Below are 72,089 nucleotides of genomic sequence, written 5' to 3'. Positions count from 1 at the left end.
AATGTTAAATAAAGACAAACAAACCATGGTTTTCTACAGGCTATTTTAAACCTTTTTTTTCATCTTCTTGACACATAATCTCTTCCAACATACCTCTTCCAACAGAGTAAAATATCCAAACGGAAAAGGAATTTGCTACCATCAGGATGACAAATGGGCTCAGAGGATATACAAGCAATTCAACCATGCCAACTGAAGATCCTTTTGAAGAAACAATGGGAAAGAGCAAAAACATAAAAGCAACAGCTATCAATATTGTTGAGATTTTTTGCATTATTGCAACAGCTGTCATTACAACTATTAACATAATTATTTTCCATGCAATGCTAAATCCAAGTCAAAAATTGATCTAAAATTGCTTGGTTTTCGACCAATTTTCAAATTTCCCTAAATAAATGAGAGATTCAAATTGAAGAATTCCATGTTTTTTCTTAATCCTTTAAAAGAGATTATCACAACGAGGCATAATTTGGTTCCTATTTTGCAAAAGGAGTTGTTGTACGCAATGTTGTTTATCTTGTGAAACATATTGGACAAAGACAATACAGGCCTATGCCCACTGAATTAAACAGTTTGCTTCATGCAGTGCTCAACTAAGTTCACGTTCATATTAGTTAACAAATTATAATAGCGCATGGTCAGCATGCTCTGTAGAAACTTTCAAGTGTGCAATTGAAACGGTCCACATTTTTGTATAATCAACAATACAGGGAAAGAATTATGGGCACATTCATTGATGAACATGTCTTGAAGGTGGGATGCCTAGTATAAAATTGCATATCTGGCAAACATGAACCAGAATTATAGCTCGAGTATCACTTAATGTGTTTGCAGAATTCAGTAGTCTTGTCATCTGAAGCCTTCTTTGAAGGTTTACTTTTTAACGGGGTCAGATCTGGTTTCTGATTCATCTGGTCTTGAGTCACATTTTCATTCCAGCAATAAATGCCTTCAAAAACCAAACATCAAGCCCTGGATGTTGAAGCATAACCTTTCATCTTTAATATTAATCATGTACAGTTAGCGAACAGGCAATGAAAATAAAACAAAAAGTAACCTTGTAAAAATGCATTATTATTTTAAAGAAATCCTCTTAATCGTTCATGGTAACCAGTGGTTTGGAAATTAAGTTGCGTAAGAACATTGGAGAGAAGAATACGGTCCGAGGTATAACCAAACGTAGTCCTAATGACTTAGTTATATGAGCCCAGCATTCCTCCTCAAAAAGCAGATGCCCTTTGAGTAAGAGGGGGTCATTGGCATATACTTGTTTTTTGTGTATTCATTTGAGTGTCTTTTGGCTTCTCTGACAAAGTTAAGGGTTGAATTCTGACAAATCAAAGAGAAAACAAAACCAACCAGCTAACCACAATAATAATAATACTTATATTAACAATGTGCAGCAGTTTAACACTATACATGCCCACAACTGAACTGCAAAACAAAGAGAAGATGTTTGTGAATAAATGTAGGTTTGATCTTTTTCCAATGCATAGCTGGAGTCATGACTGCAGTTACCAACAACATAAACCGGTTGCTAGATTTCACCCATTCATACTGACCATAATCACCATTATCATTATTGTATACCTTTTGGAACAGGAATGTCAAAGTTTCTGAGGATTTTACACAGTGTGCTGCTTTTAACTGTTACCCCAATCATTAGAAAATTAACTCAAAATAGCTCTCAGGCTGACAGTAAATCGTAAATAAGAAAAGTGAAGTTATGTGTGCACCGAAGAAAAAGGGAGGTTTACTGCAGTCAAGGAAAGTGGCACATTTCATTAAGATTTTGGATTCACTTGTCAATGAAAGCATGAATGACTGCACTGACATGTCAGAATGCGGAAGGGGGCTTTTTGAGAGGACTGAATTTGACAATATCCACCACTTAAATTACAATAAAACGTTGATGTAACCACTGTAACCAGTTATTGGACACCAATGCAGCTTTCACATACCTATTGGAAACATTTTGGGAAAATGGTCAATAAAAGAAAAGAAAACCACTTTGTTATGTTACCAACAAATTTTATAACGACTCAGTTTTACAGATTAAATTCTCCATATTCTTTATCGTAAAAATAACAGCGTAATATTAACCTCAAAAACAGGGTTTCCTTAAAAGCACACACACAATGAGTCAGCATACAGGTAGAAACATACACGCGCACGCACACACACACACACACACACACACACACACACACACACACACACACACACACACACACACACACACACACACACACACACACACACACACACACACACACACACACACACACACACACACACACACACACACACACACATTTTATCTAGCTAGTTAGCACATTAATTTACACCACCTGAATCAAATTAACTCAGTGGCATACATTTAACCCTCAAATCACACTATTCTTACAGTGTGTATTTAACGTGCACAGGTACCACAGGATGTCTGCAAGGAATGTCTGGAGTACACATGCATTGTGGTTTATTCCTATGCACTTTGAACGATTTGGAGATGGTTCCTCATGTGTTTATTATGACAACAATGAGAGAAGACTACATAGGATGGGATAGGTATAGCTGTCTGTGGATTTACAGAACATCTAACTTGACACATCACTAGCATATGTAAAATATGACCATGCATGGACCCTGCCATGTGTTGCTCCACAGCTCAGAGGAAGTCACCGTTCCTCATTGTCAAATTGTAGCTCAGCATTGCAAAATCATGCAATCAAAGCAAAACCAAATAAATTCTGACGATGTGGCTGGCCGACTGCTCGCCATATACGGTAGAATAATACACATTGAGATGTGGGGGAAATGTTTTGCATACGAGAAGCAAACCGCTGCACCAGATGTGCTTCAGGTAAAAAAAACGACAATGCAAATTGTATTATCAGATTGCGCTGCAGCAATGTTTTAGACTTTATGTTTTCACATGTTCCCGTGAGTGTTTTGGGGGTCGGAGATAAAGGGGGTGTAGGCTGGGGGGTTCTTAGGGGGAAGCGGGGAACATTAGCTAGAGGGAAACCGAATAACTCTTCATCTCTTAAAAGATTTTGCCCTTCTTCTTGTTCTTTTCCATTGTCCTGAAAAAAATAGAAAAATACAATTTAGAGTACACAAAGCTCACCCTAATGGGCCCAGGTTCAGCAAATAAAACCGTTTCTGTAGATGAGGTTGAGTGAATAAACGTAAAAATAATAATACAGGGGAACCACGACGTCGCACTTGTTTAACAGCTTGTCAAATGCCTTGATAAGAATGAGGTTGGCATTCTGTATTTCAACCTAATTTTCGTATCATCATCGCAACTTTTGAACCAACCACTCAAAGCCAGTTTACGAGGCAGCCAGTCATGCATGACATCTACTCACTTGGAGGCATCCAGCTTCTGCTGCTCCAGGATTCTCTGTTGGGCCTCCCAGTTGACCTTCTCATCCTCAAACACGCGTCTCTTCTCATCCAGCTCCTTGTACTGCGCATCCAGGTTCTTCTTCATCTGTTCGTGACGCCTCTCCAGCTGACATAGGCAGGAGGAGGGGAGTGAAAAGCAATGTTTGCATTAAAATGGTGTACACGCTTATAAAGGTGAACCCACCCGTAGACTCTTCCTCGCAGATTTAATATTCTCTCACTTAAGCACAAGGCACTACAGCTACGTGCACACTAGGGGTGAAACGGATCAGTGTGTCCACGGTTCGGTTCAGATAACCGTTTTGGGCCTCGGTTTCGGATACGGTTCGGATTAGGATCATGTCCGTGATAGTAAATAGGCGGACTTTTTTTTGACGGAGGGTTTGGGGGAGAAACACAAAAATGAATGAGACCCACAGGCTATTTGCAATGTGTTAATTGACTGCAATCAGACAACTTGCAAGGCTTTTTTGTGCAATAAATGTTCCCCTAAATGCATTTGAAAACATGGTGTACTGAGTGTAACATGTAAGGGATAACGGCCGACGAGGCTTAGAACTCTGGCGACGAGCGCAGCATGAAGCCAGAGTTGCCTCTACCTGTCCATTATTTCCATCGAACCGGTCGACCTCGAAGGCCGTTATCCCGCTTATCACCCGTTTGTATTTATCTCCCGTATATTTAGAATATAATTGTATCAATTACTTTCTTTAAATTTAGGAATCGTGCGCTTGAAAAGCCCAGTTTGTTTTGAACGCTGACAGGCTGAAGGGAGGGGCGGGAAAAGTATCATTGGCTCGGGCAGCACTGGAGAGAATGCATTCCGCTGGGTCCTAAACACCCTTTCGTATCGGACGTAGGCTACAGTAGGCAAAATACGCTACATAAGGCAATGCCTTCATGAAACCGAAATCCGCGGATCTCCAGAATGCTCCGAACTGTGGTAAACGAACCGAACGGATTCGGATACAATTCGAATCCGCTGCAGGCCTAGTGCGCACACACACACACACACACACACACACACACACACACACACACACACACACACACACACACACACACACACACACACACACACACACACACACACACACACACACACACACACACACACACACACACACACACACACACACACTTTCTGAACCCACCTCGGCCTCAGAGTCCTTCAGCTTCTGCTTCTTCTCCTTGACTTTCATGTCGAACACTTGCTCCATCTCCGTCTCCATCTTCTTCATCTTCATGACGTGTTCCCGCCGCTCCTCCTCCATCTGAGCGAGGGGGCTCCTGCGGACGCAAACATGTTGGAGGGTCAGTGAAATGGGCCAATCAGCCCAGCGGTGGGGTTGTTCTGAATCATCAGCCAGAGACGGAGCCGACGGTTCATGGGTGACAGCGCCGGAGGCCTACTTGGTGAGCGTGCCCCTGGCCTTGGAAGCGTCCACCCCGTTGCAGGTGACCGCCGCTAGCTTCCTGCTGCGGTAGTTCTCGTAATGGACGTTGTTGGTGACGTCCTTCAAGTCCTGCATGTGTGTCCTACGGGGCACAGCGTGTGCAGCAGGAGAGGGAGGAAGAACAGAAAGGAGAGGTAAAAGGAGTGCGAGGGCCGTGGGAGGAAGATGGACATGGCAAAGGTGGACGGAGGGGGTGAATGGACAGGATACAATGTGGAGAGGAGGTGAGAAGAAGCATAGGGGATGAGAGTAGAATGAAACAAAACATCAGTCAGTAAACAGGTCCCATGGCCCTTTGCTTGATCGTCTGTCCGGAAACGTTGAAAACGACAATACAACGAAAATACAGCAATTGAAGTCAACCGAATAGTACGGGAAAGGCTTACCTGATGAGCATGTTTCGCAGCACGGTGAAGTCGCAGTGTTCGCCGTTCTCCACTGTAACACAAGTGCAAAAGAATGAAAACAATTATAAAAGAGAAAAAAGGCTTATGTTGCAGTAGCAGGACTTAAGTTGATCCTGTGTAACTTATCATTAGGGAGTTATTAGGATGTCATTAGAAATGCAATGACGGTGGAGTGATATTATTCGTGGTGCTATATGTAACTCAGTGATAAGCACGATGACGCCGCATGCTCTATCGGGTACTCAGTCATAGGATGTACAGCAACAAAGCAGATGTAGATTAGTGCAAGCTATGTGTGGGGAATTCTTGATTGACCGCTGTGCTATCTGCCTGTTGAGTGTTAAGAGAACGGCCCAGTCCAGATGCAGGTGTGTATATCATTTTTATTTTGGGTGGTTGAGAGCCATCGAAAAGTGTGCAATGCGAACATAACACATGTTAATTATTGCCATCTCATTTTTATGATTAAGAACAGCGCCATTCTAGGCTCACTTTGGAAACATAAAAAAGACAGCTGGCATTTGTTTACTATTGTGACACAACCCTTTAAACAGGAGTGACACCCAATTCATGACACTAAAAAAAGGAAACAGTATTGAGGAAAAGCAGATCATACAATCGTAATGTTAAACCCATTGTAAACATGGCTCTGTTAAGACAGCAACGTGTTTTGTCGATTTTATGATTCGATTTCAGCACTGCAAATTCGTGAAAAGGATTGTAAATAAACCGGTGGCTGAGGATATATGAATTGCCGAAAAGGAAGAAGGAGCCTCTCTTGTCTAAAATGATTGGACGCCGCTCCTTTTATAACTAAATAACCCAGTGGCGGCAAATGGACGGCCGGGGCGGGCCAATAAGGAGGACACCTTACCATTGATGAAGCTTATAGAGTCCTTGGCCTCCCAAGCCAGCCACTGACCTCCACTCTCTTCTAGCTGAGGGACGTCTGACGAAGGGGAGGGGTACGGTTTCTCAGTTACTGTCACACCCAGTGGAGGGGCCAAAATCTGGGCCCTGGGGCCATGCCGCTACTAGTATGGCCCAGAGTTGGCCCGACTCAACACCGTGACCTGCATGTGTTTAAGACTGACTGGCTTAGGAGGAGAACACAAGGTACCAGGTAGGGGTGGGGATCTGTTCTATAAACTACCGGAAAGGAGAGGCGGAGGGGCCACTGGGGGTTGGGGGACAATGCCGTCGGGGCTGTGATAAACTTTTTTATGTTGTCGAAAGGAACAAGATACCTCACGCATGTAGAAAGAGGTTTCCTCTCAATCCAGTGCATATTTAAAGGACTGGTTTGTGCCTATTTTGGTCTAAAACCTGATTCGAGAGCAAATACACTATTGTTTTGCAAAAATATTCAGTATTGTGGTAGTTTCCTGTAGCGGTCTTGCTGGGCTATGATGGAAGTACACCGGAGGAGGCAACGTGGTACAAAATTTAGGTTACTTTTGAAACTCTATATTTCCGTGAACCAAACACCTGCACGTGATGGCGTGGTGCTGCTGGACAACCTGACCTCAAGCTGTAGCTTACTACTTAGGAGAATAATGGACGTCTCCCTGTGATAAGACAGACAATGGTTTGACAATCTGCAGTCCAGCTGTGGCAATAAACTGAAACCTAACTTGCAATCGTTGCACACGGCTTTGGTATTGACGCTTAGGCAAACCGGTCCTTTAATTCTTGGAAGTTGAGAGGGTATTCTGGCTCCTCTTAAAGAGTTTTTGCAGAGTATGAATTCCTTTTTTTTTTTAGAATGATCCAAGCCATGTCAGCATGGCTCAGACTCCAAACGAGGCAAACGGACGCCTACCGACCCCTGCCCCAGGAACTTGATATGAAGTTAAAGAAAGTGAGAGACTTGAGCTTGTCCGATTTTCAGTTTTTGGTAAATCCTTGAAACTGAAGGCATGTACAACCGTAACTGAGGCCAAAGTCATGCAGTTCGGTTAAATATTTTTGCAATCACTGTCCCGGTTAAGGGTCGCAGGCAAAGTAAAAAGCCTAAGTGGATGTTCCAAAATACTACTTTTAAAAAATGATTCTTAACGTTAACAAAACGTAATTGGCGTGTCCAAGCAGAGTAGGGCTGCTCGATTATGTGAAAAATCATAATCACGATTATTCAAACAATTATTTTTGAGTTTGAAACGGTTATTTACTCAGCATGTCTCTCCGGATTTTGAAAGAACTTTGAAATTTTGCCTTAAAGAAATACACAAAATGGTCAAAAAGAAATTCTAAAATGATAAACAGACATGTATCCAGCTGTTATGCCCTCTCTATAAAACATAAAAAAAATAAAAAAAAAGATCAATATTCGATTACTCGCCCAGCCCTAAAGCAGGGTCCAAAGTAATTTAAGGCGTGCAAGTCAAATCAGAAGTCTATTAATGTGCGACTTAGGAGAGACTGGAGTGCCCATCTCTGGTATCATAACCTGAACTTCCCGTTTTCAAAACCTATTTTGCCATCCGCTCTTCAAATATTGCCCAGTTTGACTGGCACAGAAATAACTACCTCATACTGAATAAACTTGAGGTCTCCTAATGTTGAACCAATCCTTTAAATTAACTGCATTTAAATCACCACACATGGACCTGAACAGAGCACGGCCTGTAAGAGCAGCATCAGGTTTAAGAACCCTTGTCCTGAAATCAAACAGCAGTTTCACATAAATGCATAAGCAAATCTCTTCACGTGTGTGTGTGTGTGTGTGTGTGTGTGTGTGTGTGTGTGTGTGTGTGTGTGTGTGTGTGTGTGTGTGTGTGTGTGTGTGTGTGTGTGTGTGTGTGTGTGTGTGTGTGTGTGTGTGTGTGTGTGTGTGTGTCTCTCTGCAGCCAAGGATGCCAAGCAAATTGCTAACCTTAAGGACGTATAGAGCAGGGAAAATGCACACCTGTCTGAGCAAACACTGTTCTATAGCTGTGATAAGCCACTCATGAACCTATAAGCGAATGACAAGTTAGAAGAGTGGATCCCCAATCCTTGGTGCGTGGCCCTTGTCAAGCATGAGACTGCCGAACTAATCAAAACAGCAGAGTTCATTTTGTTTCACTATAAAATGACGACTCAATTTGTCAAATAATATTACTAGACCTAATCCCTAGTCAAGGAACTTGACTAGGGAACCAACACTCCAGAAGTAGTTCCTTAGCCTGCACAAGTATATTAAACTCCTGGCAGGTCTGATTTTAAGCCACGTGTTCAAAAAGAAAGTAACCCCAAAATCGAATTAGCTTTTGCAATGATGAAACACAATTTAGGAAGAAAAGAAAGAAAAAAAAAGTCTGTGACTATTTTAATGAAACGGATCTATTCCAGACAGAAGTGAAACAAAGTGAAGAAAGCCGGTCACAGTAGCTGGCAGGCCAGGATAGCCCAGTGCCAAAGCAAGGAAGGGACCCACCACGTTAGCGATATGATTTATATTGCAGCAGTAGCCATCAGCTAACCACATCAGTCTCTAACCATCCTCTCCATGACCAGCATCAGCCCTGGGAGTTTATCAGCAAAACCTGAATCCACCGTTGATGTGAGTCTTGGGCTTCAGGTGTAAAGAACTTGGACTTGTTGCCACCAGACAGGTGACATTTGGCAGGTTTTGGGGCTGTTCAATTGGCTGGATTCACTTGGATTAAAGTGTGAACAAGTGAATCAGCAGATTACACCTTATTATTATATATATATATATATTATACTTAACAGGCCAAATATTTATGACAACCCCCTGACCCTAGCCCCCAAGAGGGCCAGAATAAACTGCCTTCATTATTAAGGAAGAGCTCTTGAGGAGGAACGCAGAGTGGGGGATCCCTCCTTCCAAGGATGGTCAGGAGTGGGTGACAGAATCGTTTTATTATATAATTATTAAACCCCAAGTCTGATAAGAGCATTGTTTTGCTGTCGGCCCTAATGATAAGACAGCGCAACAACAGAAAAGGGAAGGGGAAGAGGGGAGATGAAGAGATGGAGGGCGAGGATTGCCATGAGGGATGAAGGTGGGGCATCAAGAAGTGGTTTCAAAAAAGAGAAAGATGGTTTCGTTTACCAAAAATGCCCTCTGTCAGTCATGGAAAAGAATAGACAAAAACATACAATAAAAAATAAAAAGAAAGAGAAATTAAAGATAAAAGAATGAAAAAATGAAACACTAATACATTTTAAACCACAGAAATCATTTTGCACTTATAATCCATCAATGAGGTACATTTCAAAGTAAAAATAGTTGCGAAACAAACATCATTTACTAAGAGTAATGATCAGGCGAGGGGGACATATTTCAGTTCATTCCATCTTCTTTGGTTAGGTTGTTGCCTGCCGAGGTGTCAGAACAACATTTCCCAGAATGTAATATACACATCTTGCCTTTTTTAATCTTTTGCATCGAGAACATGGTGGAATAGGGCAACTTTGCTCTATTTGGAAAGAACATGGTCGAGCAGAGTGCACCGGGGGTAATGGAGGCTTTCGGATTGTTTGGAGAATGTTAGTAAGTACCACACACATATCTATGCCAGTTCCTATTTCATGGTCATTGTCGGTCCCTAGTGCTTATTTAGTGCAGTGTAAAATGAAATTGTAGTAGTTGTCATTGCAAACAAATCTCTTTTGGGCGTATGGCGAGGGATTGCATTACAGATGCTACATTCTTCCTTCGAGTCTGTTTGAGCTGTGAGGCTGGGCTATGCCTACCTTCTGCCACGCCCCATGGATACTGCCGACCTCTGACCTTTCGGCCGTTCACCTCGATCACCACGTTGCTGCCCACCACCGCCAATGGCATTTTTTCCTGGATTATAGAAATATTGAATATTTAAAAAGCACAGATCATCTACCAAACCATTTTGAATTTATTGAGTAAATGTCAAAACTCAAGTGCATCAAAACGACTCATTACATCTCCAGGTATAAAAAAAACCTCTTGATGTTTATAATGTAATATACTTGGTGTAATCAACTGGCTGACAACCACTGCGTGACAACTCCTAGCCTCAGGCCTTAGTGGGACTTCCTGTCCCATGGAGGTTAATTAGCCGAGTTAGTTCATTCAACTGGGTCTCTAAATGCATGTAGTATTGACAGGGTTTTCGATACGGAGTGGCTCGGCAGTTGGGACGAGGTTGCTCCAGGCGACAGATATCGACCCGACCCACAGCTAGCTTAATTTCTCCTTCATCACCTTTCCATTTCACTCCCTGCTTTCATTCTGCTATCCTCCCCCAACTATGAACCCACAAACAACTTTTCCCCCTTTTGGTTGTCATTATCCATGGAAGACCATGAAACACGTCCTCCATGAAGATTCCTTATTTTCTTATTTAATTTTATTGAGAGAGAACGATACGTGCATATTATTGCACAATGTTGTAATCAACAGAAGGTGCGTTGTTTCGGTCTCTGAGGATTCTAACTGAAGTCCTGTAGGAGCAGTAGAAGAATACCTTAATCCTGCGGATGAGTTTGCTGTCCTCGTCGTCCTCTGTGTCCGGGAACTCATAGATCTTTATCTTATGCTCTTGGATCTCCTTCATGATCTAAGGGATGGAAGAGGCCTTGTTTGAAACAGAAGACACATTGGCCTGAGCTAAGGCTAGCATCAGACTATTATCCTTCTTCGTCATTAGTTTTTATATATTCAACTTATCATTGATCCACTTTAGCATGTGGAACACTTAATGGAGTTTAACACAATATCTTTAAAACTCCATTAAGTTTTCCACTTAAGCAAGTGGAACACTTAATGGAGTTTGAAAAAGATTATGTCAAACTCCAGGCAATAGATAAGAGAATAACCGTTAATATGAATAATTTTCTCATCATACACTTATTCATGGGAGGCATTCTAAGAAGATATATCATAAGAAACAACTGACTGGGGTCGATAGTAAATGCATATATAATATGCATAATTTAGCTAGCCAACAGAATCATTACATATGCTCATGACCATGCACAGGTAACATGGCATTTTTGTAGAATGAGAGATTACAACATTAAAGGAGACGAACACAAACACAAACACACACACACACACACACACACACACACACACACACACACACACACACACACACACACACACACCTGCTTTTTGAACAGCTGGCACTCCTCGGGCGTCAGCGTGTCGGCCTTGGCGATGAGAGGGATGACGTTGACCTTGTCATGGAGTCTCTTCATGAACTCAATGTCCAGTGGCTTCAGACTGGAGGAAAAACAGACAGAATGAATGATACTGAGAGTGCACAGGACATTCCCTGACCAGGATCCCTGAACGCCGCTCTCTTCGTGACTGCTACTTTCAGCCTATTTTCCCACTTCCTAGCAGCCGTCTGTCTGCATCCAACACATTGCTTGACGTCATCTCCTCAGGATCCTATAACGTATATCTCTGTATATATTAATCATATGCCTATCTTCATATTCAGTATTCCATTATTATATATAATGCATATCGTATTTTCAGTTCTAATGGGATGGGTAGGCACTAGAGACGCACACAACTCAGCCTGTAGCCAGTTTCAAAGTCAGCAGCACTCTATAATAGAAGATTATTTTAAGGGTGTGCGGTTCCCAGCAGGACACTTTCTACTTGTGCAGTAAGTAAGGAGGTCAGGGTGAACCGGAATACGGAGCAGGGTTTACTGATGTGTGGCTTTTAAATCAGCTACAGAGATGATTCCCACTGATATCACCATACGTTATATTTATAATTCATGAATGAGAACGTGCATCAGTGAAATATTGTGCATGTTCTTTCCTCGTAGCTTTTGTTTTCCTTGTAACCTTTTGAAATCGACACACTTGGTAGGATGTAGACTAGTCCGATTAGAGCAACGTCTGGTAAGACGGCACGCCGTTTCAACGCGACACGTCGTGGCATTCTTTCAGCCGGAGCCAGTGGAAAAGCCCTGGCACCGACCAAGCGGGAGGTGGATTAGCGCTTAAAACAAATACAACCCAAAAGGAAGCACCGTCTCGACAGCCTAACCAGGACCTTATGGGGAGCCTTTGAACTCGGAACTCATGGCATTAACATCTGGGACAGGTGCAATTCACACACTCGCCAGAAGAGGGCCCTCAGACCAGGGAAAACGCTGTATGTGACCACCACACTAGCAAGGGGACAATGGGAACTACAAAAGCAACATGACTCAGTGTGACAGATTTGGTCTCCATCTGTAGCTCTTCCCCAAGATCATTAGGTCATCTTATGTGGGATTGTGTTTCAGCAGTGGTCCTTCCTCGTTCACCATCCCCATGTCTCCCTCTCCCTGCCATATGAGCGAGCAGGGGACAATGGGCACAGTCCTTTGTTTTGTGGGCTTCAGAGACAGTGGGCCTATTCGTGACACTGAGATGGGCTGGTGTGTAACTGGAGATGTGGGGGAGGATGTGGTTGGTCTCAAACCAAAACAATATTTTATTTGATGTTAAATATTTGAAAAGGCTATAAATGTTTGTGTGCATATTTATGCAGGGCTTAAGATGGTGCATGTACTATGCATACAACATGGCCTACACAAGTGAGTGAGTGAGTGAGTGAGTGAGTGAGTGAGTGAGTGAGTGAGTGAGTGAGTGAGTGAGTGAGTGAGTGAGTGAGTGAGTGAGTGAGTGAGTGAGTGAGTGAGTGAGTGAGTGAGTGAGTGAGTGAGTGAGTGAGTGAGTGAGTGAGTGAGTGAGTGAGTGAGTGAGTGAGTGAGTGAGTGAGTGAGTGGAAGTAGGGTAAAGAGTGTGGGGGGAGTAAAAAAGGAGCATAACTTATGTCAGGAATTCTAAATGACACACAACAACCTGCCAGCCCATACCAGCAACACAACAGCTGTTCCCTGGTCAAGGAGGGGTTATGCAAGGTGAGGTAAGAAGGAAGAATGTGTGTGCATTTAAAAAAAAAAAAGGACTGAGGTCCACGCAAAGTTTATTCTTTAAGAAAACAATGAGGATGATCTGGACAGGTGTGCAATATGTATACAGCATTTTTATGAGCGTGTCTGGGACGTGTCCCAAGCTAGATAAACGAGAGCCTGGGTGTCTAAGCGCAGTAGAGAATGAGGACTGGGGGAAGCAGGAGGAGATGTTTGAATGGTCACACAGCAAATGACAGCTGGTGAAATGGTGGTTCTCAATAGGCCAGGGTCAACTGCATTTTGACAGAGAATGTCGCTCCGTGCCCGACGTGTCTGCTCAGGTAAGCTGTCAATTATCCAAACCCATTTGGATTCTACTCGCTTCCTTTTACTCCTGTGTTTCTTCTGTCTGGATTTTCAGATGTAGCCAAAACACAGTTCAGACATCACAGTAAATGTTAAAATGCCTCTGCAAAATAATAGGAAGTAATATCCTAAATCACATGTATATCTGTCACACCATCGTGACTGGGGTATAGAAAAAAAGCTATTGCTCAATAAGTGAGCTGTTGTTGGCAACATATCAGCCACAACAGAAATCTCAACGTTTGAATGTTGAGTGAATGATTGCACAGGGCTGACAGAGGCAAGTGGCTGTACCACGTAGGGGCTGTATTCATTTGTGGGTGGGTTCCCTGCTGCTCCATTTTGGAACATGTCGATGGTTAGATGGTGCTGAGAAGAAGTCGATAGAGCATGAGCAAGACTGTGGGCGTTATGTCATCTTTGTGGGTCAACTACTTTCGTTGGCTACCCGCTCATTTATGGCGTATGCACACAACCAATGCGCACGCACACACATGGACATGGATGCGCAATACAAATGCTTTGATGTGTAATCATGTGTTCCGCAAATAGACGTGGAACAACATAAGGAACCACCCTAGGCCCAAGTTAAAATGCTGCTTCAGTACTGAATAACATTTGATTCATTTAGGCAGCCCACTGGTAGATCATAAGAATATCCTCGACCCAAAAAATTTAAATAAATCACATTGTTTAAACAGAGTGAAGCCCACTGAGTGCAAACGTAGTGGTGCCTAATTATTTTGCGCGCTTTCGGACCTAAAGTCGATTTTTGGATGGGTAAATGTGTATATTGCTGTGTCTGTCCCGACACAGCCACGTGCTTTTTCCTATTGGGTCCCACATGCTATCCCAGGTTTGGAAGAATGACTAATAAGGTCTGCGTCGGTAGCGCAGCGTTTGGCGAGGTAACACGAGGCCCAGGCCCAGCCCTAGCTCCTACAGAGTCCAGTATCATTTGTGAGCATCCTCCATGCACACACGTTCCTCCACTGAGGCCCACACTAGTGTTGGGCCCCTGTATCTCCGGTTGCATGACATTTGTTATTTATATTGTCTGATGCCTGCAGGCCATGTGCTGCAGTTCCGAAGGCGGACTACCGTTATTCGATCGCTATGCTATGCAGGAAAAAAACACTAAATATTTCAATTAATCAAACTCTTCTTTTTGTAAAGGCCAGAAACTTGACATCCCAACACATAATAAATCTAGCCCCGGCCCTAACCCTTTAATGTACTGGGGCAGATGAACTTTAAAGGGCTTGTTTTCTTTGTGGTTTTAACATGAGAAGCGCGGTACAGGAGTACATAAATATATATACAACAGATGGGGGAGCGAAGGAGAAGCAGTTCTGGCAGAGAAAGTTGAAGAAGTCTTCGTGCCACTGGTTTGACACACGTGTACCAATAGGATTTATGCTCGGGTTGTATTACTGTTACAAATTACTCGACAGACCAAGCCTGATTGAAAACACTGTGGACCAATTCACATTCACAATCATGAAGACACAAGGTTTATAATCTCTTAACAGATACACTAATTGATTTAGTGAATAGGTTACGTATATGATGTCCTTGATGAAGAGTGAAACAGCAAGAGATTTTCTGCTCTCTACCTATAAAAACAGTAGCATTTTTTTTGTGTGTGCCCTAAGCAACATTCCTACAACCGTGCGTGTTCTCTGCTCCATCCAGACGTTACGTACCCGTGACCGGAGGGGGCAATGAAGTAGAGGCAGCAGTGCACCCGGTTGTCTGGCATCAGTCTGCGGTTCACCCTGGACTCTGCGTTGAGGAAGTCCTCACACTTGCTGTCGATGTAGTTGATGACCGGCTGCCAGCTGCACGATGGAAGGGAAAACCCAGACTATTATGCATGGCAATCATCAGAAGGGAGGGGAGAACTGATGGTAAATGATGACACAGATGGTACATCATTATGAAAAGACCATCAAAAATAAAGACTAATGATGTACTTTGTCGCTCATCCATAATACGCATTGTATCCATTCCTCCTTCTATGCATCATCTCACCAATTGCTGTTGTCCACAGCATCTCCGAACCCTGGTGTGTCTACAATAGTGAGTGTGAGCTGGACACCGCCTTCCTTTATCAGCACTTTGGATTGTTCCACCTGTGAACACACACACACACACACACACACACACACACACACACACACACACACACACACACACACACACACACACACACACACACACACACACACACACACACACACACACACACACACACACACACACACACACACACACGTGATTACCATGCATGGTACTCAGACCTCCCACTTAGAGCTGGGGAAATATCAACAGGTTCGGAGAGCTCGTCCAAAAACACAGCGAGCATTGTTAGTGTTGGTGAGAGGCTTTCACAGAATGCCGATGCGTGGGAGGTGCTCTGCGACGGGCAGCACGTGTCCTATCTATGGCTGGCTGCCGATATATCGGCCTCTCGTCATCTCTTTATCCATCCAGAGTCCACGCCGTCTACGTAGAAAGATTGATGCATGGATGGACACCCATTCTATTAAACCACTCGAGTGCCATTCCGTCACTGGGAAGACTCATGAAGAACGCGAACATTCGTACGGCTTCGTATCTGCTTCCACCTTCTTGGAATGATGCTGTGAAGCCGTGTTCATATATACTTGAATAAAGCCAAGATAGTTCCCCGTAAAAAGGTAGACAAAGTGTACTAATGTACTTGAGTTTGTTAAGCGATATTTGATGCAGCAATATCTTAAATAATCGATAATTATTCTACACGCCTATACAATGACACCTGACAATGCAACAAATACAGACAAAAACAACAAATTCGCCACAATGCATCAGGCTTTGTCAACAACACACAATCACACGCCGACTCCTCGCTCGTCCCAAGTCACAGAGACAGAGTTGTCATTTCCTGAAGCCAGCCCTGCTGCCATTTCCCGTCGCTGTTTTCCCCTGCATACTTTCACAGGACCGGCTTGTTTTTATAGGTTCACCCCCTTTCACTCAAACTCCAGGCCTCTTGGTCAAAAAAAAACAACACACAGACATTTTTGAACTTCGAAAGAACCTTAAATAGTCCATTTTTCACTTTGTTTCACAGCGAAGACAGTATATTCAGCACCGCAGACAGGCAAGATACTCTGAGATGTGTGCGTGTGCGCAATGTCAACATGTAAATCGGAATGCTGAAAAACGACAATACATCTGCCGTTTAAAAAGGCGTTCCGAGAAAAGAAACCGATAGAGTGAAAACCTCAAAAATGTCTTGAGCCTCCACACCATCATTTAAACGAAATCCAAGCTGTGGAGAATGTTGCAGCGCGACCGAGCTGAATAGATCTTTCTGGAATAAAAATACTCTGACCTCACGTCTTTTCCTCACACTCAGCCCCTGCCTACAGGGATGTGCAGTCGGTGCACAATCTCCTTGACACAAGTAATAATAACTGAGGATTCCACATTTACGTACCCACGTGATCAACAGTCTTCTCAGCATTACACTCACACCAAAAGATAAACAGATACACAACTAAAGGTGCTTTCATTATCGTGCAGAATTATGCAATTTGCACAGAGATACTACTGACACTGAACTGTAGTCAACATACAAGCAGTATTTTATTAGTCCATCACGTCTTACCCCTGCCAGGGGGTCAGGAGAAACTGTTAAAATGACTCCTTCCTCAAAATGACTTTTGAGGAAGGAGACTTTTGAGGAGATCGGGTTGAGGCAATGTGCGTAGATGACTAAGGTCCATCGATAAAAAAAGAGACCGCTGTGTAATTTGTTGCTTTCTACAAATATGTGGAGCGGGGCCGTGTATATGCACAGATCCATGAAGTGGTTTGTTTTTGTCAGGTAAAAAAGAGAGCGATTCCTTGATTTGGGGATTCTTGAGTTTGAGTGCATGTGGGAATAGTGTTACGTTTCATGAGAACATTCTTGCTCTGCTACTGACCCCCTCAGGCCCCAAGGGGCCCCGATGGCACCCCCAGCCCTTTCCCAGCCCCCCTCTCTCTCTCTCCGTCTCAGTATAGCCCCAACCTCCACATAACATGGATAATATGAATATAAAACATCGATTTTTCCACTATCCTATATCATGTACTCACATCCTCGTCCTTTTTTCCACACTTTTTCTCACACCTTGAAATTGTTTCCTCGTTACCAGAGCCATCTCCAAAACATTACAGTGATTAGCCAAAATAAAATGCCAACTACACAAGACTGACTCAAGAGAACACACTGGATCACCTCCTGAATCCCAATCACCTCTTTAACCTTGAACACAATCTAATGCAGCCTACAGCCTGCAGCCAGTCACCTCGTTACCTCCCCACCCTCTGTCTCCTCTAACACCCCCCTGCCCGTAACACCAAAAACACTTTCCTCCAAAGCATGGCCATTCCTTGCTCTCTCTCTCTTGCTGCCTTCTCCTCCTTCAACCCCTCCTCCCCCTGCTGCTGCTGCTCTTCCAGATGTGACCCCCCCCCCCCCACCCCCGCACTCTTCTGAGGGTCATGACCATAAAAGGATTAAATAGTTCTCGGCCACAGGGCCCGAGAACGGTAGTGAGAGACGGTAGAAGAGAGAGGGAGTGAGTGGAACCCCCCGATCCACCAGAAACCCAATCAACATAGTTATGGGTCAGCATCAAATGGCACAATACAACCCTGACAAAATAGTATGTAATATTTGCAACCCGGGTGGCTGGAAGATGAGACGCTTGTGTAGAAGAGAGACTTATTTTCAATATATCAAGCAACAGCGTCGTGTAGAACAGCTGGAATGGATACGGCTCCAAGAAACAATGTGCACCATTTTTAAAACTGCAGAGAATTTGAGGGGACTCAGGGGTCAGGCTTGTCGATTTAGTGGCATCTATCTATCTATATATATGTATTCATAATTACGCTTTAGTAAGTGTATAAACCCCTGAAAATACGAATGGTGTTTTGAATGTGAATGAGCCCTTTATATCTACATAGGGAGGTAGTCCTCTTCCATGGAGACGCCCTGTTTGAGCGCCATCTTTCTACAGGAGCCCAAAACGGCCACATCGTTCTAGAAGATGATCATTTTGAGAGCGTTTTATGGCCAATGTTGGCTACTTTATATGCATAAAGTAGCCAACATCGGCCATGATAAAACGCTCCCAAAACGAGAAGAATCAATATCTTACTGGTAGGCTATGACCTATAGTTTTAGAGACTAATAAACTAAAAAGATTTCATTTATCTATGCAGGAACTACCTAACTAGACACTTTGCTTCACGATGCAGTAAATCCAATGACGTGTTCATTTGGGAAGTACCTACTGGCACCTTACAGGCCACAGTTGGTGAGGTTGCAATCTGCAACCTCATCGCTAGATGCCACTCAATCCTACCTAGTACACCTTTAACCTCATTGAATGAGGCAGTTAAAGAATGAAAAAAAAATCCTTCAAATAGGATAATGAAGAATAATATATTCATTCTTAAACAGTTAATATGGTTTCACTCCGTGCTGACTTCATCCACCTCCCAGCCATATCCCTTTCACTAACCCCCACTGTTAGTTGTTCAGTTGTTCAAAATAGGTTTTGTCTTCTTCCTGTTGTTATCCCGATTCCTGACAAACATTTGTCCCCGACGCCCCACTGTTCTTGATCTAACAGTCACGATGGTTTCACCTCCATCCTATCCCTCCCCCTCCCCCTCCTTGCCCGACCTCTTTCGCTCCCTGAGGAGTTGGTCAGGAAGCATTTGGGATTAGCATTAAATGGCCTTCTTCGACATATCAGTGAAACAGCAGATGCCCCACAGACCAACTGGTTTGTGTGCCAATCACAACCAGGTATCACAGCCCGCCAACTGTCCAATCTAGAGAGGGTGCAGGCAGTTTGATTTTGTATAACCTTAACCCAATAGGAAATAAGAGGCTCCACCTTTTTTGTATATTTCACTTAGAGAACAGGTCATGATTGGAAGGTAGCCGATTGCCCCGCCCTTGTCATGTGTTTTGCTATATTGTTGATTTTGATGAATTTAAAGACACAAAATTGTAGAGAGAGAGCAATGAGTAAGAGATTGTCAGGAAGAGGGCCAACCATTTAACAACATGGGGCTTGTTTTTGGGGTACCCTAGGAGAGCCCGAGAATATAGGATTGAACAATGAGTCGACAATTTGAATGGATCCTACTTTGTCAATAAACATAGCTAACAAACTTCAACTCTATTTAATAAAATAGGCCTATTACATTGAGGAGGGTAACGATGAGAATATTACAATCCTGATGAGGCATCTGAAATGGTTTGGCTGGCTTCATCCAGAGTACAACTTTTGAGAAACACAACAAATCCCTACATAGTATTTCACTGCAACCTAAAACAGCTGTTGAAGAGGACTTTGTAATTAAAACCTTGCAAGGAATTACACCAAAACCAACACAGAAATTGCTCTGTCTCCAACTTTGATCCACAACAAGCAGCACAGGCCTCGCTGTGCAGCGGGGAGAATATTCATTTTGAGTTAAAATGAACAGAAAAAACCCTGTTCCATTACAGCTTCTCTCCTACCACCGTCATAGCCCATTAACACTTGAGGAAGACCGCCATGGTATTTCCCTACTTTACCGTTGCGTATATACCTGTGTGTCGCCCAGAACGACCTTGGCTGTGTGGTAATAAAGTCTCTTTTATAAACACATTTTTACAACTACACTTAGCAGTTGCATTTGAACTTTTTGCTGCAACCTACCTCTGCCCTCATTAGTTCAAGCTATAATAACGCTTGATCGTTGAAAGCAGTTTGATTATTATCTCATCACTTTATTTCCTTGTCTGTCACTAATCTTCAATGTTCCCTTCACGGGGCTGTGAGTGGGACAGGCTGCAAAGGACCAACATTGTGTCAGTTTGGGAAGTGGTAGTCGCGTTGCAAAGACGGCTCGTTGGCCTCTCACCTGGACGGTCTTCTTGATGCGCTGGGATGGCCCGGGATAGTCCTTGGAGTACAGGTCGGTCAGGAAGAGAGAGTTTATGAGCGTAGATTTCCCCAATCCGGACTCGCCTGGGAACAAAGCAGAATTTGCAAGGATAAGCGTATGCACGAACGCACGCACGCACGCACACGCGCACACACACACACACAAAGATTGTAAACAAGTGCAATTAAACATTGCTTGACTGTGGGAACTAAACATGGTAATAATATGCTCATACTTTGAACCACATCAGCAAGAAGACAAGGACACACCACTACAAGAGTGACACATTTATCTAACAGTCATAACGCACACGCACAAAGACTCACACAGGGCCTGGAGGGACAGGGTTAGAGCAGAGGAACTAAAGTAGATTCATTGTATGTGGGGGGTAAAGGTCAGGAGTTCGTCTGCCAGCAAGAAAAGCTCTCAGATGGAGTGCATAAAACATTTCCTCTGCGCTTTCCTTTCTCCGTCTCCCTCTCATCCACTCCTGCCTTCCTCTTTGTACACTGCCTTTTACCATTGTTGAAAGAATGTCCTCAGTTACCATATAATGTCTCTCTTTCTCTCTATACCCACAAGTGGTTCTCCATAATCACGCTTGGGGTAAGAGCATTTGGAATCCAAGTGCAAAACAGCAGCGTGACATATGCACAACATTGCCTCGTCAAAAACTGCAGTCAAGAATACCAAGCTTACATTCATTGGTTGAGGGGTTAGGGATAACTTAACTCACTTATAATTACATCCTTCCGTCAACCGATGCCAAGAACCCTAAACTGAGAAAAGGTCTGCACAAACTGCATCCCCTCAATGTGAGTTGGGATGACCAAGGTTATTCTGGGTTGACAGATTATAACATCAAACCTTTCTGACACATGAATGATGATATAAAACTTTTTTACAATGGTCCATCCATATTGTGCGGAGAGAATAAAATGTTCTCTGTACCAATAATTTAAAACAGATGCAGCGCATGCATTAGAAAGGAGTCATTTCATGGAGTGGACATCAAACCGTTTTCTGGAGGAGCTTAAAAGATGGATTCCTACTACAGCCTTGCCAAGCTGCAAGATTTTTGTGCGCAATGTTAAATGTGAGGCTTGGAGTCCCTCCAAGTCAAAATTGGGTCATACGTTATTCCAGTGTCTCGTGGATTGATTAGGGATCTGCTGAAAAATTCCAAAGCAGTGTTTTGGTAAGGTTGGGTTTCTTTCTGGTGTAGCTTCTTCTCCAAGCTCTGCATGACTGAAAGCTCTACTTCAATAAGAAAACCTTGTGTCCCACTTATAAAATATTTTTTTTTTTGCATGATTGTTAATAATAAACAGACGTATAGCTACTTACAAAATAATTACGGACTGTCATCTGTTATTTAAGTGGGGGGGGGATTCATCAACGTAATCTACATCGACATGTGGCAATTTTCCATGGACCCACAATCCCTACTGTGGATTCCAGTCTCTGCCAGTCTTCACCACCACTGATGTCTACTGAGGTGCAGATGTAGTAGGTCAAATTAGACAGAGTGCTTTCGCCTACCGTATCAACCGCTCCCTTGGCCATTACCTCATAGGGGCATGATGACTGGTCGAATTTTTGGAGTGAGACAGTCTTACGAGTGCAAACACAGATGGACACAGTCACACAGCTACACACACACACACCTAAATGATGACCAAATACCAACTCGGCTTAACCTTGGGTAAATTGGAAAGCCCCCCCCCCCCCCGGTTCTGCAAGAAAGGGAGGGTTATGTCATCATCACAGTGAGGTGTCAGTGTATGGATAACGTTTAGCTTCGGCGGCAGTCCCATTTCTTTGGCCTGTGTGAAAGTGGAGATATGCCAAGATGCCGTTGCTCCTGAACACACGTGGGTCATTCCTCTCCTGTTAGCTTTTGCCTTGAATGTGTCAGTTAGAGTGATGGCGCGACTGCAGCTAAACCAGCAGCAGAACCAGCCAATAGTGGCCAGGATTGCAGAGGACAGTTCGATCAGATTATCTTTTTAATTAGACACTTCTAATTGAAAAAGTTAATCTGATCCAACAGTCCTCTATCTGTCCAATAAGACCTTATTGGACAGATATTTATATTACTAATAATATAATTGTTGCATTTTACAACAATTAAAGAAAATCGTATAAAATGTTGACTCATTTGTTTCGGACGGACGCGATATTGTGAACAATGCACACATGAGAATACACTAAATTGTTATGTAATCTCTGCGGACCACCTACAGTCATTGGCAACCTCTACATCTATGCTAACAAATTATAAATAGAGCCTCTCTCTTCGTCCCTCACTCTCGCTCCCCTGAGGCTCTGCCATCTCAATTAGCTTCCCCTCTGCTCAGCGGAATAATGGTATCTGTGTGGTGAGTCTGGTGACATCTGTGACGAAATCTGTGCCAACATTAAAAATCTCGATGAAATGAAAATGACATTTTCATTAGCACCTAGCTACCTTATTGTCTAGGATTGCTGTTTTAAAGTGACACGGGACCACAGCTCAGGATTTAAACCCAAAGCCTGCCGTATAGGCAGCATTTGCACATGCCTACTCCTCGACCAGGGAGCCCAAAGATTCAGTGTTCCATCTCCTACTCTCTGATGCCAAACCCCTCTCTCCCCACCCCTCTCTCCCCACCCCACTCTCTCTCAAACTCTCTTGTTAGTCATTTCAGCTCTACAAATAAGGCCGTGTCAGTGGTTGGAGGATAGTCTTCAGGCTTCGCAGCAGCGAGGCAGTAGTCCAGTAATGATGGCCTTCCTTTGCACACAAACGCCAAAGGATGAGTTTGGGGGGTTAACTGACCACCAATGGTTCTGGCACCGCTCACGGTTGGAACAGAGTGAGCTCACATCTCTAATCACACTGCACACGCTGTCTCCAGAAAGAAAGATCTAGAATCTTATATCAGTTACTCTTTAACTTGGACTCAGAGTAATCGTTTATATGAATCATCAACTGATAGAAAGATTGAAATAATATAGGGGAAAACAGTATGAATATAAAAAATGCCTCAGTTTAAGAAGGACAAACAGGGGGTAAATAAACAAATTGTTGGAGTTGGAGAGATTCCTAGCATTCCCTCCCCGATCTTCCTGTTTAGCGCTAATGTTCAGATTGAGTGCTCAGGCTACAGCTGCCCCCCCCCCCCCCCCCCGACCCCCAACATCCTGGTGGGGCCATCGGACACAAACACACTGACTGCTGCAAATGTGTATTGTGTGTGAGCATTTGGTTGCAGACCATATTGTTGTGGCCATCCTGCCTGGCCAAAATCCTCTGCAACTAGGGAGAGCAAAGGTCATGGCCTCGACCCAGATAAGGATCTGCATCCACAGGTCCACACACACTCTCAAATACACGCCTCAGAATGTAATGTATGTCACTGGCCAGTCTGATTGGTTGACCCAGAGAGCGATAGAGATGATGTGCGAAGCAGAAGCGGAATAACTTCTATAAAAAGACTTTTAGAGACAGTGACGTAGACAGAGATGCCTGCAGCTGATCCGAACAGAGCCGCCCCACCCCTTAACCCTGCTGTGCCTTTGAGGCCAGGGGATATATGCATTCATGGTGGGCCAGGTTTATGAACTGACTCCAGTACGGTGCAAACAGCCTCTCTCCCCATCCCACTCTCCCCCCATAATAGAGACAAAAGGTAAGCCATAAATCCTAAGGCTCCTACAGACGGAAGAGAGGTACCCTGAGCGCCTCTAGCGGGACACATTAGTGGGTTATTGGGCGTCTGTTGACTCAGACAGAAGTCTGAGTTCACGTGTTTAAGTAAAGATGCCTGAGAGTAAGTCATTAGAAAAGATTGGTAGATAAGAGGCTGCGAGAGAAACAGAGTGAATGACAGGATAAGCAAGATGTCTGTGTCTACGGATTAAGAAGGCAACACCCGCAGTTATTCTTAAGCTTGTCAAACGGACTGATCTAACAATCTAACACACACACACAGTCACACACACACACACACACACACACACACACACACACACACACACACACACACACACACACACACACACACACACACACACACACACACACACACACACACACACACACACACACACACACGCTAAAACTCCTGCCAGACCAGTGGAATGCAAGCAGCAGATTCAATAATACAAACCATAGATAAACACTGCGCTCATAATAGTCATTGGTCGAGGCTCTTGGGCATTGGTCCAGGGAAGGGTGTTAAGTTCACAGAGTACCATCAGGTTCTCTCAGTCATCCATAGGGAACATATCCCTACCATCGGCCATGTGAATTTAAATGAAAATTAAACTGAGTCACATCCTCTGGAGCCATCTTTCACAGTTTTCTGATGGCTATCGGAGACCTTTTAAAACTAGCGATAGCTTTTGGATCAACTTATTACAATGATATGTTCCAAACAGAACACAAATCAGGCATGTACCCTACGGGATGGCTGCAGTGAAGTGTGCTGTGAAGGTGCCAGGCGGTGCCTTGGTTTATAACAACACACAGCGCACACTCAAAGCCGCCTGTGGATGGTGGCCGCCACATGCCGGTGGGAAATGGGGTCCCCCACACAGCATCCTTGGACCAGTGAGACCATGGGCTGCTATAGGGCAACACTGTTGTTCTCCATGCTCTGGCGCTGGATCTCTCCGCTCTTTCCAGGAGTTCCTATTCAAGCTGCCAGCTGGAGCCATAGCCTCAGGAAGCAAGCGTTTCCTCTCCCTGACAGGCCCACGGAGGGAGGGGGGGGGGGGGGAGAGAGAGAGAGAGAGGAAAGAAATTGGGATATAAAGATGGAAAAGATTGAGAGTGACGTATCAGGGGGGAAAAAAAATGATAGGCAAGGAAAGGCAGGGAGAGTGAGGCTAGAGAAAGAGAGAAAGAGCTAGGGAGAGAGGGAGGTGGGATGGGGCGACAAAATTGCGGTGGCATTCCTGAGCGTTCCATCCAAGGGAGTGACAGACAGACGGAAACATCCCCACTGGGTCCCGCCTGTGAACCCGACACTTCAGCAGGACGCGACGCCGTCGGCCAAGACGGGCAACACTGCGCTGACGCGGGATGTCCGAACACACATACCCTCAGATAGACACATCGCCCAGTCTCCAAAGCTACACATTCACCCCGAGCTTGACATGGCACCCCTTTAACAAGCTCAACCCTGCAAGATATATGGCAGGGCTGATTAAAGGAAATTGAAGCACAGCCACAGATCTCTGCATCACAATTCAGAGACAAAATCTGTATTTCCGTCTTCTTTGGCGTAACTCTTATCAAATTAAAATATATATTTTTCTTGCCATACTTTATTAGCTTTAAAAAAGCTGAAAGGCACAATAAAATGTTATCCCTCCCTGGGTTTGAAAAAGATGGATTAAGAATATAAACTGTTAACATTTGTGGGTTGCCTTTGATTTTCAGAAAAAGCAGAACTTGATTTATCCCAAGCAGCATTTCACAAGCCGACAGTAAAACGATTTGTTGAGTGCATGAGTATGTGTGAAGTGACTAGTTGTTTCTTTACTGATTCCTCATCCCACATGGGACGGGCTACTTATGCACGTCATGACAGATTGTCTACATCAGGTCATTACAATGGAAACAGAGTTTAAAAGCAATGATCATGAGGGGGCAGCAGGTTACACCAACATGGGTGCTATTGATAGAGGATCAGAGGTCCTTCCCTTCAGTCTTCTCCCGGTTTCAATGAACCATGGGAAGCCAGAGCATCTGTTGCTGCGTGCTGAACCCGGTATAATGCCGGGCAGGGAGCCAATTGAATGAGAGAAAAGAGAGGGAGAAAGGAGAGCGATGACTACATGTGGAGCAGGGCCTACAAACAGGATCTAGTCAGCTGGAAAGCTTTAGTGCATCCCCTCCCCCTCCGCCAACCTCCACACTCGCATTTACCCTTCTTCCTGAATTAGCATCAGTTGCAACAATATAACTTCTTTTTTTTAACAAACATTAATAGAACACATAGGGTACTGGAATGTAGGTTTTGTATAAATGTAATTACCCTCCTCCGATAGTGAGTTAGGTCTTAACTAAAGTTGAGACATTAGATTAAGGATTGTGAAGTGTAGGCATATTGCCATCATTGTTTAGCTTAGGCTTGGTATCAGGTTAAGGATGGCTGTTTTGGTCAAGGTTTGGTATGCCATTAGTCTGTGACATTGGTGTGCACAAGAACAATTATTAATAATCCGATGTCACAACCGTATGTATCAGAAAAAACCCTGGTATGAATATTGGTACTTTACATTTCCCCAAGTTCAACTAAAGGGAAAAGCCATTCTGTTTATCTGTGTTGTGCACAGTGTTCATTACTGGGGGACAGCACACATGGTTCAATAAGTCAATGCAATGCCCCTGTCGTTTCTGCCTCAGTCACTGATCCGTGTGTGCAAGTGTGTATGCGTTAATTAGTGTGTGGGTACCAGCCTGGTTGTGTGTGTGTGTATGTGTATGTGTATGTGTATGTGTGTGTGTGTGTGTGTGTGTGTCTAACCATACACATCTCTTCCTCCACCTCTCGTCTACGTTTTTCCTCCACAGTCCAGTTTTCAGTCCCCAACCTCTGTTCGCAGCAGTTTGTTCCTGTTCTCGGCCTAAAGACAACTTTTCCATTGCTACTACGCTGCCAATGTGGCCTTCGTAGTTTTGATAAAGACACAATAAGTAAAAGAACTATTGGTTTTCTGTCCGCTTGTGACTGTATTTTTTGTAGGCATCCAAAAAACGACTCTCACACCAAGGGAAATTAAGAAAAGGCCAGATTTCTTTTAATGGGTGCAGTGTTGCGAGCCAGAGAGGGTACCGGATACCGAGCATGCCTCGGCTTCCCATAAACCTATTTGAAGACCCACCTGCGCTGAGATATGAGAACACACACATAGACAGGTGGACACAGGTGGGTTTTTGTGTGTGCAAAGCTGTAGATGGAAATATACAACAACATAGGGACACTAACAGACAGACAACGACAGACACACAAGCAAACATCCCTGCGCATTAACTCGTCCACACACAGGGAATGATCCCATTCAAACACACACAATTCCAGTAGAATGCTAGAGGGCACATACACACAGAACCAGGTGTGGTTGTTTCACTCACCGACCACCATGAGGGTAAACTCAAAGCCTCTTTTCACAGATTTCCTGTAGACCTGGTTGGGGAGGTTTGCGAAGCCAACGTAGCCCTCCAGGTTCCTCTGCTGAAGGAAAACAAACACACTATCACAAAACAAGCACACAAAGAGTCACACAAACCGCAAGGCGCAGTGACTGTAGTCCTTGCACACATATATCCAAGTATATGACGAGAATCAGGATGCAATTGGGAAAGAACACACAAATCCATGCACACAAACGCAAACTCTGTTTATGGAATTTCACACCTGGCGCAGTGTTTTAGTCAGTGTGTGAGAGTCAACTGTCAAAGGACATCAGAGTGACATAGACACACACTGTGTTTGTATGCGTGTACACAGTGAAATGTTGACAAGCCTGCCAATAGCATTTCTCTGTCTTGCAGCAACAGAGCCTCTTTGAAGTGCAGCTGGGCTAACATCTTTCGACGGGAGGAGGCAAAGCAGGGTGGGACCAGGAGGGAGGCAGCGGGGCTTCTGAGAGGTGGAGATGAGGGGAAGTCCCTCTGAGAGGTGAATTAAAGACGACAAGATTGCACCTTAAATAAAAGTAAGGAGAAATGGACGGGTGGCGGATGTGAAGTAAACCATAGGTCGAGAGACTGGCTGCCCCAGTTATCAGACTACATATTATCAGTCTCTCACCCCCCCCCCCCACACACACACCCCATCACTATAACGTATGGTGAGGTCCCTCCCTGCTTATTCCCATCCCTGATGACCTCAACATGCAACAGCATCAAACTGGTCTACCAATGTGATGTGTCCTTAGGCTATTGCCATGTCTTTGTCTGCCCATATCAGCAGCACCTCTGATTACTGCACAGCCGGTCTGGAATCACCCCTTTTGCCAGAACGGGGGAGATCCCTCTCTGGTTTAAAAGGGTTTTCATCCTTTTTCCCCCTCAAGGCTTTTTGACGATTTGTTCTTTGTCCTCAGATGGCTCCAGTTATGAGGTGTCGCCAAACTGTCTACTCTGTCTCAATGTTGAACTCTGAAGAAGTTGTGTGCATGACTGGGCCAGTAGCAGGCCAAATCCAGCAGTTATAACCTATGTGGTAAGTAAAATATAATGACTAGGCTTGTACACACAGGTGACTGGAGCTCAACTTAAAAACAATAGTAGTGGCTGTATGTAATAAGGGTACATAGGCACGAAGAGATCTGAATTTAAAAAATATGCCAAACATTTAAACGAAAAATGATGTCTTTAGTTAATGTGTACCCTCTTTTAGGTTTCCAGAAAGTTCAAAAAGGTGCAATTGGGAAAGAAAGAACACACACATCCATGCACACAAACGCAAACTCTGTTTATGGAATTTTACACCTGGCGCGTTTGAGATAGGTTAGGAGATTGGGAGAAGGAGGACAGAAACAGACAAACAGAGTCATCTCTGTAGTCATCATAGTCAAATAGAGAGTCATCTCACGATCAATACTTCCTATGACCGTCATTGGCGTGTTGCACACTGCTTACTGTGGCAGTGGACACGATTTAAGCATTCATGCAGTGATGTACATTCCTGAAGAACTTCCCCTGTGCATCTAATACACCCACATGCAGCTACACAAGGTGCATGGGTCTATTACATAAGGTGCAGCCAATACGATAGCACTCAGGAAGCCCTATGGCTTTCTATGGGCAGCTGAACTGAACTCTGCAAAAGCAGTGGATTATTCTGGCAGTAGGAATGTTTAAATGGCAAGCAAAGCAAGCAGTAAAGAAAGAAAATAATACAAGAAGAGGTGGATGAATGCCAATGAGCAGCTTTCAGACTTTGGTCTTCCTGTCCCTCGGTTTTCATATCCCCTTGTTTTTGCATTTGTTTTCTCGCAGATTGTCCATACATTTAAAATAAAACGTTAGTTCCAATGCGCACACACACACACACACACACACACACACACACACACACACACACACACACACACACACACACACACACACACACACACACACACACACACACACTAAAATAGGCCTCATTAAAAAGGACCACGCGTTGCTCCATCTCTCTGCCGTCCACGACTGTCCCATTTTATTTCAAAGTGGAAGCAGCCGTGACTGGCCTTGATAATTCAATTGATCGGCAGAGTGGTTTATTATTAACAACCTATGGTATCGAACCAGACCAACGACGGGAGAATTCATAGAAGAGAGGGGTACGGGGCAGGATGGAAGAAGAACCAACGTGGAGGAAGACACGCTGGGATAGAGATTATGTTTAATGCGAAAGTAACGATAGAGAATGGTGATAGAATAAACGGACAGAAAATATAGACGGAATAAAAAACAATTAATATTCTAAATCGTTAACCCGCAAAAGCTAGGGTCTTTGCATGGCATATTGAATGCCATTCGAATACTCGGAATGTCTTCAGAAAGATGCTCTGCTGAGGCCTCGAGTCCTGAACATTTCTTCCCAAAGACGACCTCAAATGCTAACTTACCTTGTTAAATTGCTACTTCTCAATCATGCTACGAGCAAGCTAACTGGGATAGGTTACCAGTCAGAAGCCTATCGCCTATGCGACCATTGGCGTGTATAAACCATGCAGAACGGGTCTTAATATTGTGGAAAAGTCAACTTACAGCAATGCTCGGAACCGCAGTCTCTGGTCGCTCGATCATTGTACCGTGTTACTATCTCCACCGAAGACGAAGAGGCCAGACATAAAACGATGTCCAGGACAGTCACGTCGGAACCAACTACGCACAGTTGCTTAATCTGAACTCTAACACAAGGTAAACAAGGGTAGTTGACGCAAACGCCCCGAAATAAGTGGATTTGGGAAAGGTGATAATTACATATGGCTACGGGAGGATACTACGAGCTGCAAGGGGGAGGACGAATGCTCCGGCGTACTGTTTTTCAAAAAGACGATTGTATTTTCCTACTGAGGCGTGCTCCTATTGGCCGATGCAGACTGTCATGGTGATGTAACGCTCGTAGTCTGGTAACGGTTCTCCGTTGGGCCTTAGATCAGATAGTAGCTTGCGTTCTACATTTGCATGTTAGGCGAAATAATGCATTCATTTAGTGCATTCGGTTTTTCCATCGTGGAATGTAAATAAGCAGTGATTGTAGGGTTAATGTTGTTTCTTTGCACGCTGGCGCCCTCGTGTGGATAGATACTGCAGAGGGCAGGATCAGGATAGAGGCTGAGGCAATGGCTCAGGTTTACGTAGGTTCGTTCGTAGCCCTCACTGTTCCTGAACGACATGCATTACATGCATACATGTGGGCTACAGCAGAAAGGAGCATGTACAGCAAAAATAATCATGTTTCTTTGTATTGTCAAGGCTCCGCCATTTTGTGACGCTTTAATAGAGTTGTGGAGATAATGTGAATTCCTGGGGATGTGGTAACGTTAGCATGGTTTAAACTTTAGGATGACCTTCTTCCTCTGGAAGGAAAGGACCTTTGCACATGATGCAGAGTGAAGGGGAAGCACAACTTCTTAGCTCCCTGACCCACACACACACACACACACACACACACACACACACACACACACACACACACACACACACACACACACACACACACACACACACACACACACACACACACACACACACAAATAATAATACCCTTATTATAATTTCCAAAAAATAGCACTCACTATCTCTGTGTATGGTGTATGTTTCCTTAATTCTCTCGTGCATGTCAACAAACCATTAATGTTTCTTGCCTTTGCTTAGTGCCCGGACTGCCAGAAACTCGCTCAACAGTAAATGCGAGGCCAGAAGAACTGCAGCATGACACCTCAGAACGATTTGTGTATTTCATTTTTTCTTCCGGAGTTAAATGAACTGTTAAACTGCGAGCAGTTTGAGAGAGTCCAATAGCTCATTTTGACCTTTACTTCGTCAGTCTGTGGCAGAGGGGATAAGTACACCACACACAAACAGTCACGACATGCACATACGCACACACACACACACACACACACACACACACACACACACACACACACACACACACACACACACACACACAAAAAAATACAGTGAAAACCCAGGGATGAGGTATCTATCTATTTATCTATCTTCCTTCTGCGTCCTCATATAAAGGACAATGCTAAATGTTGGCACCAACAGTCACTTACAATGTTGTCATGGTAACATCAAGAGGCACACTCCTGCAGAGAAACGTATTATCCGAAATAATATTTTTCAGACACTGAGACGCATATAAAATAAATGACACTCAAATAATCACACGGACACCGATTCAAACAGGGGAAAATCAATTCCATTTTTTAAAAAGCAGAAGAAAATAAGATGTCTGAAGAAAGATGCACATTACAGAGGGAAATGCCATTATTCTCCCCAGTTTCTTAATGGAGAGCATGCCTTTGAGTAAGCCTACAAAGACCCCCCCCCCTCCCTACACACACACACACACACGCACCCCAAAAAACACAAAAGGGTAACTTAAATCAGAGAAAATAATAACGAACAGAGAATGTCATATATATATATATGTTATATATATATAAAAACCCAGAAAAGGAAATCAAAGTAACACATCACCTGAGGCCCAAAGCATAATTACAGTAACACAGGCTTACAGTTCTCTGCCTTTATTGGAACCTGAAAATCTGAGGCAAATACCTCACTCACAAAATTCAGCTTCCAACTCAGTATGGTGATGGTCAAGATGTTTCTTCAATAATACTTCGGAAAATCTATAAACATAAACAAGCTGTGGTTGGGCATTAAAAAGCTTTCACACTTCATAACATTGGGACTACTTCATCCTGACCTTAAAGATGGACGACATATGTTATTACACCATATCCCATAATGCTCAGATACTCAGATAACACTTACAAATAAATAAAATAAAAGCATGAAAAAACCTATTAGTGTGAAAATACTGCAATTATAGCTGCAGTTACAAATATAAATTATATTACTAAACTAACTGGACAGTTCCCCCATCCCCCCACAGCCACAATACAATGGTTTGTTTAGTGAAGTGCGTTGGCCTAGCAGCAGCCTATAGCACTAGAAGCAAATGCAGGGTATACGCATCATGGACAAGATGGACGGATCTACATTGGCTAATCAAACACATCTATTCAGTTATTATGGACTCCATCGGTGGATCCTCAGAGTGACTGTGGCACCACTTTGTCGGATTCTAGCCGAGCACATTTTATTAGCCTTTGTATAATAGGTCTATAGTGTATTCACATGACATTTAATCCCACCTGGTAGAAATGGGAAAGCTAAACAGTTAGTGGGCATTCTAAAGCAAAACAAAGCAAATTAAATATGTAGTCAATGATGAGTAAAAATAAACACAAGTATAAACCTTCTAGTTTCGTTCTAGTATCTTCTGATGCTCATAGTATCAGAACAACAACATGGGACATAAAATATCTAAGAAAGCTAATCATGAAGAGACAGAAAAAAGAAGAGTCAAAGCAGCCAGTTGAGGTTACCGAGAATAAAAATATTCAGGTGGACATGGATTCAGCATACACACACGCGAGTGCACATACACACTTGTATAACACATCTGCAATACAGATTTAAACGATACTGTCCATAACTTAAAGTGTGAAACAGTGATGTTGAATGTGCAGTTGAAAAGTGACACATCTGGTCTTGTGTAAAGAGTCCCTCAAAAGGCATGCATCCTTCTAGTGCCAAGAAACAGGCAAACAGGCCGAAGGCTGCAGTGTAAACATTGGCAATCAGAGGCAATCACACAGCATCTGAGATATAGTTTAGTTTTTTTTAGGGAGTGAATACACAATTGCTTTGCCTTGTCCTGATTGGCAGTTTGGACAGGGTGATAAACAAGATAAAATGAACAGATCATTATAATAACGAATAAACTCTTAAGCACACGTCACCACTCTACCCAAGATCGCTCAAAATGTGTGTGGATATCCTCAGAGTATTTTATGTACTGTTGTGTCCGTGTGTGTGTGTGTGTGTGTGTGTGTGTGTGTGTGTGTGTGTGTGTGTGTGTGTGTGTGTGTGTGTGTGTGAGGGTGGCCTTGGACTGGGAATTAAAAAAGTATAAATGCCTTGCTACAGATGTGGAGGGGTTAGGGGTACAGGTGGGGTATTGAAAATCACAGAACCCCATCTGCTCACACAGTGCATACACTCAAGATGGTGTGTGTGTGTGTGTAGCTCTTTCTACTGTTTGAGAACAAGCAGGAATGGCGGTGGTCCAAAACACAGGCAATAGAGAGAGAGCTGTCCTTTGCCTGCTGGGGTTGCACTATTGACATTGTATATAATAACACAAATATGTGAATGTGAATGTTTGTGTGTGCATGCGAGCGTGCACGTCTACATGCAAGCCTTCTGTATATTGTATGCGATGTAAGGGTACATACTGTATATTTACATGTTTTTGTTTGTATATATGTGTGTGTGTGTATTTTTACATATTGCTTATGTGTGTTTAGTTAATGTTATCGGCAGAGGTTAGCATTCCACATGCAGCAATGTCCCATTGGGTCGGCTTGTATTTCCAGGGGAAACGCAGATCTTTACTATAAATGACTATAAATTCTGAGTTCAAACAACCGTCGTATTGTTTGATTGCTCACCAGGCTCTCGTCATGCAGTCATGACCACCATTCCAACACAAGCAAGGAATCAGCTAATTAATTTAGTTCAAATGTCCTTCTCGCCTTGTCACTTCCCACCAGTTACAAAATGGTTGAAAACAGTCTGCAAGCTTTGCATTGTATCAAAAACAATCTTTCTCCAGTCAAGCGGATTGTTTTATTTGACCTCTTTATACAATACAATTAAGTATAAATAATAAACCACAAAGTATTACCAGGCATTTGTACTTCTCTACAAAAATGGCGCAGTGACCATAAAAACTGTTCTAGATTGATCTTTTTTTTAAGTTTTTTTAGAAAGACTTTTAGAAAAAAGACACTTTAGTTGAGGTTCCTGGGACCAAGGCAGGAGAAGTAAGGTGAAAACTGACAGGTAAACTGACCAATGACCTTGAAGAGACGAACACCAACCAATCGGCACAAAGGTCAAATAGCGTAGTGGCCAATGCCTCTCATTGTGCGGGCCACAGCTATAGGCCTACCGTTGCTGTACAAGACAATCTCAGTATCCTCTTTGTGTTCTCTAGTCATCCATTGTATTATATGAGAATTAGAAAGTTCCAGAGGTAAAATCATAGAAAGTGGTCAGACATATAGTATAGATCCAGCATGGACCATGCAAGGTTGATTTGTGTGTGTCTGAATGTGTGTGTGTGTGTGTGTGTGCGTGATTGAGAGACTGACAGATATATATATATATATATATAGAGATAGAGATAGAGAGAGAGAGAGAGAGAGAGAGAGAGAGAGAGAGAGAGTTTGTGTGACAGTAAAGCCTTAACTCAATGTAAATAAATTCGTAAATAGTGACCATTTGTCGTTGACATCAGAAGATGTTATCTGTCACATTTTTTCAAACCCTCTGTGAGTGTGTTTGTGTGTGTCCATGAGTATGTGTTGTCTGGGTATGAAAAACGTTCATCACACCATTAATACAAATTCCCTGCTTATCTACCTTCTGGCATAAACTCTCTCTTTTAAATCACTCCATTGTTGCCTCTCCCCTTAACGTGAACCCCCCTAACCCAGGCCTGTAACTCCATTAATCAGTTTGTCAACCCGTCCATCCGTCCAGCACTCTGGCGTTTCTCAATAGACACGGGGCCTTCTCGCTTCTCCGCCATCTTTCAATTGCTCATTTGTATTCAAATTTCTCTCCCCGGTCTTCTTGTCTCTTCCATCATGCATCTCTTCTTGTCTCTTCCATCATGTATCTCTTCTTGTCTCTTCCTCCATGTATCGATGGCAGTGCAAGAGAATGTACGGCCCCCTAAGGCTCCTCCTCGCCGGTTGAAACGGCCAATCGCGCGGCCACTGAAAGGTGGTCAGTGATGCCGGCCAACTGCGTCACAAAGCTGAACTCCTCGATGTCCTGTGGCAGGAAGAAGATGGGATGGGTTTCGGTTAGCAACACACTCAGTTTGAGCATCATCAGGCTGCACATATGAGCTCAGCTGCATCTGCGATTCAATACATCAATTCAATACATGACATGAGTTTAGATTATGTGCAGGCTTTGAATTTCAAAATAATATTCTCAACAAAAAACATGTATAATAATCAATAATAATGAACCTAAAAAAAACACGATTTGTGGCAGGACGCAACCATTTACAGTAGCTCCACTCCACCACAAGGTGGCAGCTCAATGACAATGGTTTAGGATTTAATTGAGCAAGTGAAGCATAACAGTTTGGCTTGGCAGTGATCATACTGCACTCCTCATGTCTGGGTTTGGTCTGTGGGTTTAGCTCTGCACTCATGTCCAAAGGAAAGGGCAGCAAAGAGCCAAGGGCTAAAACGGGTCCTAAAACGACATGATGAATGCAATTCCCTGTGCTTTACGAGGCTTTGAATAAATTCATGCATTGTAGGAGATTGTTTGATGAAGCATAAATCACCAATTGCAAGAATGGGTGGCTAAACCTGCACTATGTATGTTTTAACGTTCAAAGCCTCTAGTGGCTCGAGTTGTAGCTACAGTTAAAGCTGCATAATTTGGAGAATTTTCAAAAGCTGCGATTAAGAATACAATTACTCAGAGAGAATCGTGGATGGGCACATTTATTCTTGAGACTTTCAAGTTCAGGATTCGGCGGGCCATGACTAAAATCAGGTTGATTTTAGTAATGGAATAAATTGCTGCTGTACAAAGGTGACCCAGTAAAGGTTTAATAGGCATCAGGTCAGGACCTTTCCACCCATGAGACAGCACTCACCAGCTTCCAGTCCGGCTGCAGGCCCTCATCGCTGTACAGGATGTAGTCGATGCGCCTTCCGTTGCCCTTCAGGGGAATCTTGCGGCCCTTCTGCCCGCCGCCACCTCCGTGACTCTGAGCCTTGCTAGGAGGGAACACCAGGTACTCCTTCCTGGCCTCCTCGTTCTCCATCACCCTAAAGGGGAGGGGGGGCAGGCACCACCATACACATATTGAGGGAAAGGTTGAAGGGGGGGAGGGATGGTATCAGTCAGATAGGCAAAGACTGCAAATGGATGCAAGCAATTATCATTGTTGACGTTTTCACTTCAGCCCCAATGAAATGCAGTACGCACATACAAAGACAAAGGGGTGTCTTTGTATATGTAAAAGGCATAGGGCTGAAGTGCCTTTAGATGCGTGTGTGTTCCCAATTATGTCGAGCACTTCCTTTCTGTGACAAAACCACACTTACTTTTGTAAACTTTCGGGTGAGTTGGCCTCTTCGTCGTAGAGACCGCTTTGATCCAGCAATGTACCTGCGCAGCACAATAATGTCATCAGTTGAGCCAATCCATTAAGTATGAACGTAAAAACAAAGGCTTTGTGATATTAAAGGACCAAATGCACAAGCAGATCTCTGTGGCTCGTCAATGAAAATTGAGCACGGCCCACCTCTGAAAGAATCTCACCGTTTGTTTCAGGTTATGTAACCATGAAAAACATCCCCCACAGCTATCGGTGTGTTACAACCGACAACGAGGTGTTTGGAGCAGCCGATGATTTGTGTGGATGGTGAGGGTGCGAGGCCATGAAGCAGACTAATGTCTCTTAAATGCTCTCTTCTCTCTCTCTGTCTGGTATCGGAGAGGAGATGCATACTCTGAAGGCACTCTGATTCTATACACCATGATTATCACAGCTCTTGTGGGAAACTGATTGGCTGCCTACCATCCGGCAAAAGAGAAAAAAGTGAATTTATTGCAGACAAGATTAGTAAGAATACAAGCTAACCCACCTAACATTGGACGTTGGAGAGACGTGCAGATCATGTCTATATCTGGTCCGTTGGTCCATGACCAATTCTGGACTTCTATTTGATGTCCAAACTAGGTCCACTATTTGGTTTTCAAACCATGACCCAACTTGGACTTCATATTGTCGTTCAACATTTCACCTTTTAACTGGGTACATTTCTTGGACGTCATTTGGACGCCTATGACAGATGCTGGAAATGTATACATGATCCCACTGCGCAATGTGTCGTCGGAGTGTCGTCTTTGTATCATTATTGGTCGTCAAATTTCGGTCCACTGAAGGGGTTGTTTTTTAACGCCAGGCAACGTCCTTTTTCTTTTACGTCTACTGAAGTCTAATGTTGATGGCCGTGCGACCTCCGTGTAAGGGCTATTTATAGTTCAAATGTGATATCAAATTTAGACAACATTTTTAAACCGGTTAAATTTTTTGGACATCATTTGGATGCCTATGACAGGTGCAGGAAATGTATACATGATGTAATATTTGTACATCATGTTTTTTTGTTGTTATTTTACATTTCGTGGTTTATTTATTTGAAGTTATTTTTTTATCTGTTTATTTATTTGGAAATGCAGTTTGTGGGAAACGTTCAGTAAATAATTGGCCTAGGCATATCTTCTTTGTTTGTGTGTGTGTCTGTGTGTTCCTCTGTGCGACTGTGTGTGTTTGCGTGTGTGTGTCTGTGTCTGTGTGTGTCTGTGTCTGTGTCTTTGTGTTTGTGTGTGACTGCACTGGCATGTGGTCTACTGGTTATGGAGCTGGACCTGTAACCAGAGGATGGCTGGTTCGGATCCCGACCGGTACACAATAAATGTGGACAGGGGGAGTGTTCAAGTGTGCATGTGTTCACTGGCTCCCGGATGGGTCAAAAGCATGCGAGCGAGAGGGAGCGTGTGGAGAGAGATACCCACTGATCGGTTCACTTCATTTTTCAGACGCTGCAAAAAATGTTCAGAGGTCCGAAGGACTTCAACATCAGACGTTTGGTAGACGTCGGAAAAAAGACGTCGCCTGGCGTAACAAAACAACCCCTTCTTCAGTGGACCGAAATTTGACGTCCAATAATGACACAGAAAATACATCACTCCGACGACACATTGCGCAGTGGGAACCAGATAAACGGCTGGGGAAGGTGATGCCTCTATCTCTATCTGTCATGCAATATATAATGTAACGTATGTATTCAAGAGGATTCTTTTTATTTGTTTTTATTTATTTCACAGTGCAGACATTTCCCAGTTGCCTTCCCGTACATTTCCCTGTCTGTTGTTATAGTGTGTTCCCGATAATGCTGCAACTCATTTTTTCCTTTCCGTCACATTTATGTATCTTCCATCCTTCATTCATACCTCCTGTCCTTCATGCATCAGATTGAAAGCTATACTTTGAACAGGCTTGTTCACTGTTCCATAAATATAAATGGCCTACAAAACACCTCATTACCAGCCCCCAAACCCCATCTTGGCTGACGTCAGTAGGGCCCACACAGTACGGGGGTGTATTTCGGTTCTGCGACGTAGGTGCCCATCCAGATTTAGACAACCAGCTTACAACTCTGGCCCTTTCTGTGTCAACCCTTCTACCCTGTACATCAGTACACCGTCTCTGCGCGTACGTTTATCCAGCTGTTTGTGCAACGTTTTTAAATAATACTAGTTTTGATAACACTTATGATTAAAATGATTATGCTGTTTCACAATATTAATGACCTGGAGGAAGTGTGTTGTGTGTGTGTGCGTGATCTCACTCAGGTGTGTATTAGTATAGGAGAGGAGAATTCTTTGATCAAGGTAAGTGTAGAAGTTAGGATTGTACTGCAGGGGGCAGTATCCAGTCCACTGTCCCAAATAGACCAGAGAGCCATGATGCAATGTTTGGACCTCATTCCGACGTGAACTAGGCTTCTACTAGGGCGGGGGACGGAACTGGTATTGTCGGTTCTGAGGGAAAGGGGAATCCTTTTTCCATGTCTGCGTATCCTCCCTGGAATGGCTCAGGTCTGTCTGTTGTGTTGAAGTGTGGGTGCATCACCTCATTATAAGGCTGACCACGACATAGCGGTAAAAACAATTATATTCGTGTTGGGTAAATTCAGTGTACGCAGTATGCACTTATTGTTTATTGTACATCTTGGCACTTCAAATTAGTACTTAGCCTCGCTATCTTTGTTGTATAAGGGGAATGGGTTGACCTAGCATTGTAACACTTATGTTCTATGAACATCCTTATTGTACTGACAGCGATATATTGTTCTTTCTCTATCTTCCGACAAATTAACTTTACTATTGTAAGTTGCTTTAGAAAAAAGTGCCTCCTTAATGCCCTATAAGTAAATGTAAGTGATATATTGAGAATATTCATTTATTTGTTTGTGGAATGTAGGACAAACAAACAGTAGTGCAAATTGTGAAATTAAGAATTGCATCTAGATTACAAGTCTGAATATTTCGCAATGTATATGGGTGGGGAGCATGACTCCTGACAAAATTATTAAACTTAAAGCCTTATAGATCACATCGCTTAGATATTTCAATCCAGTGACATATGTCTATATATTGTAAAAACTGTAGGAGCAGCAGCAGTTTACACATTGTGGCTCAGGTCCGTCTGTTTGTCCTCTCTCTGTTTCCCTTCTCTGTTTCTACTTTAAAGATGCTTTTCTCCCATATCTAGTCTATAGGAACAGGCCAGTGCCTCTCACACTGATACAAGGTGTTATTTCCAACATTCCGCCATTTGTTATGTCTCAACAAGGATGAACCAACCTGGTCGTCTGGGACTTAGCCAGGGCCATAAACCTTATCAAGGGTGAGAGTGCATCTGTTCTCTTGTCCTTCACGTTTTCTTTAATATAATACTCGCCCCAACCCTTTGGGTCGGTGAGAAGAGGGATCGACAGCCAAGGAACACGTCTCGAAACTGCTCCTCATCTGCGTCCATTATAGATTATTCAACCTAAATCTGTATCTTGCTGTATTACATCCTGGAATGAACCGCCTAAAAGAGGAGAGACTCTTTCTGTCTCTCCTCTCACCGTCTTTCATCTGTCTCTCTATCTGTTCCTCCTCTCTGTCTCTTCTCTCTCCATTTGTCCTCCCTCTGTCTCTCCCCTCAATGTTCCTCCTCTCTCAGTTTGCCCTCACTCTGTTCCTTCCTCTCTCTGTGATCTCCATGATTCCTGCATCAATGCCTCACCACTGCAAAACAACATTTGAAACTAAGAAAAGCGGGCTAGTCAACCTTTGACAGATAGAGTTAGCTAATAAGAGTGAACTAATTTCTGTCGCAAACCCGGCTGCCGCAAGAGACGATGTGTTTGGTCACAGACACCCTAAATACTGATTGATAATGCCACGCTACTTTGAATTTACTACGGTCGGTAAAACAAACACCCTAGCAAATTTTTAAGTTGCATAAACTCTATTTAGAGGTTTAGGAGTTGCGTCAACGCAGTTGCAGTGTGCTTAGCCTCCAGTAAAGCCTTGATCACACTTACCCAGGGCCCATGGTTTGTCCTCTCCGGGCCCCAGGCGACAGGGGTCCTTGTACTGAGTGAAGAGGGCGTGCTGCTGCTCCAACTTGTCCTCTGGAAGACACAAACACACGTACGCACGCACACACACACACACACACACAAACACAGACACACACAAGCCTTTGAGAAAAATACATTTACTTCTATTGAGCTGCTTTGTATCACGTATATTTATTTTTTATTTATTTTTTATTATCTCTTTGGTGGCATTTGTGATTCTGAGGAGTTAATATAAATCACTTATGATTGTCAATGTAATTAACGGTTATTAGCAACCCCTGTCAAGGCACACAATACATGTATAGTGCTAATTCCCAGTGCAGTTGAATATCAGCACTCATAGAATGCCTCGTCCAATCAAATCACTTGTTTGGAACTAACTTTTGTACAACGATCGTTATGCTATCATACAGTGAGGAGCCTGGGTGTTCTGGCTGGCTTCTACCTGAAGAGCAGTTGTCAAAGTTCAGGTCCCCCAGGATGACGTCGAAGGCCACCAGGTCTTCCAGAACTTTCTCCCCCTCCCCTGAGCGAAACGAGGACTGCCGAAACTCCGCCCCCCACTGGAGCAGGAGATCGAGCTGCTCGCAGCGCACCGACGCATCGCCTGAGGGACGCACAGGACAGACACACGTCAGCACGCGCGCCTGTGTGCGTGTGTGTGTGTGTGTGTTTGTGTGTGTGTGTGTGTGTGTAGGTTGTTTAGGTTTTGAAAAAGGAGGTTGATGTATAGGTCTGGAGAGAGAGAGGATCAAATTATGAACGCATACAAACACACAAAAACACATTTGTCTCCCAGTTTTGATCAATTCCAAATAGAAAAAAGAAGATAGGAGATCTTAGAGAGGAAAAAATAGAGCGAGATTAGATGAGTAAGAAGCTGAAAGTGCTTAAGAGAAAATTAGAGTGTTCAGGGCAGATAAAACCGAATAATGAGATATTAAATACTTGAATGGAAGAATGGAAGTAATGGAGGAAGTGCAGATAAGGAAAGGATCATCTAAACGAGAGAGAGAGAGAGAGAGAGAGAGAGAGAGAGAAAGAGAGAGAGAGAGAGAGAGAGAGAAAGAGAGAGAGAGAGAGAGAGAGAGAGAGAGAGAGAGAGAGAGAGAGAGAGAGAGAGAGAGAGACAGACAGAGAGAGATAGAGACGGACAGAGACAGAGACAGAGAGAGAGGCAGAGAGAGAGAGGGAGAGAGGGGGTACTGCGAGTTTGCCAATGGGTGATAACAGAAGTAGAACAAGAGGGTAAAGCAGATGAGAGAGAATGAGCGAGTTTAAGGGCCCTATCTTGCATCAGGCGCAATTTACTTTCCCACTGGCGCATGTGTCGTTTCTAGTTTGCAACTGGCGCAGAGTGTTCTTTTCCCTCCTGCGCCACACGTCAGTAAATTAGGGAATGATCTTGCACCCCAAGGGGCGGTTAGGCGAAAGGAGGAGGCGTGTTCTGGCACAAACGTTCCCTGGTGCTATTTTTGCTACAAACCAGGAAATACCTGGTTTAAAGTCAGTGGCGCGTTGTTCAGATGCTATTTCAAGGGCGCATGCATAATGTTGCTTGTGCACCTCGCGCATACACTTTGCTTCTCTCATCTACCTAGCCACACATTCTTGGTAAATTATTTTGGATGGAACAGCTGTTACAGCGGTAATAAGTTGTACTTTTAAATCAATGCATCTGCAAACACCGTACAGCAAACACATATTTTCTTGACACAGGCATCGTGCACATTAGTTATGTACTTTTAGGATTGATGAGTATTTGATCGTGAGAAAACATTGTTTTACCGCGAGAGAGTGTCAAAAAGAATGAATGAATGCGCACGTGTGTGTATGCGTAAAATAATTAATGAATGCGGGCGCGCGTGTGTGCGTCCATCTGTTTAAACACACGCAAACTAAACACGTAACGCATAATACAGTCCATGGCAATGTATATTAACGGGGGGACACATGCATATTAGGAACACAAGTCGATAACGATAATGCATACAATACTGATAAGAAACAATGTTTATAATGTATTATGTATATCATTAAATAGAACCACAGTTACCGCATAACATATGTGTGTTAGGTTTTCTTTGCCGAAATTTATTTCAGGACTCAGTATTTCTGAAGCTGCGGAAGAAAAACTTATTCCATGTGTGAATTAGGCCATATTATTTGGCCATAAACTGAGCCATTTGAAGTTTGAAATTCATGTGCATCTGTCTCATCATCAAAATATCAACTCGTCAGATTCAAATGCGCTCATGGCTCCTAAAGTGGATGGGAGCTGGCACTCTCATCGGTTTATTGCACGTTACGCCCAAACCAAAAAAAAAAGACTCTTGGGCGCAAGAGTAATTTTTGCGCCGGTAAAATAGCAACATCGCTATAGAACCGCCCACAAAGCTACTTGCGCTTGCGGTTCTCACTTGCGTTTCAGACGGTTAAAATAGGGCCAAAAGAGAGTGGGTGAGGAAGTGTGAAAGAGAAACAGCATTGTAGAGGAGAGGGTGTATGTGGCATGGGATTAAGCTGGCATGGCTCTCCACTTCATCTCCAGTGCGATAAGCTCAAAGTGTGTGTCGGTGGCTATGTGTATGTCTCTGTGTTTGTCATGCGTGTGGGCCATGTGTTTGATCATCTACAAAGCAAAGTCAATATTACACATACTGTATACCTTAGCGTTGACTCGTATATCAGTAACCTTTAGAAATGGCCAATAATAGCAGGCAAACCAAACCTGTTTGGTGTGTGTGTTAATAAAAGAGATGCATGACCATCAGTCGAGTCATTATGTGTTCACTAATGATGTTATACGTCACCAGGACATACTCAGGGCACTCACAAAAGGCAAAAAGTAATTTCAGCCATACAAGAATGAGGTTGCTCTCTTTATCTCTCCCAGTCACCCCCATCCCTCTCCATCTCCCCCTCTCTGTTTCGCTCTCTCTCAATCCCGCTCTCTCCCTTGCCTATGCCCCTTACCCCCGGTTACTTTGATGTATCATAAATAGCCCATGTACTCCTATTTTTAGACCCACGCCAACAGAGTCACTGGAGCGTAGGAGGAGGGAACAGAAATAGCTTGGGAGGTGGGTTAGAGACGTGGTCTCGGGTAAAAAATGAGGGGAGCATCGACCGGGGGCTTTAAATAGGGCTGTGACGCCTCCAACAGCTTGAGCTGGTCGCTATGGGAACACGAGGCCAGTGCTCAGGGGTGTTGATTTGGTCATTTATCTTATGATCTGGCTTTTCTTCTCTGGCTAGGGAGGAACATCAAGATACTCTACAGTCACACACTCACAAACCCCCCCACACACACATACAAACGGCAACACACACACACAAACACACACACAATGCAGGCTGAGATGGATTGCTCTGATATAAACAAGGCATGAGCTTGCTTCTGCTGCCAGCAGCAATACCGTATCAATACATTTTAGACTGCTTGAGCAAGCAGCTTTGTCTGCTCTATGTTGTTTTTGTGTGCAGATAAGGCGATATACATTTGGTCCTGTGTGCATGTTCCTGTCCTTGCTTTCAACGATTGAAGTTACACATGCTTTCATTAATTGAGGTTCTGTCTCTTTGCATAAGTCTGAGGGTAGATTTGTGCCCAAAGAAGAGAGGGAAAAAAAAAGAAAGAGAGCGAGAGAGGGACAGAGAGAGGGACAGAGAGAGAGACAGAGAGAGAGACAGAGAGAGAGAGAGAGAGAGAGACAGAGAGAGAGACAGAGAGCGAGACAGAGACAGAGAGACAGAGAGACAGAGAGACAGAGAGACAGAGAGACAGAGTGACAGAGTGACAGAGTGACAGAGTGACAGAGTGACTGAGAGAGAGAGAGAGAGAGAGAGAGAGAGAGAGAGAGAGAGAGAGAGAGAGAGAGAGAGAGAGAGAGAGAGAGAGAGAGAGAGAGAGAGAGAGAGAGAGAGACAGAGAGACAGAGACAGAGACAGAGAGACAGAGAGAGAGAGAGAGAGAGACAGACAGAGACAGAGAGAGAGAGACAGACAGAGACAGAGAGACAGAGAGTCAGCGATAGGGACATCAATATTCCCACACCGTCATTATTATGGGATTGTTTTTTTACACAGAACCAAACGACGCCGGCCCCTTTTGAGCTTGTACAAAGCATACCGGAATCAGAGGCGCAACGTGTAGCACAACAGGGCAGCGCCATCGTCTTCTGACAATAATGGAGGGAGAACTAAATGCTGAGTTGCTTTTTCTAGCCTTGCACATTTATACCACTCGTCGAACACAAGCCAAGTTGCTGTGACACTGGTGGATTCGTGCAAGCAACATGTTTGTGCGATCAGGAACACGTTGAGGGGAATCAGAGCGGTTCCCGGCAGAGAGGTGCGCTGGACAAAGACGCTGTGGACGGAGACGTCTGTTTCATCTTTAGAGATGTATCAGTCCCAATTTGCACACATTATGTCATCAAAACATCCCCCTGGTCCCCGCAATGCCTGTTCCTCCTTTTTACACGGACCACCAGTCACCTCTGCTACTACCCCCCGCTGTTGGCTGTAGGACGGAACAACAATGCCCCCCATTCTGGGTTTGGACACTTGTACGTTTTTATCTAGGCGAGCCGGAGTGACCCTGGGCTAGAGAGAAAGCGGGAGTGAGAGCGAGGGTGAGAGAGAAAGAAAGAGAGATCGTCTGAAAGGTACCTTCTATGGCGTGGAGATGTGTAGAGGTGAGGTACCCCACCACCCTTTGGTCCTGGTGAGAGGTGCCCACCTGTACCTGTGAGACATCAGAAACAAACATCACATTTTTCAATACACTCAATACAATTGTACAGACCAGGGGTCCCATTTATAACCGTTGCGTACGCACAAAACGGGGCTGAAATTGGCGTACGTGACTTTCCACGCCAAGGTTGTGATCTATAAAAAACCAACTTGACGGGAGAATGTGCGCAGCCCTAAGCAAACTCTGACCCATGCGTACGCATGGTTTGGAGGAAAAGGAGAATTGGCGACACAGATGGTGTGGTGGTGAACTTAAGTCAGACAGAAGAATTGTAGAGTGAGAAGAACGATTATGTTTTATCATCGCCCTTCATGAATTTAATTTCAACCCGTATCATGCGTTAAATCTATGTAATCAGAATAATTTAAGTCAACAGCGTTATTTCTCAGTTATAACTCCAGAAACATCTCCTTAGAATAGAAATAAAAAGAAATTCTCTATAATTAATCCCTTCACGCCATAGGCTACTGTCCACTGACGGCGCGACTGCATGGAATAAAGCATCTGTCCAACATGTGTCAATAACAATATTTGTATGTGACACTGTAAACACATAATCAAATATCAATTAAATCCTAAGTGTGGAAAACCAAGCCACACTCCTCATCACAATCGTTGTCCGTTACTCTTGATGCTTTTCATGACAAATCAGGCATTAAAAAGGGGTTATGTTCAAGAACATTTTAAGTAAACATGGTTTACTTAAAGGCAAACTTACACTTACTTCTCTCTGACATTTTAAACTGATTATCCAAGGTGTTCTCGGTCAGTCTTATTACCGTAACCCTATAAATACAGAGGTGAGCGCCGTTGTAATGCTGCACCATATGGCACTGCTGGTGGACCATGCAAATGGCAGGATTCGGAGGGAGAGGGTCTTTAGGGACCATAACGATTTATTGGTACATAAAAAGATGTACCTTTATGTCAGACAACTTCTTTTTTAATTTTGGGACTGTGCGCTCCGTGCTACTGACAGAGTTCACTGCTGCAGCAACATATTGCCACTCACTCTGCTTTTTGTTGTTGGTGATCCCAATCCCATGACCGGCGAGCAAAACTACTTGTCGGGCCTCCATCTCACCCACAAGTGTCTCCACTTCAACCTCCGAGAAATGTCGCTTTTTTGCTTTTCTCAGTCCTTCTGCCATAATACTTGCATCTGAGTCGGTTTTATATGCCGATCGCATTCATGAGGTAATTTGCATTGACCATTTATGGTTAAAAAGGTGCGTGTACAGGGCGGAACTTGAAGCTGATTCAGCTGCGCACACTTTTAGGCACTCTGTGATTTATAAAGCAAAGATTGCGTACGGTGTGCGTACGCAGGGTTTTATAAGTCTGAATATTTTTTGGCGCACGCAAAACTTGGCTTTTGGGCGTACGTACACTTTTAGTAACGATCCCACGCACAGTTTTATAAATGAGACCCCAGGTGTTGAAATTTTGATTATCAAACAAACACTTGCGAACATGTTGGCAACAAGAAAGAAAAACAAGAGAGAAAAAACGACTTCACTTAGAAACCGCCCTTTTCGCTGGTCTCTGCTCGCCAATGGAATTGAGTGAGAGTTAGCCACGGCTCTAGTAGGATTACAGCATCACACAGTCCACTAGCCAGGCATCAGTAACTTATCTAATTAAAAATCAACCAAAGTCTGTTCTCCAGAAAGCACCCACCATGGCCATCTCTGGCCAGGGAGAGTGAGTCACACAGGACACCAATTAAATACTGTGACATACTTGTGTTGGCCGTCCAACTACACTCAGCTACCAGGGAATCATCAGTTGGATGGTATTTTTCAAAGAGGGGATTTAGGTTGAGTGAGTCACCGGCAGACACTTTGACACAAGCAATCGGATTCTGACTGATAACAAGTGCAGCGAGAGAGAAGTGGAGAGAAAAGTATTATCCGTCGTGTATCATCTCCATCGCTATGTACGTCACGGCCAATAATAACGTGGGGCGTCGGATTAAACGAGACCGAAAAAGTGACATCCTTCCACTTTGCTGATGTCTGCATCCTGTACAGCTGTACAGCCCGGGCGTCAGTAGCTCTAGAGTGCTATGTCCTACAGCCTCACATTCAACCAGAGACTCTCAATCAAAGGACCTCCTAGTAGGAACCAGAAGATGTGGGTGGATACAGGGTTGAACATACAGAGGAGGACAGACAGGGGTAGGGATAAACACCGGCTGGTGGGAAGTGGCCGGCCTTTTGGGTGGAGTACAACCACAGCTAAATGGGGACGAACAGATGGACGCACACACATGGAAAAAACGGCCAGAGGAAAATGTTCTTACCAGGAACTAGTTTTAAATAAACTAAAGGATCCTTTGTGGGAGTTTAAACAGTACTTTGGGAGATGTGCAATTTGAGGATTGACCCGTGTAAACATTGAATTACAGTGCACACACATGGACAAACACAAACATATGCACGAACACATGCAGAGAGCTCAAATAACTTGGATCGCAGGGGAAGGAACATGTAATTATACTGCGAGATATTTTGATGGCTACCAGTTTGAGTCGCTGCCAGTTGGTGTCTAACATATTATTAATCCTCCAGATTGACACAACAAGACTTCAAATTGGTTATAGCCCAGCTGCCTCGTTGTTATTTTAGCAATATGTACTGTTTACACTGTTGAATAAGCTTCATCGTGGAAGATGACACACTTGTCAACATAGCAGATCAGCTTGTGGATAGAGGCATTTTATTGTCTAAGGGAATTTTACTTGGTCAAATGGACATTGATTGAGATAATGGGATTACTGTTTTGGCAGGCCAACTGCACGGACATCTTAAAGAAAAATGCAGAGAGCAGCAATAAAGCACTGGCCTCATTAGATGGCTGTGGTGCCAAATGCAAAGTTCAGTGACCCCACTTTAACAAAGGCTGTATGCTACAGCCATGGAATGGGTTCTTGTAATTCATTTAGCTAGTGATAGATGGACTTTACCTTTATGTCAGACAGGCTGCATGGGGCCTGGTTGGGACCTACTGGACGCTGGATACCAGATCCATGACAAGACATTACACAACACAACGTACCGCAATGCAACCCAACAACAACACGGCAACATTTCCATTGACATCCTCAAGTCATGTCAAAGTTTTGTGCGCTGGGGGTTTGTATAAACATTTCTCCCTGTTCCGACCAGAACCAACAAATCCAACAAATTCCAGTAGTTCAATCATTAACTGTCCAAACTGACACAAAGCAATCAGTCAAATACAGTTCTTAGTTATGTTGCTACTCATGATAACGTTTCTCTCTTTCTCTCCCTAGTGCCAACTCGGCCTCTTATGCCATTCATCCCTGTTGCTTGCATCCCTTTAGATATCATCCCCCCTCTTGTCCATCCTCTGTCCTCTGCTGCGCCGAGTATTGAATATTTTACAGGTTTGTCCATGCTTCAATAGGTGTGTGAGGACCCTGAAACTGACATTGGACCTTAGGGAACATTTGGCCGGTGTGTGTGTGTGTGTGTGTGTGTGTGTGTGTGTGTGTGTGTGTGTGTGTGTGTGTGTGTGTGTGTGTGTGTGTGTGTGTGTGTGTGTGTGTGTGTGTGTGTGTGTGTGTGTGTGTGTGTGTGTGTGTGTGTGTGTGTGTTGATTTGGCCTAACCGCAGCATAGAGTTCCTTCATTGAAACACACACACACACACACACACACACACACACACACACACACACACACACACACACACACACACACACACACACACACACACACACACACACACACACACACACACACACACACACACACACACACACACACACACACACACATATATAATATATTTATAAAATATAAAATAGTAGAGGTTCAAGCAAAACCACAGCCAGCTGGGACGAGCAGTTTGAAAAATACCTTACAGAGGGACTCGTACCCTGTTGAACTTTGGCATACAAAGAACCATGAAAACTATTAGTTGAATAGCTGGAAGTAGCCTCTTTTTGTTGTCAATTAAGGCCTTCATTTCAGGGTTAAATCTGATTCAGACTCAACTCTAGACTGGCACAGTTCGGAGCTACTTAATAATAGAGTGGAAAATATATTTACTAGCATTATTTGCTAGCACATATCTGTGCACACAAACACACACACACACACACACACACACACACACACACACACACACACACACACACACACACACACACACACACACACACACACACACACACACACACACACACACACACACACACACACACACACACACACACACACAACCATGCACTCAATAGTTACAATAGAAATAATTATAATAAGGGATAAATGTTGGGATTGAAAAGCCTTAATTACTGAGCCAGCACTGGTTCGCCCTTTGGGAAAAAATGTTTTAATTAATTTTCTCACTGGCACTCTCCAAAGATCTGTCTTTCACTAGTGTCTACCTTTCTCTCTCTTCCTCTCTCTCTCTTTCTTTATGTGTGTGTGTCGCTCTCTCTCTCTTGCTGCTTTTCTTCTTCTCTCTCAGCGTTTTCTCTTGATTCTGATTGTCTCTGCTCTGTTGACCCACATACAGAGCAAACATTTCTTACGACACAAAAAGACAACTGGTGGGTGAAAACAAAGTGTCGGAGCTTCACAGAGCAGCATCTCACCACAAACCGAAAGCAACGGTTATATCCCAACATAAATAAAAACCTCTTCCAGGGGCAGTGACTGTTCTTTGTGTTCAGTCTCTGCTCGATGCTACAGAACAGAGATGGCTGCTTGCCGGAGGAGAAGGCTGAACTTGGGATGGATCAAAGAAGATCTATGACTGCCAAATAAGCGTGTGTGTGTGTGTGTGTGGGAAGAACTGCTGAGTATCCACAGAGAACACCATCTCTCTCTCTCTCTCTCTCTCTCTCTCTCTCTCTCTCTCTCTCTCTCTCTCTCTCTCAAGCCCTGACCAACCAACGGGCAAGGGAGCGCCGGGACAGCGCCGGGCAACATGGACATGACCATCATCCATCAGGTGATGTAGACTACCATACACAGTACACAGTACACACGCGCGCGCGCACACACACACACACACACACACACACACACACACACACACACACACACACACACACACACACACACACACACACACACACACACACACACACACACACACACACACACACACACACACACACACACACACACAGTCTGTCTCGTCCCTAGCAGACAGCACTTCGCCAGACATTAAGCTAGCCCTGCTCAGTATGCGACAACATTGGATCAGAGTCTTAGAATAGTATTAAGTGTGCGCTGAACTCCGATAAAGACACATGTTGCCGCTACATAATTGGACGGTGGCCAGGTTTCACATTGGACTCGGCAGTAGCTGAGCCTGACAGGATGATGTTTAAATGAAGTCGCATTGGAAAAAGGAGACGATAAAAGCACTATTGACTCGTCTCCCTGGGAGCTGGCAGGAGGTCAACCTGATGCCGGGGACGACGTGACTGTAGGACTGGGAGGTGTAACGGGTGAACTAGGTGTAAACAGCAGGCCAAAGGTAGTGCGTGGTCTGACATCACTGTAACATAATGTGTGACAAGCATGCCAACTAAGCTCATGAACATTTAGGTCACATTATTACACATCTGCGTTGTACGGTGATGGTAGAGATCATGAATGCCACAAACATGTACTATGTATTGGGCAGCCAAGCTTCTCATTCCTCCCAGCTGCATCTGGATTCAATCCAGTCAATACGTGCTCACTCACGCACACGCACACACACACACACGTATGTAGATATAAACGAAGCACGCACATCTCATCTATGCGGTATGCGTTCTTTCATGGTGTTAACACAATGCAGAATGCAGAGAGGCTTGGCTTGGGAATAGTTCATAACACAGACAGGGAGAGTGCATTATTTAACAGACAAAGAGAAATTGCCCTACCCTGCCAAAGAAGAAATTTAGTCCATTGCTCATACAAGAAAATGTTCCCACTGGCCATCTTGGAAGAGAACCAACATCAGGGCTGTCTTGCATTAATCAAATGTGCTCTTGTGTTAAGAAATATTTTGGATTGCGATATCATGTTTGCTCGGAAATGTTTTAATTGCTATTGGTAATATCAAGCCCTTGTTAACCCAGATGCTTTATGAAAGTTACTGCCGCATAGTAAGAGACTGCAATGTACAAAATCAGGACATTGGATTGTTGGAAAATTAAACTTTTGAGCACTTGTTTTGTCTGGCAGTGACCTTATCAGCGGTGGTCCTTATGAGTTAAAAATAGCTGTCCAAGGCTCCTTCATATGGGCTTAAAGGTGAGGACACGCATTCCCAACGGGGAAGAGTATACCAGAGTGCCACATGGAGAGAGAACCGAAACCAAAACTTGGATCTGACCTTGGCGAACAGGGCTCCCTTGGAGGCCAGCGCGTCCTCCCCTCTGCCGTTGGGGTAGCACTGGAAGCGGGCGTCCAGGATGGGGTAGCGGCTGGCCAGCATCAGCCCGCTGTTGAGGAACTTGAAGCTGGAGCCGCAGCCCTTCCAGCCGTAGCGGCCCACGTCGCTCAGCACGTACGGGAAGTAGCGGTGGAGCTGCTGGCGGAGGCGCGTGGTGGACCCGTGGTCGAACACCTCCTGCAGCGCCAGGAAGTCCAGGTTGGCGGGGAAGAAGGCGGAGACGTCGTGGTCGAAGCCGTCGTCCCCGTGGCGCCGCTTGCGCCCGCCGGGCCGCTTGAAGATGGAGGTGCGCGGCACGTGGGAGAGGGTGTTGTTGGAGTACGTCCCCCCGGCGTCGCCCGCCGCGTGGTAGCGGGTGTAGGACTCGCCCATGCTGCCGGTGTCCCCCGCCCCGTCCTGGCCGCGGGGGTTCCCCGACTCGGCGTCGCCCTCCTCGTCCTGGGGGTCGGGCTCCGGGGCGCTGATGCTGATCTGGACCCCCGGGTTGTGGAGCGGGCAGTCGGAGGTTGGTTTGGCGTCGCCGTGCATGGGACAGTCGTGGTGCCCCGGGCTGCCTTGGGCCCCCCCCGGGGAGTGCACCGCGCAGCGGGAGGTCCCTCCGGCGCTGTGCATGGGGCAATCGGAGCCGCTGCCGCCGCCGCCGTCGCCCCCGGCGGAGTGGAGCGGGCAGGGGGTCGAGCCGTCCGCACCTTCCGAGTGGAGCGGGCAGTCTGACGGGCCCTGGTGGAGGGGGCAGTCGGCGGCGCCTGATGGATGGGCCGGGCACTCATGGGTGGGGGGCTCGGCTTCGGTGTCCGTGGGGCCGTTGGTGACGTGGGACGGCTCCGGGCGTTGGTCCAGAGAGGAGGTTCGCCGGAACCCCGCGGCCAGGCTGCTAAAGGAGGCCGCGCTGATGTTTACACCGAGCCAAGGAGTGGGTCACAGAGCATGCACACGGAAAACACACACCGACACAGTAAGACAAAGTTAGAAATTAAAGCTGGGAATACTCTGGGACACTCGTGGAACGGAGGGAGCCTTTAACGTGACATCCAGGATCAAGAGTATGGAGATTTTATTCCAACAAATCACCAAACCAAATGAATTCAATGGCAAGCTCCACTCTCTCTCTCGCTGATTAGAATTCGATTGTCGCGATTTAATTGAATGCAATAAAAATCCACCCCTGACCTTTGGAATAACTCAAATGTATAATGTAATAAATAAGTCGGTCAGGGAAATAATAAGTCAGTCCTCTCAGCAAAGCTTGATCAAAGGTGAAATACTTATTTATGACTATTTTCAACTCTTTTTATTTGACACCCGTCCATCGGGGAGCTGGAGCAGCTCCTCCTTACCTGATGGAGGTGTTGGTGGGCGAGTCGATGTAGATCTTGATCTGGGGCCGGCTGGCCCCGTTGCGGATCCTGCGGCCCACCTCGCGGGCCCTGCTCTGGGTGTCGGTCAGGTTGTTGAACCGGGCCAGGGCGTCGGGCAGCAGGCACACGTTGGCACTGCAGAAGCAGAAGCTCCTTCCCTGGGGCCTCCACTCGGCCGAGCCGGCTCCCCCGGGCCCCGCCGCCCCCTGCTCCGCCTGGTGTTTGTCCGGCCTTCAGGGCACAAGGGGGAGTTCAGGAGTCATTCACGAGGGTGTAAGCTTAAAGCATCTCATATCCCCATATAACTCGCTGATACAAGATCATTCTTCATCGAAGCACACTTCTTGTACTGTAGTCGTCGTTTTTTATACCAACACAAACTCCTCATCAGCTCAGGTTATGCTACCTTTTGGGTTAGTGAGACCAATGTCCATTTGGAAATGTACGTAATATTCGTCGCATGTTTCGTTGAAATGCACAGTAATGGTCCATATAGATAGACCTTCTTGACTCATAGTCAAACGAAATCCTGTCGCTGGTGTGGATTGAGTGATACAGATCTACTGTGTAGGGCTGTGGCGCCGACCTGCTGTAGGCGTAGAGGTAGGGCTAACGGGACACTGACCTGCTGTAGGCGTAGAGGTAGGGCTAACGGGACACTGACCTGCTGTAGGCGTAGAGGTAGGGCTAACGGGACACTGACCTGCTGTAGGCGTAGAGGTAGGGCTAACGGGACACTGACCTGCTGTAGGTGTAGAGGTAGGGCTAACGGGACACTGACCTGCTGTAGGTGTAGAGGTAGGGCTGTCGGACGGCCTGCAGGGGGGCCCACAGGAGAAAGCCCAGCAGGCCAAAGGGCAGCGACAGCAGGAAGAAGAGCAGGTAGAGGGGCACGGAGACCAGCACGCACAGGCTCAGGAAGGAGCAGGGGTCCTGGGAGCGCCGGCGCTTCTCCAGCGACGTGGCCACGCACGACGCCAGGAGCCGGTCCAGCAGCCAATAGCAGGGGAACACCAGGCTCCAGGAGAGGCCATCGAGGAAGTGCAGGCAGGCACTGGGATACGGGGTGGTGTAGAGGACCATCGCTTTCTCTCTCGCTTTCTTCCTTGCTCGCCCTTTTGTCTCTGCTGTCTACCCCGCTTTAATTCTCCTTCTTCCTGGGTTTTTCCCCCTGCTTGGTTTAGTTTACTTTCTTCGTCAACTCTGCCTCGCCTCACACACGTCAGCCGCACGCGCACACATCAACACTCGTTTGAATCGGCGCAGCTTTGTTTATGAATGGACTGTGGATTGGTAAGTAAATAAATAAAAATAAATAAATAGAATAGAATACATGTAGACCCTCCCCCCGTGGAGCCAAGGAAGGTACCATACATGTTTTGGGAGATTTTAGCTGGGCAGCCCTGAGGTTTCAGCTCTCCGTCCCGGCCTCTCCCTAGCAGTGAGTCTGCCTGGGGGACGGTGAGGGAAGGCCATTCTCAGGCGGGGATGTTGCCATAGCGAAGGGGAATGGCTTGAGTTTGTGTTTAAAAGAGCTTCCACACGGACACCAGGAGTATATCGATATCCAGCATCCCCACGCCAAAGGAGCCCTGGTGGAAAGACAGAGGGAGGACGGGGAGAGGAGGAGGTTGGAACAGGGAAGAGAGGGAGGAGACACAGTTAGCAAAGGCAGGAAGGCAGGAAGTGGAAATTGAAAGCAAGGAGGAAAAACAGAGACAAGGCTGACGAAAGATATATGTTCTGCAATGTGTGTTTCATCTGATATCCATAAAAACCAAAATAGTCTACTTCATGTTTGCAACTCCTTGGAATGGTGTAAGCAACTTCAAAGGGATGTGGTAATCATTTAGATCAGTACATCATTTAGTGAACGATTGACAGCTCATTAAGCTGTCCATGTTGGATATTTTCTTTGATTAATTGAATTTATACAGCTAAACTACTTTGAACTGCTTAAGAATTTGTGTCCTTATTGATTACTGAAACTAAATCGATTTAATTCATTTACCTAGAAATCGTCAGTACAATATATGTTGATTAGATACATTTCAGCAGCTGTATGCCCGTAAATAAAACCAAACCTGCCTCCCAAAAAGAAGCCAAACTATAGCAAGCTCATTTCAAATGATCATTTAAATTATGCACTTTCTATCTAAAAATACAACCTATTTCCTCCTTGAGTCAAGAAACTGTTTGGAAACCAAACTTTTATACTGTTGCTCAGCAGAATATTGGCCATAGCACAAGTGGGAGTCTGTTCCTCCAAGGAACTTTAGAAAAAGCGAATTAAACATTTGTTATTTTTGATAACAGATCAAAAATAACAAATTGAGCCAGAGCCATGTGGCACTCTGGGTTAACCAGCCTGGTGTCTGTCCATTCATCCGGCCTCCGTCTCCCCTCTTTCCAGGGACAGGCCAACTAGTTACAGTTCTTAAATGCTTTTCAAACTGGCTCTTATGTCAGGCTCGCTACAGGGGAGAGGAAAGCGAATCAATCCCGCTGCCATGAATTAATGATCATTCATTCATTGGAGCAGATGGGCAAAAAGAGAGCATTGACCTCAACATAACCCCTGTGGGCCAAAAGGAAATTCAAGACAGCAGCATTAAGAGATCCAAAAACAACGACAACAACAGTGCTATCCTAATCGTTTCCCACTAATTAACACATAAGTCACATCGTACGGGCCAAGCGTCATGTCGCAAGTTGTTCTGCACAAGACGCACCATATGGACAGTATAATCATAAACAGGGATGGTGAGCCAAACAAATTAGGGCTAATCCTTCACATGTGTGCATCACCACCACACCACACTATTCAAATAAACATTAGTATGCACATTTTGAGCCCTCCTTTCAGAAGCCTTCTGTCTGTTATGAAAGAAGGAAATGACGAGAATGGGGAGCGAAATGAGGCTAAACAGCAGTGAACAGGGATACAGTTCAAGATTGCTCTAACCTTTTGTGCGTGTGTGCGCACGCGTGTGCATGTTTGTGTGTCCGTGAGTGCGTGTCCGTCTGTGTTTCTGGATGTGTGGAGGACCACAGGTCACTATCTCATCTGTCATCTTCAGCTTTATGTTGGCAAATGTCAAATGAATCAGGGGCCAAATGTCTGTGACTTGAAATACTCCTTTGCCGTTCTACTGCAGAGTCTGTGCAGACATAATAAATGGTAGCCTGCAATGGCACAGAGCTGATTCACACTTTCAAAAGGGCTGTGGTGGAATGAGCCCAAAACCTTGAAGAGTGTCTGCTACGGCCATAGTGCTGTGTGCAGCTGTGTCTGCTTCTCTCTCTCTTGTCTCACTCTCTATGTTCGCCCCTCCCCGACTTCACCTGGGTTGGGATCGCGCCTGAGGCGACTCTCCAACTAAAGCCTGGAGAAAAAAGAGGGGAGGCGAGCTACAGTGGGGGCCAGTAGGCCGGAGTGCAGGTTACGAGCTGTGTGTTGGTGAAGCTAAGAGCTATTGTTGTGAACTAGTTTCCTCCCTTAAAAGAGAAAAATGGTTTCTCTTAACAGTTGAACCTTTTGTCGTTGATAAATTCCGAATTTTCTCTCCTCAGCTTCCCTATCTTCCCTCTCCCCAGGTTAATTCATATTGTTACTCCTCATCCCCCTGGGTAAGGGTGTCCCATACAGAGCTCAATCAACAACTCAAAATGTTCTCCTGCCAAACCATATTTTTTCGTTTTCCTTGATATTTGTCTCCTCATTAAAGTGAGTGATGGAGCGCCGGGGCGAAGCCTGATTGATTGCAGCTCGTGAATCTGAAAGCATGTGTAGGCCAGTTTTGGGATTGATGTTCCAGTGTAAAAAAGAAGTGCATATACTGGCAATGTACTACTACCACATCCGCTGCTTCCCATTCAGCTACACACCATTTAAGATAGACGGTTGTGTCGTCCATGCGAAGCGACATCCAGCTTTTACTGTGCTTTTACTGTGCAGGCTCACTGTTATTACGTTCAACACTTCAGCCCTACTCTCCAATCTGGGATTAATTAAGTACATTCAAGGTTAACATGATACAGACGAGGCACCATTGAAATCAGGAAGCAGGCAAACAATAATATACATACATTTAGGTAGATGAGAATGATCTCTTACATTTCTATTGTGGTCTATGTGCAGGCTTCACCTTTTAGAAATTGCAGTACTTTGATTCTTTCAAATGAGTGGCTGGGGATGGGAATATAGTACTTTGGCAATCAGACGTTTCTCCTGGAAACGACATGAACCAATCAAGTAGAGGGATTCATGATGTATATAAATATGCATCACATATGACAATGGCATAAAGCCACAAATTCAGTGAGAGTCTCCATCCACCTGGCTCTTACACATATATAACATGCTTCAATGGAGAAACTCTAGTTAATGGATTCATATGTACGTAGTAAATCATATAGTAATTATAGCCTAGCATACATGGGCATACCAAAGAGCATCCTGTTGCAGTGTCTGAACACGGTAACCATTTCCTTGGTATCTTTCACCAACAAATAATTTTTGAGAGCTGAATAATTATTGCCAATGCCTCACGTCCTCCGTGTCTTTACCTCCCTTTTTTGGGTAAATGCATCTCTTAGCTTCTTCATGAAACCAGACAGACAATCAGACCCGGATCTCTGCTGGACCGAACGCAGTCTGCCAATCCTCTTGGTTGGACGGCTGCATGTCTCCCATTCTGACAGACTCATGGACCCCATGTCCAATGATGCTCACAGTTTGTCATTGCGGCCATCCATGGGGCGACGCTGTCCTGGTCCTCTTGCTTCCTGGGGCCTGCGAGGCCTGCATCAGGGTATTGCCTTGTATTATTAATAGACCGAATATAGCCAGGGCTGGGACAGTAATGTGGCGACGGTGCATTGGGTGTTCAATGTTCATTTATGAAATGAAGGGACCAAGAGAGAGCGGAGAGAGAGGGAGATGGAGGGAGAGAATATTTTGTTTCGGTAACAAGGTGGTTCACAGTGAGTCAGTTAGATGGAGCGTAAATTATGCAGACCATCATATTTTCTTATTTATAAAATCAAACATCATATGGTGTCATGTCTGTCAATTCTGCTGAACATGTATGTCAATTATGTTAAAAAGATGTATATTGACATCCTTTTACATTGATAAGAAAAATCTCCCCACAAAGCCAACACTTTTTGAGTTGGTGTATGTAATGCGTCTATTTATGGAAGTACACATTGCATAATTCATATCAACCCATTTGGGACTAGGAGAGAGAATACACACACACAAATATGGATTGATCAGGACAGGGTGCATGTTGGGGAGAGATCACAGTGTCTATGAGAAAGATGGGGAGGGAGTTGCCACCATGTATCAAACTACCAGATGGTAGTTCGACTACCATGTGACTACCAGTGACTACCATGTGACTACCAGTAACTACCATGTGACTACCAGTGACTACCATGTGACTACTGCGTTGATGTTACACGTATACGAGGGCTGACGCCACGAGGACACCTCCAAGCTCGCCTTTCTCCGTGTCAGACCATGAACGAATGAGAATTAATATAATTTGGTCTTCATTTACGCTGTTTATTTTTGATTTAGAGAATACACGGTAAGGTTAGACATTAGACTGAGAGACATTAGTTCAATCTTAAACTTGAATTTGGAAGCATGCATCTATGAATAAATCCTCTCACATGTCACTTACGATCAGTCCTATAAGTCACGTGATGTTATGCCCTGGACAGAACGGCCGTAGTGTCGTTCCGTTTATCGTCACACAAGGAAAGGCCTACATTGTGTGGTGGGAGATTTCGGGCAAAGCTGTGTTTGAATGGGTTAGGCTTTGCAGTAGCCTTTTTTTTTTATCTTTCACGGATGGGGGGTCGCATGTTTTTATCTCGCAGAAATGGGTGTAACTGTTTGTTGTCGTGCAAGTCGTTTTAATGCTCACTTTTCTGTTATTAATTACTCTTTTGAATTTGTGATTCATTTAGAGAGCTGCAAATTTGCATTATTCATACACTGTATATAACGAGAATATGTGTATTATTTATCCTTTGAGGGTACTTCTAGATTATTTATTTGTCTCAGGGATGTGTTAAACGCATCCATTTTTATCAGCAATTCAATAAATCTTAGGGCAGGGGTGAAATGTCCACATCTCAAACGACTCACATACACACTTATTATCAAATGTTCACATACAGCACTGCATGCAACCAGTCATTAGGACCAAGTGTATTGATGAAGAAGGCCTTGATAAACGACTGTGGCAGTTCGGGAATTATAGCCAGTGACATTTTCCCAGAGCATTTCTCCCTCTCAGCCCGATCAATACTGTCTGTCTGAATTATTAGGGGAACCATCCCCTGAGGCAATGTGTGTGCGCGCGTGCGTGCGTGCGTGCGTGCGTGCGTGCGTGCGTGCGTGTGTGTGTGTGTGTGTGGATGTTGTTTGGGCACAAATTAGTAGGCTGTTGGTTCATGTATTAGCTAGCAGCCACGCACAGTAAAGTATTTGCATAAACTCATGTGAGTGTACTTAATGTTTGTTATTAATGCAAGAGCATATGCATAGAATACATAGTGCTTAATGGTCCCATGGCATGCTACTTTATGGATGCTTTAATATAGATATTAGTGGGCCCCTAACACAGTATTTGAAGACGTTCCCTAAAATTCAGCCGTGGTGCAGAATTACAGCCACTACGAACCAGTCGCACATTGAGCTTTCCCCAAACGTGCCGTTTCGGTGTCTGTAGCTTTAATGCAAATGAGGAGGAGAGAGGCGGGTCAAGGAGGAGGGTGGGGGTGTGGCCCTGAGCAGCTTGCAGCCACAGTACCATGCGCTGTTTACAGTGGATGTATCGCAATGGCGAGGCGCTCACAGCCTTTAGCCCTGTTCTGTGAATATTCTAGAACACTCTGGGTGTTCTGGCGGGAGTCCTGGAGCTCTATATATAATAGGGTGTAACGGTACACGACGTAAGTGCGGTTACAGAGGTGTACCGCAGTACGTAAATGTGGCGTACATTGCGTTAATATGGCAAATGTAAAGGCTTGTTTTGCCTGAATCTCAAACGACTGCGTCGGGTTGCCCGCTGACGAGGCACCACCGCCTCGTAAGCGGGCAGCGTGCATCACGGCGGTGGTGCATCACGGCGGTGGTGCTCCTTCAGGGAGTCAAAGCCAAAGTTCCTTTCCCCCCAATTCCTTCTCAACCATGGCTGAGATAACCCCCACTACGAGTCTCGGAGTGGAAATAGCGGAACGGTTATCCAAATAACAAAGAAGTGTACAACAGTCGTAGCTCATTGTCTCATTGGCGGGCCAAATTCTCTGGGCGAGCAAAGCAGAGAAGGGGAGGTAACATTTCCCAGTATGACGACATAAGGGGAAAATTCGAAATCGGCACGTCTGAGCTTTGTTTTTTTCAAAAGGCAGAGCAGGATCCCTAGTGCTCGTTTTACACCTAACGCCATTTCTAGCTACCGGGGAACCATAGTCAGGCTTGGGGAACTCATATTAATGTTAAAAAAACTCATAAAGTGACATTTTCATGCCATGGGATCTTTAAGACATGATGTACTTATGGAAACTTAGATTGTGATTACAGTGTGAGGCAACATACTTCAAACACAAATGCACACGCGCACACACACACACACACACACACACACACACACACACACACACACACACACACGCACACAGTGATGACACAGGCTAACATCAAGTGGTCCTCTACCATGCATTTACAAAACAAGAGTGTCAGTAGTCAGTAATAAACATCCGATACTATGTTAGAGGGGCCGGCCCTAGGATCAAACCCCAACATATGAATGCAGGGTTCCCCTAGATTCATCCAGCAGTGGTGGAGCACCTTCACTGGATTACAAGGGCCAGTAGCCTTGAAAAACAATATATCATATCAATCAATAACGGTTTACATAAAATGTGAATTTGCTTTAATAATTAGAGCTGATATTTGGTGGCCCCAAATGCTATTTGTTTGAACGTTATATATCAAGGGCCCCCCTACTGCAACCCGCACAATTGCTGATGTGAAGACGCACATCAGCACCTTGCACACTTATCACTGTGCACACGCACATTAGCACTGTGCACACACGCACATTAGCACTGTGCACATGCACAACTGCACTGTGCACACGCACAACTGCACTGTGCACACATACATTAACATAGTGTCCCTCTCACACACCTCAGCACCGCTGCTGGAGAACATCTTAAAACATCCTCACACTGTGAGGATGTTTGATGACAATGTTCTTCTTGCTTTTCTTGTTTTTTTTTCCTCTCTGGACAGGACAGTGCAGATAGACGGTAGGGCGGGTTGATGGAGAGACGGGGAATGACATCACATAGGGCCGCAGGTGAGGATCGAACCTGGATCTCTACACATGGTTAGAACACTAGCGCGTTCACCTGCTGAACTGCTGCAAACCAGTGATCCCTTGAGCAAACTCAAAATGAAACCTTTCAAGTCTGATTATCAACAAAATGTGAATATAACCATGACTGCTGGTTTGCTATGATGGTATAGAACAAATTGCTCAAAGATCTAGTTATCCTAGAATATTAGAGAATATATTAAAAATATTTTAATACCGGTACTTTTAATCCTAAAACCATGATGGCCTTTTAGCTGTGTGAACACCCAGACACAGCTTAAAGGCCTGTCCCAGCAGAGGCCTCTCTCAGCCAACTGACTGCGAGTTAGACATGAGGCAGGACGTGTGCATACTACAGTAACCCTGCTACTTGCCATGCTCAGTTTTAGCTGAAATAACCATGAATCAAAATGACCACAACAGCACCTTTGGTTCCTACGCCTATGGAATCAGAGCAGCCATCTACTCAGTGTGTATAGTGTATGTGGTTTTCTTATATCCAACAATGTATGAGTGTGGCTGCTGCACTTTACACTCTGAGTAATCTAGACCACCCGGTTTCACTGGATCAATATTGTAAAACTAATGTACCGGGGCCCATCTCATCAACCTACTCAATAACTACATGATGGGACATGCAGGCCAACCCCCTCTGCATTTAGCAGCGTATACAGGAAATACATTCTTCAAATACACACATGAGTGTGTGTATTTGTTTGTGTGAGTGAATGCATGTGTGTGATCTTGTGTATGTGAGTGAATGCGTGTGTGTGTGTGTGTGTGTGTGTGTGTGTGTGTGTGTGTGTGTGTGTGTGTGTGTGTGTGTGTGTGTGTGTGTGTGTGTGTGTGTGTGTGTGTGTGTGTGTGTGTGTGTGTGTGTGTGATCTTGTGTATGTGAGTGAGTGTGAGTGTGAGTGTGAGTGTGTGTGTGTGTGTGTGTGTGTGTTACCAAATAGTGCACAGTGCTCACAAATAGATAGTTAACACAGGGACACACAACAGTATCCCCTCCCTCCCAAAACTAAACAAATCAGTATGCACATACGCCTATACAAACACATCCTGGCCACCACTACAATGTTCAGTGCTGTGTTTACCACGAGACCGGATGCTTCTATAGATTGTCTAGCATTGATTTGTCCTATATTTGGTACAACTACTTGTTCTGATGTCACAACACAGACACAGCAAGAACATTGAGCAATCCAATATGCTTTTTTATGTCGGCAATATACTATCAGTAGAAGAAGTATAGCAAGTATTACATTAAACAGTTCAGAAATTGTATAATCTTTACAATCAAACCCTAATAATGAGTTTCTTCCATCGTGATAATACCAGTCATTCAGATATTTTCTGCATTCTTCAATGTGATCCCAGTTATGACAAACAGAGACAAAGACAGATTTAAGTCAGTAACTAATCAACGACTCAAGCAGTCAACAAGTCTAAAGACCAACACGTGGTTGTATCACATTGAGGCCTCCATGAAACATGAGGAATGTATTTTCTAGAGAAGTGGCCAGTAAGTCTCACTGAAAGCCATGTGTGTACTGTACTACAAAGCACTCTAAAAAAATATTTTTTTGCTTAGGTCGAAATAATTGCTTGTTGCGCTTCCTTCCTACATGCAATTTGGTCTCGACTACGCTTAGAGAGGGCTAGAGAGAGAGAGGGCGAGAGAGAGGGCAAGAGAGAGAGAGAGAGAGGGCGAGAGAGAGAAAGAGCAAGAGAGAGAGAGACAGAGGGCGGAGTGAGAGGGCGAGAGAGAGGGCAAGAGAGAGAGGGCGAGAGAGAGAGAGGGCGAGAGAGAAATAGAGTGAGTGAGAGAGAGTGATAGTGAGAGAATGATAAAGAGAGAGAGTGAGAGAGAGACAGACAGAGAGAGCATCTATTTATAAATTCAGCATCACGCAGAAGTCTGATTGAAATGAAAGCACAGTAGAACTGCCTTCCTCTCAGCTCCAAGCTGACTTTTTCAAGCCCTGTTGTCCAAAACTGACATTTTCCAGGGCACAGTCCACGTAAGTAGAGACACAACTACATAAAATAGGCATGGTGTCAAAATAGAGGGATTAAAAAGCACTTGTTTCACCCTAATAATAAAGTTGTACATGGCTGGTGCCATTTCTAATTGATAAATGAACAATAGATATTTATAAAAATAGAGCATTACTCTCTGCAGGTGTTTCATCAGTCCCCAACCATTTTTTAAGCAGAACCTCCAATCATATCTCTCATCATAACCATATCTGTGTTCCAGGAATCTTTTTAGCTTGGTCTCCTACATCTTTTGCCCGACAGCCATTTTCCATTTTACTTTTGCATTTCATGCAATGTGTGAAAACCTTTGACATGATATATTTTATTTAAATAACAACATTTTAATTCAACATCCCCATTAAATGTTGGTTCATGCTCACACAATTCTTCACTCTCTTATACTAGCAAAAGTGTTTCACCTTCAAGCCCTCTCTCCCTTTTCTCTTCCTCTTGTCTGAAAGGAAGCACGCTGAAAGATAGAGGATTAGAATCGTTTTCTTTTGAAGTGCCTGGATGTCATTCTGCATGTCATTTTCTATGTCGTCGTTCTGAATGAGCTGAGATGCAAAGATTCTACACAAGACCAAAGCTTTAAGAGGAACGTAGATTAGGGTGCTATGGTCCTGGGTAGCTCAATTGGCAGCTTAACTGGTAGAGCATGGAATTAAAATGGGGTTTGTTTCCCCCTGGGGCCCTCCATGCTAAGAATTGATGCACTCATTATATTTTGAGACGCCGCGGACGACAGAACCCACCAAATGGCCCGTAATATTTAAAAAGATTCAAATGACTAGACTAAAATATCACATCCACATACATGTATGTGAGGGACATGCATATCATGAAAGAGTGCCTAGGACTGATGATGAAAGCATTTAAAGTCTTCCTACAACCAACTATGGATTACACCAGAATGTGTTAAATGAAGGCAGAAAGAATCTGGCTAAAGACAGAAGCTACATTGTAAAGTTTCCTGTGGGATGAGCTCCACTATTATCACGTAATAATAATAATAATAATAAAAAAAGAATGGGTGTAATTTAAACATTGCAGCCTTCAATATAAATTAAAGCCAGAGGGAAGGGGGAGGAAGGGCGGGACTATAGGGAAAACGGACAATGACGTGCATCGTGGCACTGTCACTATTGCTCTCCTAGAGTGCTGTGGGTGTTGCCATGGAAACGGGCCCAAAGCTCAGCTCATAGCAAACAGAAGGTGAGTGTTTTGCTGCTCTACACAAGATATTATACAGAGAAAGAAAGAACAGGGTGTAAAAAGATTGTACATTCATGGACGGCTGAGGTAAAAGGTAAAACCAGAGCATTCCCTTCCCTTTTTAATTTGCAGGATCTGGTCTTACTTTTCAGGTTCGGTGTTGGTTTTGTTGTTTTCATGTGACTGATGCTGGTTATTCTCCCCCCCCCCCCCCCCCCCCCCCCTCACTGACTTCCTTCCACAAAACATACACACAGACACACATATGAACACACGCACGTAGGCACATACGTAGACACACACACAAACACACACGGATCACCCGCCCAAGCTGTGCTTTGAGGTCAGAACATGGCCTGTAGTCTGAGTAGGTAATGAGAGAGAGGCTGAGTTGACTACAGACTCAGTGCGCTCAGCATTGAGCCGAGTGTGTTAAGTGAGTCTCCCTCCCTCCCTCCCTCTGTTATCAGTCGGTAGCGCGTCCTACAGAGCTGCCCTGCCACAGATCTGAGGCCAACCGCTGCTCGGCCACACCCACCACATCTGACATGTGCACCCAGCTAGAGACAAGCACACACCACACACACGCTTGCGCACACAGACACACACACATACACACACACACACAAGCGTGCAGGTATGATGCCACCTAAAACCTTCTTTGCAGCCTCAAGTGTAATCACTGGAACAGTGGTTTAATTAGACCCAGTGCCTTAATGTCTGTATACACACAACCACACACACACACACACACACACACACACACACACACACACACACACACACACACACACACACACACACACACACACACACACACACACACACACACACACACACACACACACACACACACACACACAATCACTCACTCACACACACAAACAATCACAATCTCATGCACCCAAATGAAAGCCTCAGGGATTAATTCAGGAAAACCCAAATCCTCCTATCTCCCTCCCCCTCCATCTCTTTTCCCTCCCTCTATCTCTCTTTCCCTCTCCCTGCCGTCATCTTCCTCTATGGCTCTTGCTTGTGGCTCCTCCTCCTCTCATCCAGAGGTATATGGAGGACCAGTCGGACACATAATCTCCCCATGTTCCTACAGTCTACTCACACTGACCTGCCAACAGCAGCAGGCTGTCTAATCACAGACACACACACACACACACACACACACACACACACACACACACACACACACACACACACACACACACACACACACACACACACACACACACACACACACACACACACACACACACACACACACACACACACACACACAGAGCGCGAGAGGGAGAGGGAGAGGGAGAGATAGAGAGAGAGATGGGGAGAGAGAGGGGTACATACTAGAGAGGCAGACAGGCAGGCAGAGAAAGAAACTTATTTGGTGATTTACGGTCAAACTGAACACCAAAAATAAATTGTAGAATAATCCGACTTCACTGGGAGAGACTAGTTCTCTGGCCAGAATCACTGCACAGCTGGTCCAGCACAAACATGGTTCTGGCAACACTGGCAAAACATGAATGCAGCACCAAGATCTCTCTACCCAATCTCAGTTATCAGTGTCAGAGACAAACAGGTGACCTCCATCTAAGTAAAAAAAAAAAAGATATGAATACAAATAATCAGGCATTGTCTTGATGATATTCTATAAAGTTTTTGATTTTATTAAAAGAATATTTTTATTCCGATTTTGGTTCAGTTTTTTAATTCAAACTATGATTCTGGTTCCAGCTTATTCTGATTCATATTTCTTTACATTTTGAACCTGTTGTATTTCTTTGTTGTGGGAGCTAGCTCAAATCATCTGAATGATTGTTTGGACATCATCGTGCTCAAGATACTTAGAGGCAAACTTCTCAGTTCATTGTAGGCCAAGCACGACTCATTCAAGCTACGTTGTTGAAATGTTTGATCCAGAAAATGAATTCCAAATTTTTTAACAACAACGTTTATTAAGAATGGCCTGTCATCTTCTTCTTCAAAAAAGTTTATTTCAGGCCTTTTGAACTGAAGAATGCAGTTGAACCAAACACATTGTCTTTCTTTCTCTGGGTCTGCACACACACACACACACACACACACACACACACACACACACACACACACACACACACACACACACACACACACACACACACACACACACACACACACACACACACACACACACACACACACACACACACACACACACACACACACACACACACACACACACACACCTCTGGCCAGGCTTCCATCTTATACAGTGATGATGATATAATCTGGAGCAATCCAATTAGGGGGCAGGCTAAGGAGAAGGGAGCCGTTGCCGTGATCATTGTTGAACTTGTGTCCTTCCTGCCTGCCTTGTATCTCTCTGTTAGAGCACACACTAATCTGTACACATGTGGCACTGTGTGTGTGTGTGTGCGTGCCTGCGTGCGTGCGTGCGTGCGTGCGTGCGTGCGTGTGTGTGTGTGTGCGTGCATGCGTGCGTGCATGTGAAACAGTTCTTGCAGAGCTCTCTGTGGTTTTTCCTTAAAGTTTAAAACAATCACTTGTTTCCTTCGTGTTTCATGTTAAGTGTCTTTGGTGAAGTCTTAGTATTTTAGGACTTCGACTAACCGATATTTTGTCATAGGCTATGAGCTGCTGTTGACAAATATTAACATAAATGTATGGCGAAACAAGATGGGTCAGAACTGTGTATTGTTTTAAGTGTCCATGTTTGGAGTAGTCTCGAGGCTTAGGGGCCAAAACAAGTAGTCCTTAGTTGCCTCTAATAGATGTCAGTGAGTATCGGGGACAGAAGACTTGAGGGACGAGGTATTTCTACGGGAATCAAAACCGCACAGGGTTACTATTTACTTCCTGTACTTCGATAAAAGGTGTAAACATCTACGTACTCCACACAGACGGATGTGATGTATTGAAACTGGATGTGATGTTTTGAAACGCATCGAGTTCCATAGTTTGTGGACGTTGTTGTTGTGAGGTTCTCTCTTGTGTTGATTTCCAACTCATCCTTGTTTCACTGCTGCATTCAAACGACTTTAACAACACAGAACACTCAACAACAAAAAACAAGAACCTTGAAAAAAAATCACTGACATTTTGTTGACCATCACCTATGTGTCCACATCAGATGGCTACTCTATGAAAACGTTCCTCAAGCTGAAGGGGAAAAATACTGCTCAACAGACACCCTTCCATGCTGCCTGCTGGCTCATAATTAGGCCAGATAGGGTGTAGCAAGCATCGAAGACAGATGGATGAGCCTGGGGAAGACAGGAAGATATACAGGAAGAGACAGACAGAGATACAAGGATAGATACAAGGAGAGATACAAAGAGAGAAACAAAGAGAGAGACGGGGAGAGGGAGTGGGAGAGAGTAAGAGTAAGAGTAAGAGAAAGAGAGAGAGAGAGAGAGAGAGAGAGAGAGAAACAGAGTTTGTTCTCTCACTTTCTATCTCTTCCTCTGTCTTCCTTTGAGACTAAGAGAGACCGAGGAAGAGAAAGAGAGAGAGACAGAAGGAAAGAAAAAGAGAGGAAAGGGAGGGGATGTGAAGAGAGGAATAGGGTTGTAGATCCATGAAAAAGGAAACACCCACCAACATACATTTAATGAGAAGGTGAGGACTGCCATGCAAGAGAAAGTACAGTTGGGAGGGGTGGAAGATGATTTTGTAAATAAATGTCCAGCATGCTGGGTCTCTAATAAGCTCTGGACGGGGTCTAATTAGACTGCAGTGCATGCAGGCTGTATAATCATATAGGCTAACTATAGGCAGCATACATGTGCTTTTTTTAAGCAGCTACTTAACTTGGCAGCAGTTCTACTGTCAATCAAAGACTCAATCTCCACCAGACCAGAAAGTCGGTGCCATGTAATAAAATAGTGTCGTAACTTCAGGGGGGTTGACGAGCCAAAAACATAGATGATGTGCCCTTAGATACGTGTAATGAAACACATGAAACACTTTTCTATGCTACCCCAAATTGTCCAGGGTCGACAAACGATGTCCTTTACTTGAAGGAAAGGTGAGTGGGTCATAGCTCAACTTGAGACATGTTCCAGGAACTGTGCAGCAGCAGCAGTAGAGCTACGCAATTGCATTACTTTCAACCGTAACCTAATTCTGAATGGAAAATGATGAAACAAAATCCTAAACAAAACCGATCACTCTCCCCTACGATGACCAATGAAAATGTGAACGGGCAGAGAGCTAAGTATGTAGAATGTTGGCCGGACAGAGAGTGAGTTTTACCGCTCTATAAACAGATTTAAGAATTAAGGACCGAAAATTGGACATCTGATCACTTCTTCTTTCTATTTATATATTCAGTCTTTCAGAAGGGCGCTCTCTGTGGCCTGGCCATGCATGTGCACAAAGCGGATTTGCTGTCTAATCAATGCTAGTGATTGTCAGGGGGGAAGCTAGATACAGTTAGTGAACATGTGTTAACCACAGGGCTGTCGTCGGCCCCCAGCCCCCTTGGCCTGGCCGCTGAGCCCCTACCCTGTGCTGGGCCACCCTGTTAGGTATAGTGTGTCAGATCTCCAACTCAGATCAAGGCCTGTCGCTATGTTAACGGAGCATCTACACATTTGGGGCTCTAAAATGAGGGGTAGTGATGTTTAAGTACGTTTTAAGTGTGGACGAGGTCTCAAGGTTGTTGTTTTTTATTAGGACTACAGAAAGAACAGACAGAAAAAAACGTGTTTTTATCTTCTTATCACATAATCCATATTCCTATTGAATCTATCTCGAGAGCCACAGTGAGATGAAGAGAGAGAGAGAGAGACAGAGGGAGCAAGAGCGAGAGAGAGAGAGAGAGAGAGAGAGAGAGAGAGAGAGAGAGAGAGAGAGAGGGAGAGAGAGAGAGATCGAGAGCTAGATATACATACATACATACATACATACATACATACATACATACATACATACATACATACATACATACATACATACATACATACATACATACATACATACATACATACATACATACATACATACATACATACATACATACATACATAGAAGATGAAGAGTTTAGCTAATGAAGAGCAGCAGGGTCTGTCCACCTGCATGCAAGTGATGAAACCAGATCCTCTGATATCATGTTTCACCTACTTTCCTACAGGGCACATACTGCCCCCCCCCCCCCAGAAGCCATATTCCCCTCCCTACCCTACCAGCCCTACCTGTAGCTGAACACAGATCACATCTTACTATTTCAACAAATATGGCCAGTCGACATTTAAATGTATACAATTCTAGACCTCAATTTATACTACCTTCATCTGGAACAGCAACATAACATTTGATCTGCATCTTATGTCAGATAAAAGGCATGTTACATTTAAGTTGTATGATGTGGGTTCCCACAATCTTTAATGCATATCTCTCCAATACCAAGAAGGCCGACTTTCTAAATCGTATTAACTTGAGAAACTTAAGTTGCCAAGCCTTGAAGAGGGAAGGACTGTTAAATGGTAAGATATATTGTGGGAATTAATGTATCTGAGGAAAGCAAAATGTTCTGCAAAACAAAGTGGCAGGAAGTGCAGGATTTATCAAGAACATTATCGACCACAATGTCTGGCTATAGTTCAGAAAAGGTTGTAGAATGCAATAGTGTTATTCAAATCGAATTACAGAGATAAGAGAGTTTCATAGCTGTCTTTCTTATTTTCTGACCACTAATCTGGAACAAATATACAAAGGAGTTATGAATTGAGAGAGAGGAAAGATGCTGATACCCTGGGGAATATAACCTATAACAGAACACAAAACATGCATCACATATATCTAGGGTCATGGTTTATGACTGTGATATGAAACCTCCAGAATCATTAAATCCGCTTTGCCTATTCTGCAGTTTTGCTGAACGCCTCGCTTATACATCATCAAGTCCAAGGGTCTACTGGAAGCCAGGCAGCTGGCCACAGGTTAGTAGTGCAGGCCTATTAGGATCTCCTCTTTCAGACGGCCATGTGGGGCAGCGGGATGAGCAACAAACTCTCTATTTGAATGATGGATTACGAAGAAAATAACCATCCTCGGGCCACACAGCCGCGAACAGCTCCGTCCCTCCATGCCACATTCAACGAGAAATAGTGCGTCTCGCCGGGTCTCTGGAAATGTGTTTCTTCTCATGCAAATGCGAGTCAAATCCCAAACCCAGTCTAAAGCAGGCGGGGAAAGATTTAGGCGCGGCTTCAACACAATTACTTGGTCAAATTAATACGTTGATCATTTCAAGAAACAGACACTCACATTTCCAATTAGGAGATGTACGCGGATTTTGGTTGGTTAAACGTTAGCAGGATTCCATTTTCGAATGGCCATCCATACATCCCTGATCCTTTCGATTTTATGTATAGAAGAAGCCGTCACTTACTTTATCGTTTTATTATTCTTCGGAAACCTTTCGATGTCAGCCTGTGTGTGTGCAGGATGAGCGTGTTGCTATCCCGTGTGTGTTCTCCTTTCTGTACAGCGTGCTTATGGCCAATCGGTTAGGGGCTCTTGAATTCACGCGACGAGGACCACTTCCTGGCCGCAGACTGACTGAGCGCGAGCGAGAGTTGGCTCTCCAGCACCCATAGGACTTTGAACAGCTCCACTGACGTCATTCCCCCCAAGCTTTGGAAGCCACTCCCTTTTCAAAAACGACCGCCTTGGATGAGAATTGAGAACGAGAAACATGAATCCGATCTCAATTATTACTTTTCGCCTTAGAGCTTTGAACGGACTCGTTTGACATGAAATCCCATCGGACCAGCTTTTGGCCGAAGACGAATGACGCCCCATGGATTTGCTTCATTTAATGCCCCCCCCCCCC

General features: G+C 44.4%; 2 protein-coding genes and 1 long non-coding RNA gene across 4 annotated transcripts in view; 1 reads left to right on the top strand and 2 right to left on the bottom strand.

Annotated features, from left to right (window-relative positions):
- LOC130388724 (uncharacterized) overlaps positions 1-381 on the top strand; it is an 828-nt gene extending 447 nt beyond the window's left edge. Inside the window, exon 3 of the long non-coding RNA XR_008896456.1 lies at positions 106-381. This is a non-coding gene — a long non-coding RNA (uncharacterized LOC130388724). The remainder of the gene's footprint in view (positions 1-105) is intronic.
- Positions 382-388: 7 nt separating this feature from the next.
- LOC130388723 (septin-7-like) lies at positions 389-30,696 on the bottom strand. 2 transcript variants are annotated; one of them, XM_056598203.1, is made up of 13 exons: positions 30,248-30,696; positions 27,620-27,719; positions 20,467-20,573; positions 15,535-15,635; positions 15,207-15,341; positions 11,375-11,492; positions 10,732-10,824; positions 9,983-10,079; positions 5,258-5,309; positions 4,828-4,953; positions 4,569-4,704; positions 3,375-3,520; positions 389-3,086 (listed from the first exon to the last, which is right to left on the bottom strand). In XM_056598203.1, exons 1-13 carry the CDS (start codon positions 30,284-30,286, stop codon positions 3,047-3,049), a joined length of 1,290 nt encoding a protein of 429 aa, XP_056454178.1. In that variant the 5' UTR covers positions 30,287-30,696; the 3' UTR covers positions 389-3,046. The 2 variants fall into 2 exon arrangements, with proteins under 2 accessions (XP_056454178.1, XP_056454179.1); XM_056598204.1 differs by having other exon boundaries at positions 27,620-27,716; positions 30,248-30,655.
- Positions 30,697-34,984: 4,288 nt separating this feature from the next.
- smpd3 (sphingomyelin phosphodiesterase 3) lies at positions 34,985-55,102 on the bottom strand. Its single transcript, XM_056598988.1, has 9 exons — positions 54,361-55,102; positions 53,559-53,810; positions 52,162-53,110; positions 45,709-45,784; positions 41,480-41,641; positions 40,996-41,085; positions 36,934-36,997; positions 36,480-36,654; positions 34,985-35,632 (listed from the first exon to the last, which is right to left on the bottom strand). Exons 1-9 carry the CDS (start codon positions 54,660-54,662, stop codon positions 35,531-35,533), a joined length of 2,172 nt encoding a protein of 723 aa, XP_056454963.1. The 5' UTR covers positions 54,663-55,102; the 3' UTR covers positions 34,985-35,530.
- Positions 55,103-72,089: the final 16,987 nt, after the last annotated feature.

The sequence above is a fragment of the Gadus chalcogrammus genome, chromosome 9, assembly GCF_026213295.1.
Source record: "Gadus chalcogrammus isolate NIFS_2021 chromosome 9, NIFS_Gcha_1.0, whole genome shotgun sequence".
NCBI lineage: Eukaryota > Metazoa > Chordata > Actinopteri > Gadiformes > Gadidae > Gadus > Gadus chalcogrammus.
This window is presented reverse-complemented; position numbering and strand designations above follow the sequence as displayed.

What these genes read in the sequence shown, in the direction of transcription:
- LOC130388723 (XM_056598203.1), bottom strand. Translation starts at nt 30,286, where the DNA reads ATGATCGAGCGACCAGAGACTGCGGTTCCGAGCATTGCT. An exon ending in CTGCGGTTCCGAGCATTGCT is followed by an intron (nt 27,720 to 30,247) that starts GTAAGTTGACTT and finishes GTTTTCCTTCAG; the next exon opens with CAGAGGAACCTGGAGGGCTA. An exon ending in ATTGCCCCCTCCGGTCACGG is followed by an intron (nt 11,493 to 15,206) that starts GTACGTAACGTC and finishes TTTTTCCTCCAG; the next exon opens with TCTGAAGCCACTGGACATTG.
- smpd3 (XM_056598988.1), bottom strand. Translation starts at nt 54,662, where the DNA reads ATGGTCCTCTACACCACCCCGTATCCCAGTGCCTGCCTGCACTTCCTC. An exon ending in ACATCTCCACGCCATAGAAG is followed by an intron (nt 41,642 to 45,708) that starts GTACCTTTCAGA and finishes TGCGTCCCTCAG; the next exon opens with GCGATGCGTCGGTGCGCTGC. An exon ending in TCACCCGAAAGTTTACAAAA is followed by an intron (nt 36,655 to 36,933) that starts GTAAGTGTGGTT and finishes CCTCCCCTTTAG; the next exon opens with GGTGATGGAGAACGAGGAGG.